Source organism: Amblyomma americanum, chromosome 7, assembly GCF_052857255.1.
Source record: "Amblyomma americanum isolate KBUSLIRL-KWMA chromosome 7, ASM5285725v1, whole genome shotgun sequence".
Classification (NCBI taxonomy): Eukaryota; Metazoa; Arthropoda; class Arachnida; order Ixodida; family Ixodidae; genus Amblyomma; species Amblyomma americanum.
Window position 1 is genome coordinate 53,099,241 of NC_135503.1, and position 72,089 is coordinate 53,171,329.

Below are 72,089 nucleotides of genomic sequence, written 5' to 3' on the forward strand. Positions count from 1 at the left end.
GATTGGTCTCTTTGTAGTTTATCTTATCATTGCTTCAAGCGCAAATAGATTAGGTGAACGAACAAATTAATGTTTTTCTCTCTCTTTCGAGCCTAGCGAGCGAACTTTTTAAACGGCACAAATCTTTCATGTGTGAAGATAGAGCGGAGGCTTCTTACTTTTTTTAGCCGGTCTTCAGAAATGACAGCAATTAGTTACAAATTTTTATCGCTATCTTAAGGCAGCGTCTCATCACGGTTATGAGCTTCTTTGTTGCTACATTACGTACACCGTTCTCACATATATTAGGACGCCGGTTATTACGTTCAGTCGATTCTTGAAATTTTTACTTTGGGCAAAACCTGACACTCGTGTTATCCGCAGAACAGTATTCACGTTGAGACTTGGACTCTAGAACAGCTAGTGCAGTTCCGTCTGCACAAACGCAAGTAGGCAATAAAAAATGAAATTTTAACAGAAACATGCAGTTCCAGTGGATAAACGCAGCCTCGTGTCGCTAGTTCTATTCTTCCATCCCTCGGTTTTCCTTTTTCCTTTTTTTTAGGCGCTACTGAGCCAAAGTTTCGGCCATTCTGGGAGAGAGATAGTCTGGCTTGGGTCTTATATCGATTGTATTTTTTTTTCTTCTTCACTTGGCGCTCTGCCAGCCCCTTGTGACATCTCGTAAATGATGCTCTACAAATTTGTTCCGGTTACAAGGTTCTGAGCGGCGCTAGAAAGAAGGAGCAATCTGAAGATTGGCTATGATAACGGAGTCTTCGCCGCATAGCTTTTAATGAGATTGCATGCATATAAGAAATGATAACTTCGGAACTGTTTCTTATGTGTATGTCAGCCTTTCAATGCGGAAAAAAGGCGTAATGAGAAGTAGAGGCACTCTATGTTCTGCCCTTGGGCCACATCTCTCTGATGAGAGCACCAGTGCCGCACACTGCGACTGAAGTTGGATCACCGAGTGCAGCTCCGATGGTTATCAAACGCGTTTCAAGCTCTATACAGGCATGTTGCAGCCAATAATGCCTGGCTCTTCCTGTAAGACCGAGCTTTTTTTCCTTAGCGTCTGCGTGCTTCTGAGCTGCGCTGCGTATTAAGAGCACGCTATTTTCAATTCGGCTCCGTATGGCGGGGATATGTGAAATATGCTAATGCCAAAGTAGAGTGCAAAATTTCATTTTTTGTTGTTCTGCTTTCCGTCTTTTAGACTGCACTGCGAGAAAAATTCCTGTTAGAACTTAGACCTAACTAGTTCTAACTTTAAAAAGTTAGAACTCTCGTTCTGAATAGAGGTTTTCTCTCAAGCATGCATTGCGTCGTTGCCGAAAACTAATGCGTTCAGCCGTCGGCTAATAAGAGCGCTATTTGGATGGTACTTTGATTGGGTTATATTATGGGCTTGGTTAGCTTGCGTGTGCGTCTGCGCATATGTTTTTCCTGGCAAATGCTCTTCTATCCGCAGACTTGCAAATGTGGTTAATCTCCGATTGCTAGCTTGTATTAGAAAGAAATTTTCACCCAGTTAGCACGCAAACAACTTAGATGGTTCACTTGCGCCTTGGAGCACAAATTATATTTCAAAAGTATTGTTAAATACAAGGCTGCGCTTTCCTTAGGCACGGTTTAAAAAACAAGACCATGATACAGGGTTTCAGGGAATGAATCAATTAAGAGATATTTTGCTTCAAACTATTGTAATTCCTTAACTGATCTTTTATTTGACAGTTTTGAAATTCCGCGCCATCCGAGTATCCACCCCAAATAAACTATATATTCTTATCAGTTTTGAAATATTCCTTCCGAAAGTGTTGCCATTAATTGGGTGTTGGTAAAGGCTTGTTCAAGCGAAAAATTAATATTCAGGAAAGCGTTACTGGAAATGATGTCGTCATGAAATAGCTCCCAGGCTTCAGGATTCTGGACTTCTTCCAAGGCTTTAGCTCGACAAATATGCAAGCATGACCAGGAATCTAAGCCATAGCGCTGTCATTTACCTGGCAGGCTGGTGAGCGAGACTTGGCGCCAAGGCCCGGTTATGAAACTCCAGATGTGATTTGACTTTTGACCTCATTAAAGCCACCCCGTAACTTCTCCCCCGTGTACTCCTCGCAATTGGTAATCGTTCGAGTTTTCTGTGGAGTATTATTTTTTCAGCTTTAAATTTAGCTTTCGCTGATTTTTGAGTTAAATCTTGCTTATGCGAAATGCGCTATTTTCTGAAATCAACTGCGTCTCTTCTAGGAACTTCCTTCAGTTGAGACAGCGTCTTCACAAGAAGACAAAAATTTGGGGGACGTTTAGCTCTGCCTTTATGGTTATGATGGAATAAGATGAATGGGGTCCGGCCAGCGGCTTCTCTTGCCTACGCAGACACGGGCACTGTTTTGGTTTTATGTGAAATACCACGCGACATACACATAAAGCCCGCTTTAATCAAGCCGTATGAACGTATATGTGTGGCTTATGGGCCACTTGTCTGACTCTTGAGCCAAGGGTCAGGGGTTCGATTGTAGACTAATTGCCCTAATTTTCTTTTCAGCGCATTTCAATACTTACATGTCCTAAAGATGTGTGAGTCATGTGGGGGTCTTTTAATCGCCTGTTTTCTAAAGTTCTAATCATTTTCAGTTTCACAGCTCAGCTTGTGATGTCGCAACCCTGTCAACCAATCCGGCTTTAACGCACACACCGGCGACGACGCTAACTATGCCGGGTTGTCAACTGAACAAGAGACGGCGAGAGGACGTCGTACCGTTTACGACATCGTCGAAAATTCCAGCGGGACATGATGCCTTGCAGTTGTTTTCAATATGAGCACCTGATTATACCCATGCGAAGAAGATTTCAAAAGAGCTTGGACGATGCATTCGGAGGCTACTCCTCACATAGTGGTGGAGTTAATTTAGAGCGAATGCTATGCCGAACTGTACTTTCCGTGTTTTGATTGAAAATTGAAGTAAAATTTGAAAAAAAATTTCGTGCTCTCATTACGAAAGTTTTTCGTGTTTTCTTCTATTTGATGTCCTCCAATAATGATCTCATTGGTTAAAGGGACCATGAAATAATTTCGATAGTCATATTCCAGTGCTAGAGATCTGTAGAGATCGTCTTCGTGGGCATTCGAGCCTAAGTTAAAAGCTATGCCTGTATCCTATAATGTACAAATACTTACAAAACATCGCTGCTCTTAGTAGCTCGCAACTCATTAGGGCGACATGTAACCACGCGTCCTTTACCCCGATGACGTCAGTAGGCTGTCTGGGCGAGCTCACTGACGTCATGGAGAGCGGGCGAGCGGGCGGGATTAGGCGAGGTGGGGTGCAATCCCGGACTGTTTCCTACATATTTTTTCTGACGCGTCGGTGTACATGAGTGGAGGGGAGCCGAGAAGGAGCATCAAAGTTTAATCGCCGATATCTTCGGTGTTAAAGAAGCAAGCTTAAAAATATCTCTGGGTTACGATGACGAGTGACGGAATACCGCACGCTCATGCGTTTAATCCTTACCTTAATATGTACGTACCATTTCATCGGCTCTATAAAGAACTTTTCGCGCATATCCTCACCTCTATTTATACATTTCTCTACTGTGAAATTGGAATGCCTACAGCTTTATGTCAGCATCAAGGAAATTAACGGTACCCGTCCGAGGCCAGGTTTATTCCCAAGCACGCTCAACATCCGTTAAAAGATTAATCAACTACAGCCCCGTATGCTGATGTTGGGCCAAAACTCAGAAGAATCTTCAACAGACGCCATACTTGCATGCGCCGCGTGTTTCATTCCTCACGTGAATGGTTTTCGGCAGTCAGAGGTGACTGACAATCTACTGAGCTTCTTAAACGAGGTTCCTAACAAGTTGCCCAATGGAAGCCTCACGGGTTCATCAGGCGTGACCCTTGATTTCGTTCCGTGCCTCGCCTCCGTTTCTAAGCTTCGTCCCACTGCATACAAGTGCATAGTGGGTTTTCAAATACCTGGGACGCAGTTATCATGCCAGCTAGTTATATAATGTGAAATGAGGTAGCGTATGAACGATCGCGTACAGTGGAACGGTTGCGCCGGTCGTAGCAGAATAGGGACTGAATTTGGGGGCAAAATGGTTATTGAGGCTCTCTTTTGATATTTGCCGGCAACGGAACCCAATTCCCACTGGTGACAAGGTTTAGATTTATGTGCGGAGTTGAGCCACTCTCGGTTCTACATGACGTCGAATCCCGCATCTACGGCAAGCCAATCCATTGCGCAGTCAGCCTTGAGAGAATGGCAGCTTGAGCTTACTCGCTGTGCATCTTACGGAGACCGTCGCATCTTCGTTTCATCCTCGCCTTAGTTATGAGCTGTTCACAACAAGCATCTTTGAAAGAGATCTATAGCTTAAGCTGAATAACTACGAAAAATCAGAATGTTGGATTAAGGACCACTAAAACGAGTTAGTCCTACGCGTCCCTCATCTTTATAATAGCGTACAGTGAGCTCGTTAAGCAGTGTTAGGTCTCACATTACACAGAAGAAACGATAGAAAGCCGGTGCTTTCTGCGCCACGAATAAAAATAAACTGCAACAGAGCAGTAAGTGCTATTTTCTCCACGCTATTCTTTAGATGCCATGGAGGACAGCAGCTCGTGACGGGTTTATAAAAGTAGTGCAGCAGAGCTAAAGTACAACTTTCCCAGCCAGAATGTGTCGAAAGAGGGTTCGCGGCACCTCCAGACATAGTCCAGTTAAGGTTTCAGGCTCTTATTTGGCCTGCCATTTCCAGACCTGACGCGTCCGCAAGTTTCAGGCTTATTTCGAGAAACGTTGGCTAGAGAACTTCAAGGAGAGCCCGGGTACCTTACTTGAGAGCTTTACGTTTGATACCTCCGCGCTCAGCTCCGCTTCTTTCCTTTGTTCGCTGTTAGTCACGCTATGGCTGTGTCTTTTACACACACAAAAAAAGAACACGGTTGCGCGGGCAGGTGTACTCAGTGCTATTTCTCTACCTGAGTCGGAGAAAATTCTTTCCTTCCACGGCGCCGCCGTAATTTCGCGGTTGGTGCTGTAGAGGCGCCCTTTCATATGGGCACTTTATTTCCAGTGCGTTAGCCGTGAATAATGGGTTGTAACGCGAGGATGAATGCGCTCATTAAGCGGACATATTTACCCACAGGGTGCTCTGGAACCTACCTTGCTCCACTTATTAGATTACGAACCACAGTTAGGAATCCAAGCACTGGGAGCCATTTTGTTGCACGGAGGTATGGGACGCAATAACGCCGAAGAAATCGCCAGAAGCATCTTTTGGGTGACGAGCACTACGTTGGAGACATACTGCTCAAGCAGAAGCTAGTCGTTGGTATCAGGCCTCACGGCGTACCGTTGCTTATGCAGTGATGTCTGTACGTAAAGGTTATTTTTGGCGGTTGAGAAACAGATTGTTGACCAAGCGCTCAAATTTCTATGCAAGGTACAAACAACTCCTATTTTTGGCTCTTTATTTAAGCGATACCGCATGCGTGATTTATTTCTTAACTACCCAGGTCAAAGCTAGCCATCCACCACATTATTTTGATCAGCCTCCGAGCTTTCCTTGTCACTGTCTTTTTGAAGCGTATGAACCTCGCGCCTTCGAGCGCAAGGTAAGACTCAGCCTATTATCTTTTCGCACTTCAATTTGAAATTAATTATTCGATGGACTTGAAGTGAGCACAACTTTACTTAACTGGCATTACAATTTGAAACTATGACGAACAAGACATCCTGAACCACTGATTTACCCAAGTGCTCTTTGAGCGCTGATTTCCGTCCCCTCATCATACCTTAATGAACCGTTTATATTTTTGTGACCCAGAATCTCCGAAACTAGAAGAAAATCATATGCATACATAAAATGTACGTGAAATAAACTTTGCAGGATGACACGAGTTTGAAGCTTCAGTCCATCGTGTGCATGCTGCTTTGAATGCGGCGGTGCTATGATTTACACCGTTTTAAAGCCGTACCATTTGCATGCCTCGCGGTCAGCATGCACTGCCCTAAAAATTGCTCACCAAGTGGGAGCAGATGCAGAAGTCAGGGTCAAACACGAGCGTTTGTAAAGCTTGGCAGCTGCAAGGCACAACGAAACAATCTGAATTACGAAAGCTACAGAAAAGTTAAAAGTGTGTAAAGTGATTAAATATTGCACTTCCTTACATCACGCTCTTTCCTGGCGAACGATGAGCAAGAAGCGGCGGCAAGCTCTTGTTAAGAGGTTATCATAAATTGTGTTGCCACCATGTGGCATCGCATTGAACGCCATTATTCTCACACAAATACGCCGGCGTCACACGGAGGGTTGTTTTTGTCGAATTTTCTTATCTCGTTCAGCTCGTATGCGCACACTGCAAGAACGACATATTGGCAAAATGGGCCCAAAATTTGCACTGCATATGTCCCAAAACATTACTACATCATCGTAATCTGAGTTTTATACCTTGCACGAAACTCACTAAATCGCGTGCGCTCAGTGGCAGTGTAAATAGGGCGTGAAATCGCGACAAGATATATGCGATTACCTGAGCAACGCAATCGTCTTTTGGAAGAGAAAAAAAATAGCGTTTTCGAAAATGATCTCAAGAGTTGCCACAATCTTTATTCCGCTGATATTTCTTTTTTGAGTGTTTTATTAATGGACGAGTAAGGCAGTGGAGTATTTTACGTGTTGAAAAAATTGCTAGTGTAATAATATTGGCAAGTAAGCGAATTCACCAACTTATGGAGAATTGACAAGTTTTTTTTTAACTAAACAATGTGCATGGGCACGGACGCGAACATGCTCGCACAGACGCACCAACAAAAACAATACACAAGCACAGGTGTGTAACCGCACAAGTTTCGACGTCACAGAATTTACGCACTTATGCACTGTACTGCGCGCATTTGCTGCGAGGAAAAATGTACAACGAGCGTGTGTTTGTCAACGCCAGGATGAGAGCTGCCCAGAGGGAAGAAAGACTGAAAAGCAATGGTGCCGGTTGACAGCCCCTAAGTATATTACTTGTAGCCTCCACTTCTGTCCTGCAGTTCATTTCTTCATCTAGTGCAAACACTCTTCCGAAACAGCGTCGGGAAGTAGCCACGCACTCTGCATTACGGGAACCCATGCGGCAAGGTGGAGATAACAGCACCAAAAGTGTCGGTGCAGAAAACGTCCTGGCTTTTGTGCAATTAATTTTTTTTCTGTCACCTAAAAAAGCGCTCAGAGTGCACAAAATAAGAGCAAGAATAAGTAGCACTGGCGCGTCTGTTCTTGAGGCCTGTTCACTTGCCACCTACCGCACAGTGGCTTCTTCAGGAATTCTGCTTTGAAGAACTTCTTAACGCCTGAATGAGTATACAGGAGATGGCGTGGAGAGAAGTGAATACGTGCTTGCTACGCTCAGGCTGTGTACTTGGCGACAGTTCGACGTGCAGGCACCCGAGACCGTGGGTTTTCGCTCGAGGGGAAAAATCTTCCGCCGGGAAAGTGCTTTAGAAGAACCGCCTTAAGGTACCACGCCTCGTAGAATACCAACCAGCGGCTTGCTTCCCGCATGAAAATGTGAAAAAGTTGAATGTCGCAGGTTCCTAAGAAACACTGAGGACAGCTCTATTCAATGTATGTTTTAAGTAAAAACGAATCGCTTGGCCTCTTGTGGCCTTGCTTATATTTGTTCCACAGGAAAAGATGGACTTATTTACAGAAAATTCTGTTCAATAATAGATCGCTTTTTTTTTTCTTTTTCTGCCACTATTACTGCGCCTTCAGCGATTGGGAGTAAATATCGGTGTCATTTAACTTCAGATATCACCGTTAGATTCACGCTACCACGTTTCTTTTTAGAAAGAACTGCGGAGGATACAGAGACCTTGATTAATGTAATAGTCTTACCATAGTTTTAAAACTTTGTTATCAGTGGGAAATGTCCTTTTTTTCCCTAGCAAGCGATAATCTATGAGAAACGGAAAACATACATTTCAGAAAATGTTGATATCTGGCGCTCCAGCGCGGTAACCGAAAAGTTCCCGTAACACACCGGAACTTCACACGCTAAATACAATTATGTTCTCAGCATACTGTGAAGGTGCTTGGCTCTTTTCCCCTTGCGCGGACAAATCGGGAGGGAGAAGGTATTTCGTAGAAGTGGCGGCAGGGAGGGGATGGTGTGTTGATTATCCCGGTTTGTTATACCAGCCCCATTTCTGTCGCTCACCTTTGGCGAAAGGCCACGCTTAGTTTTTTGAATTTGTTCGCTTTTCATTGTCCGTTAACCCACACCCTTATCTTCACTATGTCATTTCAGTTTCTATACATACTAGGAAAACTCGGCTGTCTTGCCTGTATTGCCTTTCACCAGCAGCTGCAGAGTCTTTCGCATGGTATAGACTACACTGCGTAATTAATATATGATATGTGATCAACGAAGCTCTTCCGTTCATAAGCCAAAGCTTAGATAATACAACGTTGTTTTAACGCTAGAGCGTTAGTGTCCCCCTGGTCTGAAAAACAAAATCACCAGCGCCGGCGTTGGCGACATCTGAGACACCCAACTGTCACCCAGATAGTTGAGCCACCCGGCCACCTGGTTTAGCTACCCAGGTCACGAAACCTTCTGGCGTAATCACAACCTGCCCATCGGATTGCGAGCAAACTTACTATCGTGGCAGGTGGCAGTTAAATTAACGATTGGTAGCGCGAGCTTGCTCGGAAAGAGCAACCTGAGTCTCACAAGACCAATTGTGGCAGCGCTTGCCAAGAACAGCAGTGGCGCATCGCTTAACCGCCTCACCACTGTGCCAGGAGTGGGATGAGAAATGCCAGGGATCTCGGAATCTAAACTTGAGAATTACCAATTCCGCATATATACGGGCATTAACCCATTAACGCTATCCCGTCATACCATTAAGGCGCAGATTAAGTGTCCCTTTCAGCATTAGTCTACCATTCCCCACGCCGTTCCAAACATCACCAGAGAAAGGCTGTTTCTTTCAGCAAAAGCACAAAGCCTATGAGTACAGGCTCACATTTTCTGCATAATGTTCACGAATGATCGGACGTCCTGAAAAAAGGACGATTTTTCATAAACAAAAAGAAACCTAGCTTTTTGCACGCGGTGAAGTTGCTGCAAAGCGCACTATAATAAAGGACGACAGAGGAACGGCAATCGATTGAAAACGGCACGGCATTTAATGAGGGAGGCTGCAATAAATGAATATATGTTTCGCAGCTGGAACCTCCTATTGAGTGTCAAAAGGTGACATGCCATTATTCTTCCATACAATTTGAAATTTTTCTAGTTAGTTTCTAATCCTGAATTTGCGAACGCATGTCCTGCATGAAAATGCATATTATCTGGCGAAGAACAAACTATATATAGGAAATACTGAAAAGTTTCCTGCCACCGCAGAGAACCTTCGCTAATCCAATAAGATGAGTTTCTCCAGGCTATATTTGATTCTCATATTTTGAGCGGTAAAGAAGATTAACTTTTTTATTCAGAATTTGTATGCACCGCCCCTGAAGTTCGCGGTGTGAACTAATCTCGAAACCTTAGGCGGCTGTTCGAGAAAATGCGTTTTTAAGCCCCGTGTAACGAAGTGGCTTGGAAGAAAAATACGGAGGCGAGCGAACCGAGAAAATGGGCGGGCAAAGAAAAGCTGCACATTAAGACGCTAATCAGGAAAGCTAGCTTCCACGCCGGAGCCTAGCCGAGAAGAAAGATAAGACGGAATAAGTGCTCGGTAATGCCGTAATAAATGCGTCTCCGTGAAGAATGCGCCTGCATCGTAAAGGTCACTGCTTATACTGAATCTATTTAAAGTCCTTCTTAAACATAATTAATGTCTTGATTCTTCACGAGCATCTTCTGTTTTTCTGGCCTTATCGGTACCGAACACCACAAGCCTGTGCGCATACATAGATTCATTTTGACGTGAACGAAATAATTTATATCAACTTATATCCGAGTCGAGTGAAGTAGCGAGCGAGAAGCTAGTCGCGTAAGCGAGATGAAGTGACACAGTCCCCTTGCAGGAGAGAGGTGTGGAGAGTTGACTAGAGTTAATGTAAACTGTTTCCCGAATGCCTAAATCAATAAAAAGCTGAATTCCCTCGCTGTATAAAAAAAGTGCATCTCGGGCATTGAATGGTGTGCTGTACAGGTCGCGCAAAAATGTGAAAAGCACACTTAGTTCGCGGCTGCATGCTTGGGCTGCCCAGCAGTTTAGCCTTGCAGTAGATATAATTTTCGTCTTTTGAAGAATGAGGTGGGCACCGCATTGACTGTGGGAGGCTGCAGCGCCGGCCGAACTCTCCTGCATACCCTCTCATGATTATTTCCAGCCAAGGTTTCATGCATAAAGTAACGATTTGTGATAGCAAGCACCTATTATGTTGGCCAAACACGTGGGGTATTAAATTGGCAATAACTGCATTATAATAAAAATGGTAATATTAATAACAATAATTGGTTTTTGGGAAAAGGAAATAGAGCAGTATCTGTCTCATATATCGTTGGACACCTGAACCGCACTGGAAGGGAAGGGATAAAGGAGGGAGTGAAAGAAGAAAGGGAAAAAGAGGTGCCGTAGTGGAGGGCTCCGGAATAATTTCGACCACCTGGGGATTTTTAACGTGCACTGACATCGCGCAGCACACGGGCGCCTTAGCGTTTTTCCTCCATAAAAACGAAGCCACCGTGGTCGGGTTCGAACCCGGGAACTCCGGATCAGTAGTCGAGTGTCCTAACCACTGAGCCACCGCTGCGGGTCATGACTGCCTTTTAAGATCAGAATTTCAGAATTTCTGCAATGGTTTTGAGATGATGCTATTAAGGAGCACAAAATGTTTTCTCTTCGAAGATATTTTAACTTGTGTTGAGTCAGTGAGCGCTGAATGCCGGGACTCACGGCGTAGAAGCATTTTTGCCAGTACGACGATGGCGCCGGAGAGGGGGTGATGGGACGATTGCCGGCCGTGACGGTGTGTCACTCATCCATCCGCGAAGGGTGAGCGTACGGTGTGACAGCTGCAGAGACAAGAAAGTGCGAGAGGAGAAAATGGGAGAGGAGGTCGAAGGGGCAGCGGACGATGACAATGTGTTAACGCCGAAAGTTGGCCATTATGTGCCTTTTTAAAACAAAGAAGAAACGAGAACCCGAGTTCTTATCTACAAGAATGCACTAGCGGCTGAGGTGCTGACATTGCTAGTATCACCCTGGCCACGATCATCATTATCACCGCCATCAGGCAAAGTACACTCGCGGCAGCTCATACTCCTCTCCAACTCCCCTCCGATTAACTCAGTCCTGTGCCAACAGCGGCCGCATTATCACCGCAAACTTCCAAATGTCACCCGCCGCCTGACCGTCTGCAAAGCCCTGCTACGCGTGCTTTCTCTTGAAATACACTCCGTTGCTCTTAACAAACAAAGGTTATCTTCGTTTCTCATTATCCGGCCTGTCCATGCCAAATTCATGATTTCGACTACGGCTACATTGAATGGCGCTTGTTCCCGACCAACTCTGCTCTCTTCTTTTATATTAGCATTACAGTTGTCCTTTTCATTTTATTTTTTCTTTTTAACCTCCACATTTCTAACCTATAGGTGAGTACCTGTAAGCTACTGTTCTCATATGTTTTCCTTTTGAGGGTGGCTGGTAAACTGTCTTTTATGATCTGAGAGTACCTCTAAATGCGCTCAACCCTATTCTTAGAGTGATTTCAGTCTCGTGTTTCGGAGTGGCGGTCATTATACCTGCCCTAAGTAGACGCATCCCCTTACCCCAAACAACTCTTCACTGCATTTCGCAAACTCTTGAATCCTTAGTAGACTATTGAACACTACTTTAGTTTTCGGCATACTAACTTTTGGACCCAGCAACCGGCATTGCCTTTCCAGGTTATCAGTCACGCTTTCCAAATCGTTCCCCAAGTCACTTACGAAGGCTGTGACTTTTGCGAGTGGCAGGTGGCTAAGGTATTATGCATAGAACTTTATCCAAAACTTTTTCGAATCCTCTCTGAATGAATCCTGTAGAAAAGCAACAAAAGGCAGTGAAAAGGTCGTCAATTGGGACAACATCGCTTTCTTTTTGGAGGACTATGGCAGCTGTGAAGCCGCTGTAGTTAATTTCCAATACTTTCGTAAAAGCCTTTTCTACGCATGGTTTCGTAATGACTAGATAACTGCAGAGACTTCGACTAAGTCAATGCTCTCTCATTTTTATGGAGTAAGAAAATTGGGGCTCGGCAATATTCTTCCCATTTCTCTATTACCTGACTGATGATGTGAATGTGGTTATAACAGAGTAGGTTTATGAAAACTAGCTTGTTCTTTTAGTTAATTGAATAAGAAAGTTGGTCAGATTCTATCAGCCATTACTTTAGTAGGCATCTTGTAGGCCACGGACATTAACCCGTATATGCCAAAAGTTTAGAAATTTGCAAAAATGAAGTATTATTTTGACTATAATGTTTGCTTCACTTAACAATTCAGACTCACTCTTCTATTGGCGGGAATATTTTTTCGACACCAACTTTTGAGTCATGCTACAAACTCGGATACCAGGCAAATTCGCTACCAGCTACGAGTGGTAAAGCTTCTAACATTTGACATCGACTTCAAACTCACATCTCTCATAACGGAGTGTGGTTTTCTTATGCGCGAAAATTACTTGTTTTCTGGCAGAATTACAATACAGTCAATGGGGTCGAATTTCAAAAATGGTGTCCAGAGATAACTGGCGGATCTTTCTAAATGCACTTAACGCGCAAAACTGAACGCTCACAATACAGTCCTCACGCAGGAAACATTTATATCCTCTTGAACCTACGCTAGGGGGTGCAAGCTTTTATACAATAAACTTCACGAGTTACTGCGCAAAAAACCAGTGTCCTATATGTAAGACGCTAGGTGTATATTCGTTAAGCTGAACGGTCCACAGTTTTTCCAGTTTTTCAAGTTCATGACGTCTCTTTTGGCCTGGGTTAAGATAACGTAAGCATTCATCCAAGCTTCTGGTATTCTAAGGCATTGCGTATACAAGGTGGCCAGGTGATCTGCCATTACCTCGTCGGGAGGAACTGCTTTCGGGAGGAGCTGACGACTCAGAGGATAACAGACTCAATTGCGAGGCTTTTCAGAATCTCTTCGGACTGTAATAGAAAAATCACTGGGTTTCCAAAAATCAATTTTTGGAAACGCGACGAAAAAAATTGGCTGCGGTTTAGCTCTGGTTATCCCTTATTGAATTAAAAATAATAATTGGCTTTTGGGGGAAAGGAAATGGCGCAGTATCTGTCTCATATATCGTTGGACACCTGAACCGCGCCGTAAGGGAAGGGATAAAGGAGGGAGTGAAAGAAGAGAGGAACAATGAGGTCCCGTAGTGGAGGGCTCCGGAATAATTTCGACCACCTGGAGATCTTTAACGTGCACTGACATCGCACAGCACACGGGCGCCTTAGCGTTTTTCCTCCATAAAAACGCAGCCGCCGCGGTCGGGTTCGAACCCGGGAACTCCGGATCAGTAGTCGAGCGCCCTAACCACTGAGCCACCGCGGCGGGTTTGTTGAATTGCGAAAGCTTCGTTTCCTCGGCACGTCGTCTACGCAGTGTCTCATTCCGACGCTCTCGAGAACTCAAACCGGTCTCTTCCGCAGTTGAGGAATCACTCCGGGACGTGGCACGACTTCTTCTAGCCGTGCGGCGCGCTCTTCTGGCGTCTCTTGAGCGCGTTGTCTCTTCCGCGCTTCGATCTGTCGTTGTTGCGTCTCTTTCGTGCTTTCCATAACGACTACAATACACTGAGGCGAAGAGCATATATATATATATATATATATATATATATATATATATATATATATATATATATATATTTTTGAAGGGAGCCAACAGTCACCGAAACCAAGGTGCATAGGGGAACGTTATTATTACTATTTTTTTTTATGTGTTATGCTTATCAGTAGGATAATAATTCTTAGAATAATAATTTGCTTAAAGAAAATTACTTATAAAGCAGCAGAAAAAACAACCATGCCGCCGGTGGGATCCGAACCCACGACCTCCGAATATCGCGTCCGGTGCTCTTACCAACTGAGCTACGGCGACGGCTGTCCAATCTGCTGCTCTCGTGGGTATTTATGTTTACTGGGTGTAAGTGAGCCTTGAGAGTGTTCACCAGCGCCACCCTCGACCATAGCGGCGGACGTAGCACGTCCTGTAAGACCGCGAGCGTGACGTAGAACGTCATCTAACGGCGAGGGCGGAAACTGTGCGAGAGCCCTCTTATGCTACCTTTGGCATTAAGACTGCCAGAACCGAGACCCTCGTTAAGCTATCAGCAGACAAGTTAAAGGAAATGAGGGGCCCGTTTGACAAATTTTTGAAGGGAGCCAACAGTCACCGAAACCAAGGTGCATAGGGGAACGTTATTATTACTATTTTTTTTTTAATGTGTTATGCTTATCAGTAGGATAATAATTCTTAGAATAATAATTTGCTTAAAGAAAATTACTTATAAAGCAGCAGAAAAAACAACCATGCCGCCGGTGGGATCCGAACCCACGACCTCCGAATATCGCGTCCGGTGCTCTTACCAACTGAGCTACGGCGACGGCTGTCCAATCTGCTGCTCTCGTGGGTATTTATGTTTACTGGGTGTAAGCGAGCCTTGAGAGTGTTCACCAGCGCCACCCTCGACCATAGCGGCGGACGTAGCACGTCCTGTAAGACCGCGAGCGTGACGTAGAACGTCATCTAACGGCGAGGGCGGAAACTGTGCGAGAGCCCTCTTATGCTACCTTTGGCATTAAGACTGCCAGAACCGAGACCCTCGTTAAGCTATCAGCAGACAAGTTAAAGGAAATGAGGGGCCCGTATGACAAATTTTTGAAGGGAGCCAACAGTCACCGAAACCAAGGTTTATAGGGGAACGTTATTATTACTATTTTTTTTTTAATGTGTTATGCTTATCAGTAGGATAATAATTCTTAGAATAATAATTTGCTTAAAGAAAATTACTTATAAAGCAGCAGAAAAAACAACCATGCCGCCGGTGGGATCCGAACCCACGACCTCCGAATATCGCGTCCGGTGCTCTTACCAACTGAGCTACGGCGACGGCTGTCCAATCTGCTGCTCTCGTGGGTATTTATGTTTACTGGGTGTAAGCGAGCCTTGAGAGTGTTCACCAGCGCCACCCTCGACCATAGCGGCGGACGTAGCACGTCCTGTAAGACCGCGAGCGTGACGTAGAACGTCATCTAACGGCGAGGGCGGAAACTGTGCGAGAGCCCTCTTATGCTACCTTTGGCATTAAGACTGCCAGAACCGAGACCCTCGTTAAGCTATCAGCAGACAAGTTAAAGGAAATGAGGGGCCCGTTTGACAAATTTTTGAAGGGAGCCAACAGTCACCGAAACCAAGGTGCATAGGGGAACGTTATTATTACTATTTTTTTTTAATGTGTTATGCTTATCAGTAGGATAATAATTCTTAGAATAATAATTTGCTTAAAGAAAATTACTTATAAAGCAGCAGAAAAAACAACCATGCCGCCGGTGGGATCCGAACCCACGACCTCCGAATATCGCGTCCGGTGCTCTTACCAACTGAGCTACGGCGACGGCTGTCCAATCTGCTGCTCTCGTGGGTATTTATGTTTACTGGGTGTAAGCGAGCCTTGAGAGTGTTCACCAGCGCCACCCTCGACCATAGCGGCGGACGTAGCACGTCCTGTAAGACCGCGAGCGTGACGTAGAACGTCATCTAACGGCGAGGGCGGAAACTGTGCGAGAGCCCTCTTATGCTACCTTTGGCATTAAGACTGCCAGAACCGAGACCCTCGTTAAGCTATCAGCAGACAAGTTAAAGGAAATGAGGGGCCCGTTTGACAAATTTTTGAAGGGAGCCAACAGTCACCGAAACCAAGGTGCATAGGGGAACGTTATTATTACTATTTTTTTTTAATGTGTTATGCTTATCAGTAGGATAATAATTCTTAGAATAATAATTTGCTTAAAGAAAATTACTTATAAAGCAGCAGAAAAAACAACCATGCCGCCGGTGGGATCCGAACCCACGACCTCCGAATATCGCGTCCGGTGCTCTTACCAACTGAGCTACGGCGACGGCTGTCCAATCTGCTCTCAAGGCTCGCTTACACCCAGTAAACATAAATACCCACGAGAGCAGCAGATTGGACAGCCGTCGCCGTAGCTCAGTTGGTAAGAGCACCGGACGCGATATTCGGAGGTCGTGGGTTCGGATCCCAACGGCGGCATGGTTGTTTTTTCTGCTGCTTTATAAGTAATTTTCTTTAAGCAAATTATTATTCTAAGAATTATTATCCTACTGATAAGCATAACACATTAAAAAAAAATAGTAATAATAACGTTCCCCTATGCACCTTGGTTTCGGTGACTGTTGGCTCCCTTCAAAAATTTGTCAAACGGGCCCCTCATTTCCTTTAACTTGTCTGCTGATAGCTTAACGAGGGTCTCGGTTCTGGCAGTCTTAATGCCAAAGGTAGCATAAGAGGGCTCTCGCACAGTTTCCGCCCTCGCCGTTAGATGACGTTCTACGTCACGCTCGCGGTCTTACAGGACGTGCTACGTCCGCCGCTATGGTCGAGGGTGGCGCTGGTGAACACTCTCAAGGCTCGCTTACACCCAGTAAACATAAATACCCACGAGAGCAGCAGATTGGACAGCCGTCGCCGTAGCTCAGTTGGTAAGAGCACCGGACGCGATATTCGGAGGTCGTGGGTTCGGATCCCACCGGCGGCATGGTTGTTTTTTCTGCTGCTTTATAAGTAATTTTCTTTAAGCAAATTATTATTCTAAGAATTATTATCCTACTGATAAGCATAACACATTAAAAAAAAATAGTAATAATAACGTTCCCCTATGCACCTTGGTTTCGGTGACTGTTGGCTCCCTTCAAAAATTTGTCAAACGGGCCCCTCATTTCCTTTAACTTGTCTGCTGATAGCTTAACGAGGGTCTCGGTTCTGGCAGTCTTAATGCCAAAGGTAGCATAAGAGGGCTCTCGCACAGTTTCCGCCCTCGCCGTTAGATGACGTTCTACGTCACGCTCGCGGTCTTACAGGACGTGCTACGTCCGCCGCTATGGTCGAGGGTGGCGCTGGTGAACACTCTCAAGGCTCGCTTACACCCAGTAAACATAAATACCCACGAGAGCAGCAGATTGGACAGCCGTCGCCGTAGCTCAGTTGGTAAGAGCACCGGACGCGATATTCGGAGGTCGTGGGTTCGGATCCCACCGGCGGCATGGTTGTTTTTTCTGCTGCTTTATAAGTAATTTTCTTTAAGCAAATTATTATTCTAAGAATTATTATCCTACTGATAAGCATAACACATTAAAAAAAAATAGTAATAATAACGTTCCCCTATGCACCTTGGTTTCGGTGACTGTTGGCTCCCTTCAAAAATTTGTCAAACGGGCCCCTCATTTCCTTTAACTTGTCTGCTGATAGCTTAACGAGGGTCTCGGTTCTGGCAGTCTTAATGCCAAAGGTAGCATAAGAGGGCTCTCGCACAGTTTCCGCCCTCGCCGTTAGATGACGTTCTACGTCACGCTCGCGGTCTTACAGGACGTGCTACGTCCGCCGCTATGGTCGAGGGTGGCGCTGGTGAACACTCTCAAGGCTCGCTTACACCCAGTAAACATAAATACCCACGAGAGCAGCAGATTGGACAGCCGTCGCCGTAGCTCAGTTGGTAAGAGCACCGGACGCGATATTCGGAGGTCGTGGGTTCGGATCCCACCGGCGGCATGGTTGTTTTTTCTGCTGCTTTATAAGTAATTTTCTTTAAGCAAATTATTATTCTAAGAATTATTATCCTACTGATAAGCATAACACATTAAAAAAAAATAGTAATAATAACGTTCCCCTATGCACCTTGGTTTCGGTGACTGTTGGCTCCCTTCAAAAATTTGTCAAACGGGCCCCTCATTTCCTTTAACTTGTCTGCTGATAGCTTAACGAGGGTCTCGGTTCTGGCAGTCTTAATGCCAAAGGTAGCATAAGAGGGCTCTCGCACAGTTTCCGCCCTCGCCGTTAGATGACGTTCTACGTCACGCTCGCGGTCTTACAGGACGTGCTACGTCCGCCGCTATGGTCGAGGGTGGCGCTGGTGAACACTCTCAAGGCTCGCTTACACCCAGTAAACATAAATACCCACGAGAGCAGCAGATTGGACAGCCGTCGCCGTAGCTCAGTTGGTAAGAGCACCGGACGCGATATTCGGAGGTCGTGGGTTCGGATCCCACCGGCGGCATGGTTGTTTTTTCTGCTGCTTTATAAGTAATTTTCTTTAAGCAAATTATTATTCTAAGAATTATTATCCTACTGATAAGCATAACACATTAAAAAAAAATAGTAATAATAACGTTCCCCTATGCACCTTGGTTTCGGTGACTGTTGGCTCCCTTCAAAAATTTGTCAAACGGGCCCCTTATTTCCTTTAACTTGTCTGCTGATAGCTTAACGAGGGTCTCGGTTCTGGCAGTCTTAATGCCAAAGGTAGCATAAGAGGGCTCTCGCACAGTTTCCGCCCTCGCCGTTAGATGACGTTCTACGTCACGCTCGCGGTCTTACAGGACGTGCTACGTCCGCCGCTATGGTCGAGGGTGGCGCTGGTGAACACTCTCAAGGCTCGCTTACACCCAGTAAACATAAATACCCACGAGAGCAGCAGATTGGACAGCCGTCGCCGTAGCTCAGTTGGTAAGAGCACCGGACGCGATATTCGGAGGTCGTGGGTTCGGATCCCACCGGCGGCATGGTTGTTTTTTCTGCTGCTTTATAAGTAATTTTCTTTAAGCAAATTATTATTCTAAGAATTATTATCCTACTGATAAGCATAACACATTAAAAAAAAATAGTAATAATAACGTTCCCCTATGCACCTTGGTTTCGGTGACTGTTGGCTCCCTTCAAAAATTTGTCAAACGGGCCCCTCATTTCCTTTAACTTGTCTGCTGATATATATATATATATATATATATATATATATATATATATATATATATATATATATATATATATATATATACCCCGCGAGGCGACACCTCCTCTTCCTCTACCCTAGCGGAGCATATCTGGTAGAGCGAGCGGCGACGGCAGCGCCATCTGTTGGAGCGCGGCTGCGGTGTTGCTAGGCAACGGTGGCTCAAGGTCGGCCACGGCATACAGCATACGACATACGGCATACGGCGCGGCAAGCCGAAATGGCTCGCCGGCTGGCGTAGTAAAGCATTCGCATTAAGAATTATTACGCACATGATCAATGCGTTTATACTGCAACATTTAGATCGTGGGCCAAAAATCCTTGAGGAAAAAACAAAACCTTAATTTTTAAATTCAGATTTAGCAAACGTCTGTTTTAATTATCTCCCTGAAACATGGTAGGTTTGTAGTGCACCTCTAGCCAACATATATGTAGTTAACAGTTTCTGAAAAGAATAGGCTGCACAGTTAATTTTACCGCCGTTTTTTTCGAACCAAACACAGCCGCCTAAACAGCCATGGAAGAGCCACATTATTTTTTATTGAAGCTGCAGTTATTATTCACCTACGAGAATGAATGGGATTAAACAAAGAATATTATCTCTTTAACAATGAAGAATGTTAAGACTGTCATTTAGTTTCACGAATTGGCTTTGAAGTGACTTCTTACGACGCTCATTCCGGGCTGGAAATGCATTCCAGATTCATCAATCACGTCTTACATTTGGTAGATCTCTTAGGGAAATCCTTCAAGGTGGAATTTGTGCGTAATAACAGAGTAATTACTCACTGGCATTCACCAAAGCGCAGCCATACGGCTACAAACGAAAGTTATTGAGCTTGCACACCAAACATTGCAACAATAAGGCTAAGATGGAGCCACAGTCCAGTTACCAAAATTTCAACAAGATGACGTGTCTTCGTAGAAATGCCGACAGGTTGGCTAGCGCATTTAGGACCCATCATGAAATTTGTTCACTTTGTGTCTTATTGTCAACAGCGCCATCTTCCCTCCCTGTAACTATCCCGTTTGACATTAGGGATAGGCAGCAATGCAAAAGTGCTTCGGAAGTAGGCAGATGTAGACGGTGAAAAATCTGGCCCTGACTGCGACACCCCAGACGTCGTAGTGACATCCCCATCTCATCATCATCATCATCAGCCTGACTATACCCACTGTAGGGCAAAGGTCTCTCCCATATCTCTTGAATTAACCCTGTCCTTTGCAATCTGCTCCCACTCTATGCCTGCAAACTTCCTAATCTTATCCGCCCACCTAACCTTCTGTCGCCCTCTGCTACGCTTGCTTTCTCTTGGAATCCACTCCGTTATCCTTAATGACCAGCGGTTATCTTGCCTTCGCATTACATGCCCTGCACAAGCCCATTTCTTTCTCTTGATTTCGACTAGGATGTCATTAACCCGTGTTTGTTCCCTCACCCACTCTGCCCGCTTCCGGTCTCTTAACGTTACACCTATCATTTTTCTTTCCATGGCTCGCTGCGTTGTCCTTAACTTAAGCTGAGCCGTTTTCGTTAGCCTCCCCGTTTCTGCCGCGTAAGTGAGTACCCCATCTTATGCCACATGGCAATTTCTCGCTTCCTGAACTTGTGCAAACATTCAGCCGGGGACGGATCATTTGTGCGGAAATTCTAGCATGGCTCCGTTCCGCACACACGCAACTTCATAACTCTGGGCTCAACTCCGCACAGACGTTGCCAGTTTCCCCACGGTGCCTGGCAACGCGCGTTTCAAACGCTTAACGAACCGCGACTTCCCTGACGTTGGAATTCGTGTGCCCACGCTTTCAATATCGCCCTCTCGCGCGATGCCTTCTGGCGCGGCAATCATTGTGTGAGATAAAGCGGCGGTGGCGTAGTGGTTCCAGAAATTCAATTACAGCTGTTATTTGTGGGGGCGGTGCCGATTTTTTGCACCGCTTGCTGTTACATCCCAAAGGTAGTTCGTTCACAGATCCGTAATTAACATCGATTCCTCAGCTATTGCTTCTATTTTCACTAAAAGCTATTGCTTCCGTGTCACACCTTGCGCCTATCTGCTATACAAAACATTATTCTAGTGAGCTACATGCCGAACATTGTTTTTACTGACTTTCGTCGCCTTCGTTGCAATGCGTCCGCCTATCTCTAGCTTCGTTTGGAAGCTTCGCGCTCTCGTGAAATAAGTGCAACTACGCAAATGTACGCGGCCAAAAGCAATTCTTTGAGCAAAGTGGGAACCGCTTAAAGAAGAAGAAGAAGGAAAAAGAGCCGCTTAATATAAAATCCGGCCTCCCTCGAGGCTACGCCTGCCGAGTTTAGCTGATTGGTGGCAGTGGCAATAACACAAACCGGAGCCGAGACAACGCGTATTGGATCCGTCTGAAGTTTGTGCGTTGTTCCCCGTAGCGTTGGCTTGCCCCGGCGAAGGCTTATACGCGCCGACCCTCCCGAGGGAAATCGTCCTTAAGCGCTGCCCCCTTTTTCGTATCCACTTTCTTGTCCCTTTCCTTCCTTTCTTTTCACGAGTTTATTAATGTGCAATGGCATCGCAGAGCACTCGGATGTTTTCAGGCTTCGCCTTCATTCAGATGCAGTGTTGTAGGCCATGACTTCGTCCTGTCGCCTTAGGCCCAATTACCGAACTCCAATACCCTTTAGGCCCCACGGCATGGTTCGATAAATGACGCGAGATAAAACATGTGTGTTTGGCAACGTATATAAGGTGATCCACCAAGGAGGAGTAGGATTCAATATAAGGAGTAAGCACTCCTTATTATCTTTCTGAATGCAGGCTACGGCTTGAAAGGAAAGCTCTACAGCTTTCTCAGAAACTTCGCAGTTGAAAGAGAATTCGTCCTTGTACCCACACACAGGCGAAGAAAAACGCAGAAGGGAGCGTGACATGACAACTGCGAATCATAGGCGCACAAAGAAAGTAAAAGCGAGAAAGTTTCCCTCACGTGAAAGTCTGTGGTCCCGTTCTATTGGCCGGGGTTGGGTTTGAACCCTCAAGGGAAGCAAACTTTGACACTCACGTTGAAAAAAAAAAGGGAATGAAACGGTTTCACGACGCCTTGGCCGGCGAATGCAGGCCTCATTACTTAACGATCCTTCCTCGGATTTCTTTTTTTTTATTCTACTATGGACTTGCAGGTTCGTCCCTCAGAGGTTTTGGTCATTTTGGCCTCGCCCGACCAAATGCAAGCCTTTCTGTTTAGCTTCGTTTGTAGCGCTACGGCCCTGTTCAGGCGGTGGTCCCAAGACCAGGACAAATTTTTCCTCATGCGAAAATTCAAGAAACCAGAGTAGCTTTACTTCGATGCTGTATATCTGCGCCGAGGTGCAAACGAATAATTACTTATAGTGAGTGAAAATTTCAATTCTGAGCACATGACTGGCCTGTATTACTGCCATGAATTTATTTTTACGTGATAGCGACAACTCGTTCGGTCCGAAAGCCGTTGCTGTGACCTAGGTTTGACAGGAAGGCCTCAGAAACTTGACGGAAATATTTCCAGAAATTTGAAATGGAAAAGCAATTCGTTGCCACTTGGGTTTGAACCGAGGCCATCTGCGTGCCAGGCGGGCAGTCAACGCGTATGCCACACACGGTGTTTGGTTCAAGCGTGTTAATGGGCACCAAGAGAACGCGTGGAGGTGTGTGTGTGACAGTAAACTGTGTTGGGAATGTGCACTGATGTTAGAGGAAATTAAAAAATAATAAAAAAAGAAAACGCACTATCGCGTCTGCTCTAAGGCGAAGCTTAAGCGTCCTCCTAATTTTCAGTTTGGTTTACGAAAGGCCATATGTGTCAACAAGCTATTTGACTTAGGTTTTAGCATGAGGTCCAGTAGGCACATGAGAGGATGTATCAGAATAATGTTTTTCATTGCATTACATTGCAATGACAGATACATGTGTGCCACTCGCATACCAAACTTAAAGCCCGTCCTTTCCTATATATCCGCAGCGGGTCGCCTCCTGGTATACCTGGGCCTGCCCCCGAAGCGGAAACAAGTGCAGCGCTCGGCGAAAGTAACTGCGCAGGCCCCCAAACGGTCAACGGTGGCGCCGTTCTACGGCGTCGTCATCGATTCGTTGAATGTGGACCCAGGTGGAGGGAACGGCTCACCACCGATTAGCCTTCTCCTACTAGGATAGGCGCCTGCATCTGCTCTTCTCTCCCAGGCACCCACAGCAAATACTCGAAATGCGCCATTTTTCTCGCCGCTTATAAGTTGTCGATCTCGTACGTGTTGCTTCCCGACTTACCGGGGTACGTTGTAGTTGTAGACTCACAAAAATATCCACAGTTCGTACATCGGGAGGCCTGTAAGTACACAGAGAACGTACAAATGTAGATACTGGTCACCAGCAACACGCCACAAATTGTCTTATGAAGCTCGAGCCCGTACACCTGATGTAGAGGTAGACCAAGGACACGGCATCTTCAGTTCACCGAGTATAAAACAATTTATTCGACTCATTCAATATTGGTGGTCAGGATGCCGTTTAAAATGGGTTCTAGTCTTAATTAAGTAACCTCTAAACGCACCCTACGTTGGCGATAGACCCTGTAGGCGCCCAGTTTAGACAAAAGATGAGAGTTAACTGAACGTAGCTTAATCATTGTTCTCAGCCCTTAGCTGTCAATAATCCAGCCGAGCGTCGCATTTAACCATAACTTAACGTGGCTTCTGGCGTTGAGGACTCAGGGTAGACTCCAAATTAGCTGGAGTTTTTTTGCACAACATGCGAGGAAGCGTTATCATGGTTTAATGATGGTCTGACCTTTGACAATGGAAAGTTCAGTCCAGTAATCTTTTCAGACTGGTCTGTGAATGGTCATGCGCCAAGCCGGTCTGTTAAATAAAGGAAGGCTATAACTGCAGTCTGGACGCGATGATAACTGCTACAAATGAAAAAAACTACAATGATGCAAAAGGCTCAGCATATACTGCAGAAATTCGGCGGAGTGGTTTATTGCAATGGGAAGATTGGCTTCGCACTGGCAATAAATGGTTTCTCGACGGAACGCAGGCCGCCAGTTATAAACTGAAAATGAGGGAAGCCACGTGGACAAAGAGGGCGGTTAAACTATGTGGTTGAAATGGCTGCGCGCAACCAAGAATAATAAAAAGAGGGGCACTTAGTTAAGGGGAACAGAAGTCGTTGCCGTAATTATTTCTGAAGCTCGCCGCCTCAGGCGTTATAAAGCTGCCTTTTTTTATATATACCGCTTTATTAGCGGAAAAGAGCTCAAAATGCCCGCATTTTTATGTGTGTATACCAAGTTGTTTGGGGGATCTGACATCAGAACTTCTGTAAAAGGTAGAAAAGGCTCCGCTGTAAAATGAGTGCCCAGTTTTTGTTTTTGAAGCTGGCTTTAGGCGAGAAGTGCAAACGGCTTCTTTCTTTTAATTAATAATAGGGATAACAAGGAAAAACTGGTTCAGGTAAAAGCAACCGCCTTGAACTATTCCCAATGATGGCTTGATTTGCGAGTGAATGCGTATTGCTTACCTTCATAGGCGCCCCAAAAGCAAGTTCAAAGATAAAAGGCGATTGCACAAGCTTAAACCTCCGGGTGCGGTGGCTGCAGCCGCTTCGAGCAATGCGCTATCGATTCTGAAACTCAACGAAATGAGGAGAAAAACTTCGGCGACTACTAAACTCGGCGACGCTTGTGCTCTCCTGCTTGAGCGCCGAAATATAGTGAATGCTTGGATAAAATAGATGCGCATATGAGCAGCGTTTTCAAACGTAATAATCATTTTATTCTTGAGAAACCGCTTTACTTATAGTTGCGCCCCTTAGAGAAGCTCATTGCTAAAGACAGTTGTCTTTGAATAGTTGGAAATCATTCTTCTGGCGCCCTGCGGCATTGAATTTTTTGTTGTATTCAGAGCAGAAAAAAAGAACAGAATGAAAGTTATTAATGCTACGACTACTACTTTGGAATTCAAGCCAGATGCAAACCTGCCGCTGTTATCGTACTTTTCAAACAGTACTGAAAGGCGGGGAGGTAAAGGTATGATCATAACTCTTTAGTGGTGGTTGGCCTCGGAAAACCTCGAATCATAAAAGTTGCCCAGTTACCCTCGCAGAACACAGTCGTTGTTGGTCTGGAAAGCTACGAATGCAGACTGGGAAGAGCGCAACGCCTTAAAAAATTGAATAATATTGGAGGTATACCTAATCTTCGCCGTTAGGGTATGACGCGATAGCGTTAATGGGTTGATGACAATATACGTTGAATTGGTCATGCTGCATTTAACATCACTAGATCCCTGGAAGTGATCGCGCTGCTCCTGGAGCAGTGGTGCAGCGGTGAAACGATGCGCCACTGAACTGCGATGGCAGGTGCTGCCACCTGTGAGGATTGTTGCGACTCGGGTAGCATGGCCGGACCACCGGAGATGGGGACGAGGTTTATCGGAGACGGGGTTGGGAGGATGGCAACGAAAATCTTTATACAGCTATTTACATTATATACACGTACAGCAACTGAGGGTGCTTCTCAGTGAAAGACTCTCTTTGTGAGGGAGCTCTCGATGAGATGTTGCCCTGTAGGATATGTATCTCTCGATGTGATGTGTGTTGCTCTGGCCGTAGTCTGCGCCGAGTTTTATAGTGTTTTTCATCCCTCAAATCTCTAAATGAAGACCGGGTCTGCTGAGGAAGGCATGTCCAAGTTCACTGTGGCAGATCACGCACTCTCTACAAAGAGAATTAACACGCTCCCGTCACGTGTTGAACTTGAGAGGAGGATGCCGTCTACATCGTGCAGACACCGGAATCTCCAGGAGTGACGACAACACGGTTTGCAGGTGGTCGCACGTGTTTCTCAAGAATGCACGAGCAGGATACGCGGAAGGCCACGCGGTGTCCAATTCTCCGATGTCAAAACATGATGACTTGACTCCGCTCACCCCTGTATCTTTTCAAGAAGGTCGATTACGCTGGCAGAGCTGCGCCGGCGCCTTTCAGGGAAGGACAACTGGCGCCGTTGTCGAGGAGAAGCCGAGCATTGACCCCGCGTCGCTTCCCGGTACTCAGTGGTAGCCCGTGGGAGAGTGCGCTGCAGTCGCGCAGGACTCAGTCTTCCAGCTACCCGTCGAAGTGGCCAGCAGGTGCGATGGAGTGCACTTTTTTTTTCAGACAAAGGGCACCCGGTATGCAGCCGTCGCGAGGTTGTCGACTTTGTTGACGGTTCTCGGATGTCGCTTGCTTCGGCCGCTCATGGCCTCAGTACGATCATAACAGGCTTGTGAGAGCCAGGTTGCTCTCATCGAGCAACCTCTCGAGAAAAATTATTCCTGCCGCCTGCCACGGGGGGCAGTTGCCTCAGAATCGGGTGAGCATGTTGTAATGCGGCCACAAGGTCACGTGACCTAGATGGCCCACTTGCAACTCAAGTTGCTTCTCTGGAGCTTTTTTGTGAATTTTTCGGTAACGGCTACGACGACGACGATGGTACAAGCTTTTCTGCGACACAGACTCCTTAATGACATCGCGGTTAACTGTATACTTTGGATCGCTTATGGAGGCGGAAAGGATGAAGATGTGAAGGATGCCTGATTTTGTTCACCTAGATTGAGCATAAACACCGATAAAACTGTCGGAATTCATAGTTTCATAGCAAAAGGTTCGAGAGGTGCTTGGCGGTGGCCAAGACATCACAACAACACGGGCACTATTTCATACAATACAAAAAGCTTACCTGCGGTAAATGGAAAACAACATTTCCACATTGACCCGCCGCGGTGGCTGAGTGGTTATTGCGCTCGGCTGCTGCATGGCCCGAAAGACGCGGGTTCGATCCAGGCCACGGCGGTCGAATTTACATGGAGGCGAAATTATAGGGGCCCGTGCACTGTGCGATGTCAGTGCACGCTAAAGAACCCCAGGTGGTCGAAATTCCTGGAGTACTTCACTACGGCGTCTCTCATAGCATGAGTCGCTTTGGGACGTTAAACCCTCATAAAACCAAAACCAAACATTGTAATTAGAACGCATGTACTATATTTACAAAGTTTTCAACCTTGAGAAACCAGATAAAAATCATTCGTAAAGGGGAATGCATTCATTAAAAAAAAACAGAACCAAACGGAAAGGCAGTACGCTAATAGCCTTGTTTTTTAAATTTGAAAAAAGTGTAACATTAAATAAATACAACCTCGTTTACACTATCCCTTCCCTGCCCCCCCCCCCCCCTCGCCTCCCCCTCTTTTATTTATTTTGCATCTCATGGTTCCTTTCGAGCACTGCCGACTGAATTTGCTGGTAAAGAACTCTCTTTCGGTGCTTGCTCTTCGTATCATGCTTGCCGACAGTAGACAAGAACTGAGTGGTGCTGAAACCGTCTGCTTCGTAGCTGATATATGAACGCCAAATAATGAATGAGTGTTCATTCTTGTTAAAATGTTTCATGCAGAAACACATTTGCAAGCTTTTAAATACTCTAAACATGCATATGTAAGCGACTCATGAAAGTTGGTTTCAGAGCCGCCATCAGTGACACCACTTGTTGTGACACTGAGTTCACACATGGCCATCGAACTCCGCCCCTTAAGAACTGCAAGATACCGCGCTTGCAAGCAAAGCAGCACTTTTCGTCGAGTATCAAAGGTATGTCACGCGGTTGTGTGCGGCACGTAAAACACTAAAACGAAATGCCAAGTACGCTCTTTTTCGCGTCTCTGAGCTCGGCCGACTTTGATATCTGGCGAAGCTTGCTTTGCGGGACTACGTATGAGGGGCAAAAAAGAGCTAATTTGAAGTTGACAAGACTACCACGGTGACAACTAGCGCAACACCTGAAAGGAAGAAGAACAAGAGGAAGAAAAGTGCGGCAAATCAAAATTACGGAAAGAAGATAGCGATTGATCTTTACTAACACTGCTTTCAGATATCTACAAAGCTGAGTACAAGATGTACTTTCGTAATAAAAGTATATCATTAAAAACCTGTGCAAAGAGCTTCAGTGAAGGGCTGACAGAAGGTGACAACACCAACGCCCGCAGTCGTGCGCTTATTACTGCGTGCGCTTGTCCCACTTCCTCTAATGTATGAAAGCCATTGGGGGCTGTACAAGGCGAAATTCATTATCAACTGTATACGAGCGACATTCGGGGACAAGAGCTGGGAGGGACCAGTAGAGGAAGCGTCGCCAATAGGCGGACAAATTTTGTCTGGAAATCATGCCTTCGACAATAACAGTAATAGTAGTAATACCGGCGAACTCTCCAATGCACTCTTCGGTCATTTTATCAGCCTGGCGAACACTCCACCAGGCATCGGTACGAGCATCTAATATGATCTGAGCAGTGTATTGGACCGAATATAACTGACTGCTAGCAAAGGAATAATAAAGACACCCACCATCACAGCATTACGTTCCTGTTTTTATTCGGTCTGATAAACAGAGTTGTGGAGATATTGCTTCCTTTTGTATGTGTTACCGCATGCCGTTGTCGCAGGCGTATGCTCCATAGGGTGGTGGGCGGAGTGCTGGCCATCAAGCGGGAGAGCTGTTTCTCGATGTGCACGGCTTCTCACCCTCCGCTGGGGCTTCAGACGAGAGGATGAGGACACGATCTACAGGCCAGCACCCATCAGTGCCAAACGCTGGCTAGCCTGTGCAGTCGTTCTAAATACAGTGGAGAGCATGCTTCAAAAGAAGAAGAAATAGAGGAACGTCCGGCTACCAAAAAAATTCCCAGACTATTAAAGCTATTTATGCGGCAGAGTTTGCCTTAGCATTAATGTTCCTTCTGAACAGGGCAGTCGCTGCCGCTGACGTGATCCGACCATGCGAGCGGGTGTCGCGATCCAGTTGATCAATCACAATGACACGCCGCGACCCCTCTAGACTCTGCCCATCCCTCGACTCTGATTGGCGACCGCGGCTTCCCTCTCGCCACCCGTCGCCTCTCATGCTTTCTCCTTCTCTCATCATCCTCTGCTCTCCAGAAAGTAGAGAGGGGGATTTATCTCTCACCATTTTTCCGTTTCTCTACCGTGGCTTCACATTTCAATGCCAACACTAAACACTTTTTTCGGTAAAGGGCGTTCTTATGTTAACTGGTTAAAAAATGCGTCGGAACAAACAATTCTTTAACGTAATAAATCTAATTTTTATTGGTGCAGCTCAAATGACACGGAGATGCGTAGGTGTTTTATTACAAGTTAAAACACCAAAAAACCCTGATTAATAGCACTTTCTCTTTCTCTTGCCGTGCACTGTTGTCATACATCGCCAAGTCCACCTAAAAAATTTAGTCGTACCTGTTCTACGCTTTTCACTGAAGTCGTTCCTGCAGATGTTCGGCAGATGTCTGCGGATGTGAGACAGAAGAAAGTGACATGTATAATAGGCCCTAAAACACCAGTTCTTCCCTACTGGTAGTTGTGTCAGTCGCTCTCCACATTTCATGAGTTCTACTGCATCTCAAGGATGATATGCTTCCAGCTCTCACTTTAATTTAAAGAGACAAATAAAGAGCACACTCGGGAATTCGAATTAGAAAAACGAAGCCCCCCCCCAAAAAAAAAATCCAAGTAAAAGTAATATATTGTCACGTAGTGGTGACGGCAGTCGAAGCAGCAATGAAGACGGACGAAAGGGTCTTCTAAAAGAACTGTTTATTGGGCTGACTTGCACCCAAAATGGACTGAATCACTCGAAGGCGGCGAAGCGACAAGCGTGCTCGGCGGTCGTCGAACAGAATGCCCGTTGCTGTCGGCCGTGCTCAATTTAAAGCTGATAGCGAACATTCGAGATAAAGGGCGCAAAGTTACTAGAACATTCCGGAACAACGTAGAATCAGCTTTGCCTGGCTGCGATCAATCGAGATAAATCGTCGCGTCTTGCGTCGCAAACAAAGCGATAAGGTGGTGTCGCGGCAGATTTGAAAAACGAACAAACACTGCAAATATTGGCGGCATTACTCCCCTCTCAAAGAAGCATCGACCCGATGCATTAAAACAAATAATGCGACTAGTAAGGGAAAAAAACAGATCTTGCGAAAATAGAGCATGGAAATGCAGCGGCCTTTAGCGCGCATAATACGGCTTCAGACGGACTACATGGACAACTTCTGGTCGTACGCGGCGTCGCTGGGATGCAGTCATTGCGTCAGGGATGACTTCATAATCCAGTTCACCCAGCCGACGAAGAACCTTGTACGGGCCGAAATAGCGGCGCAAAAGCTTTTCACTCAATCCACGGCGGCGAATGGGCGTCCACACCCAGACTTGGTCTCCTGGCTTGTATTCCGCGTTGCGTCTTCGTAGGTTGTAGCGTCTGGCGTCGGACCGCTGCTGATCTTTGATCCGTAATCGGGCAAGCCTTCGAGCTTCTTCTGCGCGTTGCAGGTAGACGGCAACGTCGACGTTCTCTTCTTCTGTAACGTTGGGCAGCATGGCGTCAAGCGTGGTCGTGGCCTCCCTGCCATGGACGAGCCTAAAAGGCGTCATCTGGGTGGTCTCCTGCACTGCGGTGTTGTAGACGAAGACGACGTAAGGCAGGATGACATCCCAGGTTTTATGTTCGGAATCGACATACATAGCGAGCATATCGGCGATGGTTTTGTTCAGGCGCTCGGTCAGTCCGTTGGTCTGCGGATGGTATGCAGTTGTCCTCCGGTGGCTGGTTTGGCTGTAGCGCAGGATGGCTTGCGTGAGTTCCGCCGTAAATGCTGTTCCTCTGTCCGTGATGAGCACATCGGGGGCGCCGTGTCGAAGAAGAATGCACTCCACGAAAAATTTGGCCACTTCTGCTGCTGTTCCGTTCGGTAGGGCTTTCGCCTCGGCGTAGCGGGTCAGGTAGTCGGTCGCTATGATGATCCAATTATTTCCAGATATTGACGTTGGAAAAGGGCCAAGCAAGTCCATGCCAATCTGCTGAAAGTGTCTTGAGGGAGGTTCAATGGGGTTCAGAAATCCTGCTGGTTGTGTGGGAGGAGTCTATCGTCGCTGACAATCTCGGCATGTTTTCACATAGTGTGCGACATCGGCAGACAGTCGGGGCCAGTAATACTTGTCTTGAATGCGGCGGAGGGTGCGAGTAAACCCGAGATGTCCAGCTGTCGGCTCGTCGTGTGAAGCCTGTAGAACTTCTTCGCGGAGACAAGTAGGTACAACAAGGAGGTAGGCTGTTTTGTTCGCTGTAAAGTTCTTCTTCACAAGGACCTCATTCTGCACACAGAAAGAAGACAGTCCTCGCTTGAATGAAGCGGGGGGTGAAGAAACCTTGCCTTCCAGGTACTCGATGAGGCCTTTTAGGTTGGGGTCCGAGCGTCGCTGTTGAGCAAAAGAGCTTGCGCTGATGGGTCCCAGGAAGGCGTCCTCATCGTCGTCCAGCGGCGGTGCATCTACAGGGGCTCGTGAGAGGCAATCGGCGTCAGTGTGCTTGCGTCCGGACTTGTAAACGACGGTGACGTCAAACTCCTGGAGACGCAGACTCCATCGAGCGAGTCGGCCAGAGGGATCCTTCAAATTGGCAAGCCAGCAGAGCGCGTGGTGGTCGCTGACCACCTTGAACGGCCGTCCGTAAAGGTAGGGGCGGAATTTCGACGTAGCCCAGATGATGGCAAGGCACTCCTTCTCAGTGGTCGAATAGTTAGCCTCGGCCTTGGAAAGGGAACGGCTAGCGTATGCGATGACCTTCTCCAGCCCGTCACTTTTTTGAACGAGAACGGCGCCTAGTCCCACACTGCTTGCGTCGGTATGAACTTCAGTATCGGCGTTTTCATCAAAATGCGCAAGGATCGGTGGGGACTGTAAACGACGCTGAAGTTCCTTGAAGGCTTCTGCTTGCGGCGCTTCCCATTTAAACGGCACGTCTGCCTTCGTCAGTTGGGTCAAGGGCTCGGCGATGCGCGAAAAGTTTTTCACAAATCGTCGGTAATATGCGCAGAGTCCGAGAAATCTGCGCACTGCTTTCTTATCGGCCGGCGGTTGAAACTGTTCAATAGCAGCTGTTTTCCGCGGGTCTGGGCGTACTCCTTCCTTGCTAACGATGTGGCCTAGAAACAGCAGCTCTTCGTAGGCAAAGTGGCATTTCTCTGCTTTCAAGGTTAGGCCAGACGACTTGATTGCGTCTAGTACTGTTCGAAGTCTTTTGAGGTGCTCTTCAAAGTTCGAGGCGAAGACAACGACGTCATCTAAATATACCAGACAAATCTGCCACTTCAGGCCTGCCAGCACTGTATCCATTACTCGCTGAAACGTCGCTGGTGCGGAACAGAGACCAAATGGCATCACCTTGAACTCAAACAGCCCATCCGGAGTTATGAATGCTGTCTTCTCGCGATCTCTTTCGTCGACCTCAATTTGCCAGTAGCCGCTCTTGAGGTCCATCGATGAGAAATATTTGGCGTTGCAGAGGCGGTCCAGTGTGTCGTCGATGCGGGGGAGGGGGTAGACGTCCTTCTTTGTTATGTTGTTCAAGCGGCGGTAATCCACGGAGAATCGAAGTGCGCCGTCTTTCTTTCTTACCAGAACAACCGGTGCCGCCCATGGGCTGTTTGAAGGCTGGATGACGTCGTCGCGAAGCATTTCTTCGACTTGGTCCCGGATGGCTTGTCGTTCTCGCGGAGACACACGGTAGGGGCTTTGACGGAGAGGTCGGACGTGTTGATCCGTTATAATGCGATGCTTGGCAATTGGCGTCTGTCGCACCTTCGGCGATGTCGAAAAGCACTCACTGTAGTTTTGAAGCAGATTGCGGATCTGGTCTTGTCTGCTCCGGTGCAGGGCTGGGTTGATGTCGAAAGTGGGCGAGTTCTCTTGGTAAGGCGGATCTTCTGCGGAGGGGTCGGAGAGGGCGAAGGAGTCTCGTACGTCAGATATTTCGTCGTAGAAAGCAATCGTCGTTCCTCTGTTAATATGCCGGTATTCTTCGCTGAAGTTAGTCAGCAGTACTTCGGCCTGGCCATTGCGGAAATGTGCGATGCCTCTTGCGATGCTGATTCCTCGGTCTAGTAGCAACTGCATATTCCCCTCGATGATGGGTTCAGTTTTTATGGCTTTCGTGGCGCCTACGGTCATGATAACGCTTGATCGGGGTGGGACGCTCACTTCTTCCTCCAGGACACTTAGGGCAACGTGATTTTCCCGAGTTTTCATCGAAGCGATGGCTTCGTCCGTCGAAAGCGTGATCAACTTGGATCGCAGGTCGATGATCGCCTGATGCTCATTAAGGAAATCCATACCCAAGATCACTTCGCGGGAGCATTGCGGTAGCACAACAAAGGTCGCAGGATAGGTATGTCCTTTTACAGCCACTCGCGCTGTGCATCGTCCTGATGGCGTAATGAGGTGGCCCCCAGCGGTGCGAATTTGTGGGCCGTCCCAAGCCGTTGTGACTTTTCTGAGCTGCGCAGCGAATGTTCCATTCATCACCGAGTAATCGGCTCCTGTGTCGACTAGAGCGGTGACTTTCCGGCCGTCGATAGTCACTTCTAGGTCGGAGGTCCTGGCTCTTGCATTGCATGTCGCTCTCGGCGTCGGGTCACGGCTTCGTCGCGTATGCGAGTCACGGGTTGGGCGTGTGGTCGAAGCTCCTCTGGGTGGCGGCGCTGATTTCAAGGTAGCTTGCGTCGTGGTCGAGGTTCTCATTGTGTGTGGCGTAGGTGCAGCGAGTGTCGGTTCTTCATGCGGCGTCGCGGGTGCATCGTCTTCATGGGACGTGGTCGGTGGAGGATCTTCGGCGTTTAGCTCGTGAGCAACCTCACCTCCAGAGGTTGCTGCCTTTAGTTTCCCCTACGGGGGCTGGGAGACCTTCCTCGTACCGCGGCTGCGTAGCTGCGGCGTGGCGACGCAAAGCGCGAGGTTGACGGCGATGGTGAGCGCGAAAAGCGGTTCGGCGTGTACTCTTCTCGACGCAGGTACTCGTCGATTTCGTGCGGACGTTGTCCGAAGCGTGGTCGTGGGGCGTTAACGGCAAATCCTCGAAGACCGATACGTCGGTACGGGCAGTGACGAAGAATATGGCCGGCATCACCGCAATGGAAGCACAACGGCCGGTTGTCGGAAGTCCTCCAGGCGTCGCATTTCCTGGGGCTTGAGCGTCGGTCATAGGCTGGGCGGGCGGGGGCTGGGAGGCGGCGTTGTGGAACGATTGGCTCATCTCGGGGAGGACGTGGGGGTTGTCGCTGGGGCTGAGCAGTACTTACTGCAGCGGCGTAGGTCATGGCCTGGGGTTCTGTGGCCGTCGGGGTGCCAAGTGCCTGTTGCACTTCTTCCCGTACCACATCCATCAGAGTCGCTTCTTGTGGCTGTGGTGAAGATGGCAGTAATCGGCGTAGCTCCTCTCGGACGATTTCGCGGATAAGTTCCCGCAAGCTGTCGCTGGTGGTGGCCGGCGTGTCCGAACGGATTGCACAGGCAGAGGAAGGGCGATTGTACTGCCGAGCTCGAACGTCGAGGGTCTTCTCAATCGTGCAGGCTTCTTGCATAAACTCCTCGACTGTTTTTGGCGGCTGGCGGATGAGGCTTGCAAAGAGTTGTTCTTTTACGCCGCGCATTAAAAACTGAACTTTCTTTTCCTCGGTCATCCCGGGATCGGCGCGGCGAAATAGGCGCTTCATCTCCTCGACGTAACTGCGGACGGGCTCATTCGGAAGCTGGATCCTGGACTCGAGGAGTCGTTCGGCTCTTTCTTTCCTCACGACACTGGTGAATACCTTCAATAGTTCTCTCTTGAATAGCTCCCATGTCGTAAGGGACGACTCGTAGTTTTCGTACCACGTGTGTGCGGAGCCATCCAATGAGAAAAAAACGTGTCCAATCTTTGCCGCATCATCCCACTTGTTGAATGACGCCACGCGCTCAAATTGGTCCAACCATTCTTCAGGGTCTTCGCCTAGGAATCCATTGAAAGTTGGCGGCACCCGCGGCTGCTGCAGTATGATCGGTGTCGACATCTTTGGCGAGGTTACAGTGCTGGTAGCAGCGTCTTTTCGCTGTCTGGTGCGGTCCGGCAGTTTCCCGAACTCAGGCTCCTCTCCCTGGAGACGTCGGCTGGCTCGCTGAGCTGCTTGTTCGTCCTTGGGTGTGAAGCGCTTAGGGCTGGGTTCACGACTTGAAGGGGGCGTCCGGAACATGGAAGTTACCCCGCACCTCCACCAGATGTCACGTAGTGGTGACGGCAGTCGAAGCAGCGATGAAGACGGACGTAAGGGTCTTCTAAAAGAACTGTTTATTGGGCTGACTTGCACCCAAAATGGACTGAATCACTCGGCGGCGGCGAAGCGACAAGCGTGCTCGGCGGTCGTCGAACAGAATGCCCGTTGCTGTCGGCCGTGCTCAATTTAAAGCTGATAGCGAACATTCGAGATAAAGGGCGCAAAGTTACTAGAACATTCCGGAACAACGTAGAATCAGCTTTGCCTGGCTGCGATCAATCGAGATAAATCGTCGCGTCTTGCGTCGCAAACAAAGCGATAAGGTGGTGTCGCGGCAGATTTGAAAAACGAACAAACACTGCAAATATTGGCGGTAATATTTGCCCGACAGCTCAGTTAATTTGTCATACTTTGCTATAAGTGTGGCGTTTTAACATCTAACAGTCTAGAGGTAAGTGCCAAGAACCAATGTCTCAAACACAAAAAAGCTTTTTAATCAGCAAAATATATTTAAAGGCTGCTTTATTATTAGCTATCCACGTTTTTTTTCTCGGTAGGATAACTTGCAATAGCCACAAAAAACCTAGCTCAAGAAATAATTTCTGTCCTCTTTGGCGGCGTTCACTTTGGTGGCTGGAGAGCAGCTTGCCATTTCTTGGACGAATGCCTCTTGAACAGGGAGTTATATGTCCAAGTCAAATCAATTGGCCAGTATATCCTGGTAACATTATAATCTGGTTTTCATCCTATGGGTAAATGACTCTTTGTACTTCAGTGTATTAGTACGTAAGCACTAATACCCTGAAGTACAAAGAGCAATTTATCAGTAGCATAAAAACAAGACACTAATCCGATAGGCACCAACCTCGTGTAAAATCGTCCAGTGTCTGTTCCCGTGTAGTTGGCCTCAGGCGGAGTGGCACAATCCCACAGTGGGAGATTGTCCAGGGTGCATTGCACATTCAAACAGTAGCGACTTACTGGCTCAAATAAGGTTCGCGAGGGTGCTGCTGCGGGCTGGTTGGTGTAACATTACTAAAAAAGGGAACAGCGCAAACACAGGATGAGGTGGAGATGAACGACACAGGCGCTGACTAACAACTGAACTTTATTCAAAGATGTGCACACCATAAATCTTGAGTAGAGTTACCAGCTGATCAGTTAACGTCAGCGGCAGTGTGAATGGCCGAACAAAAGCCATACAATTATAAAATTCATAAAAACAATAAAATTTCAACACTGGACGATGGTATGAGACTGTGTGCAGAACGGCAATGAAAATTGTAAACAAGATATGTTGAGAAAAATGAACCGTGAATATTGGTGTTCGGTTCTCTACCTCGTCCTGCGTTTGCGCTTTTCCCCTTTTTAGCAAATAAGGTGTTTCGCAGCTGGCCCAGCGCGTGCGCTGCGTCCCGCGGCCCTGACTGCTCATCGTCGTCTCTTACGAAGCACAATTCCGTGCTTTCGCACTGATTCGAAGGTAGTAAGCATTCTCTGTAGTTTTCTCCTTTTTGGCTCAATAAAAAATGTGTATCTTTTTCATTACCAGAACCAAGCACACAGTCCCGAGATGCATTCGGCCATCTGCCTTCGTAGACTTATGCACGAAGATCTGACACCACCAGCGTCCGGAATAGCTGAACGACACAAGGCAGGTGCACCTAGCTTTCGTGCCGACAGGAAAGACCGGTGAGGCTGACAAAATTTAGGTTGTCACTGCAATCTCACAGCCAAATACTGCAGTCCCACCATTACAAAACGAAAGCGAAACGAAAGGGGAGAACTTTGCATTGAGAACGGTATAACAATCCTGTGTGATGACAGGCCCGTTCACAATACGCTAGTCTTCTTTTTTCTTTTTCTTGTCGTAGAGCAGAAAGCGCCGCAGCGCGAAGAGCACCGGCGCAGACATTTCCTCCGTAAAGCGTTAAAGATTTCCTCCGGTTCCCCTCAAACATCGACTCCGCACTACAGAGTGCGCAGAAGGAAAAGCATTCTCGATTTTGAAAGCAAAAAAATAACTACATAAGCTAACAAGACACCGTGCGAAGGAGCGGCAGCGTGTCACCCCATCAATGTCTGGCGAAGTAGTCCAGAAGACGAAACCCACTGAGGAAACCGCGGAGCGGATCTTCGGCGACTCTCATCGACCAGAGGCACGAAAACTGGCGAAACTCGGCACTGTCAGTGACAGCAGGAGCGAGACGAGGCACGAGGAAGCCGCTTTCCAAACCCATCTTACTCGAGCTTAGTTTTTAAAGAAACATTTTTTTTCTTTTATGACTGGCTTTTGTTGCTTAGCTTACATTTCGATACATTCACCCCCAGACGCCTGTAGAATGAATTGAAGGATGCAAATCCACATCTTAGTCTGTCACCGGGAACCTCAAGTGCCGCGGGGCGTTCTTGATATATCACGAACCGAACGAAGACTTCTTCTATTTCATTCGTTGTGTTGCTTTCTGAGAAGAGGCCGCTGTCCTTTTTACCTCATAACTATACGGCCTATCGTCTGTCAGCTGTCATAAAACGTTTCAGTCTTTCTCGCACCATGGTTGCTAGAACCATGCATCCCTGCATCGGCAGGGATATAAAATTAGTATATTCATTCATTCTGTCAGTTGAGATGTCCTCCAAGCACGGACATGGTGCTGCCGAGATACTCGCATGTGATATAAGAGCACAACCATGGCGTAAATTTTTAGAGCTTGCTTCATTGTTTAGGCAGCCCCAGATTCTAAGATGTTTGCCTCTTTTCGTAAAACGGTAGAAGAGCCATCAAGTTGAAGTGGAAGAATAGGTAAGTACGATAAATAAAAGCAACAACATACGTACTGACCGCCTTATTCGTAGCATGTTGTCCTTCTGGATAACAAAGGCTCACCACGAGAACCAGTCTGTCTTCGTTTTCTAAACGAGGGACATTCTGAGCACTTAATATGCGTTAAGAACACAGAGAACAACACTAAAAGCGCCGCTTAAGAGTTCATTATTTGTGAAAAAATGGCTTGCTCATGTCGGCTTATAAATACCCCATCGATCACCGTTCACACATCTTGCTCTGTGCTGACAACTAGATAAAACGCAGAACTTTTCATTGTGCTTGTCTTCCCTCGGAAAAAAAAAAGAAGGGTCGAGATAGCTTGCGCTAGCGCAAGTTTTCCATAAGTGAAGCATCACTTGTACGCTGACGGTATTGAAACTTAATGTTTTCATGTAGCGGTGTCGTTTTCTCGTGGTAGATGGAGTCTGCAGTTCCTGACATATGGGACATGATACAGAGTTGGTATAGTAAATATAGACAGCTCTATTGACACGACGACTTGCGCACCCCCCACGCCACGGAGAGTGGCCAAAAATCTTAGAGGACACCTAGTTGACACAGTCGCCACGCGACAGCATAAGAATCTCGCTGTTAGCTGCCATGCACCGGTCCATGTGAATCCATGTTCATGTTCATGTGAGTGGTCCATGGACCACTCACACTAAACTCTCCCCTATAAGGGGAGAGGAGGAGGATTCCCGCTCTGCACTTTGCCGCGTGTGAAGCGTGGCTGGTTGCAGCTTGCCCTTGCAGGTGGCTTTTGCTGCATGCCACAGTGCCACACTGCATGTGGCAAAATATTGCAACGGCGGCGGATGCGGAGACTGCGGCTCTTCTGCTATCGCATAATAATGAGTATGACATTAACCGAAATGCGTAGACTTTGTTAAATCTCCACTTGAGAGGAGAAACGGTTTAAAAATACTGTGAGTAAAATAAAAATTGTGATATCTGTCGCAGATACCAGGAACAGCTCTTGCCGACAGCAGAGTTGCCGATGGCAGCGCCAGGGGCTGCATTGCGGCTGGCCGCCTTCATTAAACATTTATTTGAATAGCATGGTTAAACGTACAAGAATGGTGAGATGTTTTAAGACAAAAAAGTCAAGGCGTTTGAAGTTGTTGCATCAAAAATAATAAGAATAGCACTGTGTATTGCCCTCAGTCCTAACCATAAAGTGCAGAAAGTCAACTCCAGATGACGAAGCCGCATTACTTGGAAACCCTCAAGGTTTTAAGACAGAAAGCTGTAACAGCCGTCTCGGTCCTGACTCTTTTCAATTTTAAATAGAAATACCTGCCAAAACCTAGATTTATGCCCTCAGTATTGTAATCGAAAGGAAAAATCTGAAAACATATGCCAATATTTAAATGCTGGTCTCCGGGAGTACACTTCCATTTAAGCGTTGTATGTTGACCAAGCATGGTAGATTAAAAGCACATTTTAGGGGGGAATAGACACCCGGTTTTAAGCAGTCTCTTTGGGCTAGAAAATTCGGTGAGATCATGTTTTTGCAAAAAACAAAGATCCCTTCATACATTTTTGCCTGTGTCGAAAATATCTCATGGCAATTACAGCCGGGGTAATGCCGATGACCATTGGGCGCTAGCCTGTAGAACTGGTACTTTAAAAGTTTTTGCATTTCTTTTTAATGCTGCTGCAACTCATGATAGCGTGGAGACTGTTTGTGTGCTGGCAGGGGTACGATGAGTGCTTTATGATGCGCGAAATGAGTTGACGTAGACATGAGCTTGTTGTCATGCTGCATTATCGGTAGCAGCTTTCCGAGAACGTTTATCCCTGCTTTATCATGACTGGTGTGGATGCTACAGCACATGAGAGCTGATGCTGCGTCATGCAGTCCTTTCAGCATTCTTTCTTCATATTGCTGTCAAGGCGCCTGGCGCCATCTTGTTGCAGCCGTGCGCCCCACCGCATAACGACAAAGTTAGCGCGAGGCATAAGTGATCCGGAAGGAGTGGTCACGTGATGCTTTTCGTCTAAAACGACGATGACTACGAGTTCCAAGGAAGCTTTCACAATAATAGCTTAGCGCTGAAAAAACGCTGCAAAAATTCCGATTTGTGAGTCAAGTTTTGCCCCTTGTCTTCTCTCATCTGATCTGCAGTCAGTTATAACGAATAAATAGTAGCTTTCTCTTCGGATATAGCGCGTTGCTGCGCTGAGAGCTGCAGTGATATCCAATTATTTACGTGTATAAGTTGTTACACTTTCTTTTCCCGATTACCTATCGCTCTGATAAAAAAGTTTTAATGCACTTCCCACACAAACAAGAAATAGTGCGAGAGCTTCGGCGTGGAATATGGTGGGAACCGCAAGCAACTAATATCTAGTTACCAAGGGACTAGAATCTGAAGTGCTGTAGAAATTAGGTTTGTGTTGTGTATTACCCAGCTGAATGGAAAAGCAACTCCACAGACACTCGATTGCAAATCACAAAACTCACCTTGTTGTTACGAACAGTGCGTGTTTCCACTCTTTTAGTAGTTGATGCTTTAAGCACCCTGGCTTAGAAGGCATTGTCGGCTGTCTTAATTTTCTGGTGCACTTTCTAACAAAAGGGCCACAACGTCAAAGACATTGTTTTGTCATCGCCAACTTGACAAAAAGTTTGGTCACCCACTTTGGCAGAGGCCTAAGAGAGCACGTTTCGCACACTAATTTGCATTTTCTTCAAGTTGCATAAGGAGTCATTTAGATTTACGAGATAATGAGCGATGTATGTTTGTCAGGTCTGTTAACGAGGCGAACGGAATAAAGTGCTCAGCGTACTGGGCGTGTAATCAACTGATTTTATTTATATGCAGGTCACCGTCAGGCTTGTTGGCTGACTGGAGTCGGAATGCTTACGATCGCATATTTGCGCCATTAAAGGCGTAACAAATTTCTTAACCATGCCCGTGTTTAACGCGGTGCGTTAGCAATTTGCACAGATAAGCAAAAGCGGATCTAAACTCCGCACAAGCGTTAAAGGAAACGTTCGCGGAACGCCGGGTTTCAATAACGCGCGCTCCCACCCGTGTCATATTGGATGTTGCCACGATGAGCGCAGCCAAGCGTGGAGGCAGAGGGAACATTGGAACTACCCGTGCGGAAGTAAAGGAGCTTTGTGCGGTTTTCATTGTATTTGCTTGCAAACATTATACAGAAGAGGTGCGTTCATTAGAAGGCCCTTTGTTCTCGAAAATGATGGCAACAAGCTACTTTTAAGAATGTACAATATATTCGCTGCGTTATTTAATGAAGCTCCAGTCATGAATGCTAAAGAATGGAAGACATTCGAGTTAGGCAACCCTGCTGAGTTATGAGGGGGCTGGACTGAGAAACAAGGTTATAATTAACGATATTCTTGCAGAATATTGCATCCATCTTTTTATCTTGTGCTTCAGCTTATTTTCACGTCAGTCCAGCATCCTTTTTACATTCCTAAAATGCATGTGGGGCGGTAACTACCAAAGTTATGCAGACAATTTTGTTGTTTAAAAATTCTTTTTCCACTCGCTATGTGAAAGTAATCAGCAAATTCAGAGAGATAACGGCGAACAACTCTTCTCCGCTTTCGTGAAACTCGGCTTTTGACGTTGGGCAAATCACAAAGCACTCGGATACACTACGACGAGCTGAAATTAGTGAAGTACCTGCCAAGGAACACTCTTGCGGAATTTCTTTCTCTTAGTACAGCCACCTTGGACATTATTCGCTAGACTCTGTTTTGCTCTGTTTTTTTCCTTTCTCGAGCACTTTTGCTTTGTATACGAGATGAAACTCTTGGGCTGCGTTTCTAAAGGATAGGATCCAACACCAGAAAGGAGCGAAAAAAAGCAAAGTGAATGCCGCCAGCTGTTGCACCTTGCTAATGTTGGGTTATTTATGGCGATACATACTTAAATTCACAGCTTAATTAGTTAGAAATCAAGCAAGCTGGTTTTCTGATAGTGAATGTGAACTCCATTCACTCAATAGCATACCCTTAAGCACAAGTTATGCCGAGGAATACCTCGCACACACATACGTGTCTTACAATCAATATTACAACTTTTTTAACGAAACGAGCAAAGAAGTGTTCACTGCTAGAAGGTGTCCTGTAAAATTCGCAAGCCAGGCTTGACTCAAGCCAGTGATGAGGGTCTCATTTTCATTGGTGTGTATATACGCTTTGAAAAGGTGACTAAACTTTTATTCGACAGAGAAAATTAGGGATCAAAAATTGTAATTTATTACTGAGGCACAATCATGTTCCCTATGTGGAAACAGCAACCCTATACATAGCCTAGCTACACATCACAAAGTAATTTCTACATTCGTATCTGGCATTCTTCAACTCGAGCACTTTATTTTGAAAAGCGACAAAACGTATGCAGTCGACGAGTAAGGAAAGATAGAATCCTAGATATTTGCATTTTGATCGGTTTACAAAAATATCTCCCTGCCGTATCTACAGTTATGCTTCATTCCGCATGGAAAAGATAGCGTTTGATGTTCCACCATACTGGAACACCATGAACTGGAACAACAGGAGCAAGACAGTAATAGTGCGGTAACAATTATGGTAGCAGTCCGCACCGACTAAGTAATCAAATCGATGCTGCAGTGGTTGCGACCTGAACAACAATTTAACTAGCACGTTTTCGCCACGTCACCGCTGCATTTTGATCTTTTCATTTGCGTTCACAGGTCCTGGTAACAAAATGACGTATAAAAACCTAGGGTTCATTGGCGACGAGGCTCCACGTTCGCTGCTGGTGAGTTGTGGGAAAAAATTATAACGCACTTGCGCCGCCTATTGACTTAATATTGTGTGACTCCTTTAGTTGGTATTCTTGTATCGGGTGCCTGTAAATAATCGCAATTGAAGATTTCGCCGAAGAGGCAGCGTAAACTATATGCCTTTTTAACGTAACGCAGTTCGTCAACATACGCTACATCGGGTCGATAGTCTATAGTAATCGTGCGACCAGCACCATGAGGAGAAATAAAATTGACCCTAAATTTGTACAGCTGAGTGTGGATAATTCAAATTTGCAGAAGACTTCACCACATTCGAAATTACATCCGCCACATACGCAGAACCAACGCAGCCCAGTCGGGCTGTAACTTAACTTAGCGCACGTGGCGCTGATATTATCAAATCCTCCGTCCGAATAAATCGAAAAGTCGAATGAAGGTAGTTCGAATAATGACGTTTTATTCAATAATGACATTATTTGTTATGCTTTATTCGTTCTATATTGTTTCTTTATTGTGTGCGACTGGTTTGACTGCTATAGTAAGGTGGGATTTTTCTACTATTTTTAAAGCGGTTCTGCACACCTTGCTACCATCGCAGTTGTTAAAAATCCAGTTGTCACATGTGTTAGCGGCACTGAGAGGCCTCCTAAAAATCTGTGGCATACCCGCTGTATACGTGACCACAATTGACCGTATTCGGTAAAAGCGCAAAGGGAGAGGCTGAATTTACCGCGGATGCCACGGAATTAATCATCCAAGAGCTTTTACTTTAAACTATCACATGCCAGCAGCGTGCATTTGACGCGTCCATTATTTATAGCAGTATTTCCTTACGCCTGAAGCTGCACGAACTCAACTCTTCTGTAGACGCTACCATTAACGCATTACTTAAAGGGTTTTATCACCAGTTTTAGTGTTTTAGCAGCGATAGCTGCATTACGGTAGCATTTCGAGCCTTCAGCGTGTCGGCGCCGTGGCGGTGGTGCCGCTGCCACCCTGTGGCTGCGCCGGCGCCGGCGGCCACGTGGTTCCATAGTGGTTCCACGTGGTTCCGTAGCTGATCACGTGGTTCGTCTCATGGTTGGTCACGTGATCAAGTTCTACTCGGCCAGCTGTAGCTATCACTTCACTCCAGGTTTAACCAGAGGTAAACCACCGCCATTTTTTTTTGCTTCTGAAATGCGAAAAGAAAAGGTGTACACTGAATGGAAATGTAGTTGCGGCTATAAAAAGAAAGGAATTATATGTGCGAGAAACTATGTTTTCTTTCTCGTGACAATGACGCGGCAGTTGAGCCCTTTGAGAAAGTTCTTCTCTTCACAGGCATCAACTAGCCTCGAGTTTTCTGCGTCCATCGCTCTCTGAAACGCTGTCAGTTCTTGAAATTGAATAGGAGACCAGAGGAAACTAAACATAATGGAGTCACTAACCCTACACTTTGGAAGAAAGCAGGCCCAAACGTCGAACGGCGGCATTATTTTTCGGACAAAGCGATATGCCGAGAGTTTGGACAATGCGGGATGCCTGCGTCCGCAGTCGCCCACGAATCGCTCACGCGGCGGCTGGCATGCCTTGCCAGTGTAATTTTCGACTGCCTGGATAGCGGCCATTCCTAATTAATACTCCCCAGAAACTCCTTCAGTCGGTTCACGACCGGCGACAGTTGTTCCGGTTCGTGAATTCCGATCCACTGAGGTAACCTATAACAGTTTATTTTAAACCTATAGCCGGTGTCTGTCATTCAGATGTACTCGTACACAAATATAGCATCACCATCACAGCGCTTTCTTCTAAAGGGCTGAGGGAAACTAGCAGTTTTTAAAGTTGTTTAATAATACTTGTTGGAAAATATAAATATAGCTCATTTACGCTCCTAACAGAGAGTTATAGGGCCGAATGAGTGTTAACGTATACCGTACAAGCCGGGTATCGTTAGTTGTACTCACAAGTTCAAATCATTTGGGATACAATTTCGATTGCTCAATATAGTTTTGTATGTGGCCTGATGGTCCCCTTCACAGTTACTTTTTCCAAGCTTTCGCAAGCATTAGAATCACAATGCGAAAGAACCAGTTACTCCGATGAATGCATTTGTAGCCTCTCAAGCCAGTGCATGTGACCTGAGGGATCATTTTTAGGCGCGTTTGTGGAATAGAATTTCACCCTTGAAATTGCTGTGGTGGCCCTGGTCTAGGCTTTCCGCCAGGACAAAAAAAAAACAACTTTCCGTCAATAGTCATCGCCAGAGTGAAGATCTGCAACTTTGTGAATAAGTACTGGACTAACTGACGCTGGACAATCAGAAAGATGTGCAAACTGGAGGCACAGTGACTCACGAGTTAATTTTAATATAAAGGAACTCGAGAAACGTAAATATTCAAGCTGCGATGTTTTCGCCGGCGGCGCGACCCTTCGCAGGTACATACCTCTTAATCAACCCCTCGTAAGTAGTCTTATGCGCTCATTCTGCTAATCTTTCAAAAAGCCAACTCCCTCTTGTGGACCAAAAACAGATTTACTAGGATTCATTCAAGCCGATTTGGTTGTGCTTTTGCAGGAGCTCAACAGAGAATGAGGGAGTAGTTATGAAGCCAATGTGTAAGAAACAGCAGTGTCGCTTTGGTTCTTGCATCTGCTCTTTTTAGGGGCGAAACGCTAAGGCGCTTCAGTCCTGTGCGGTGTCAGTGCACGCTAAGGATCCCCAGGTGGTCGAAATTTTGCCGGAGCCCTCCACTACGGCACCTCATCCTTTCTTCTTTCACTCCCTCCTTTATCCCTTTCCTTACGGCGCGGTTTTGATCCGGAGTTCCCGGGTTCGAACCCGACCGTGGCGGCTGCGTTTTTATGGAGGAAGAACGCTAAGGCGCCCGTGTGCTGTGCGATTTCAGTGCACGTTAAAGATCCCCAGGTGGTCGAAATTATTCCGGAGCCCTCCACTACGGCACCTCCTTCTTCCTTTCTTCTTTCACTCCCTCCCTTATTCCTTCTATAATGTTACGCCTGTGATTTTTCTTTCCATAGCTCGCTGCGTTGTCCTTAAGTTGAGCCCTTTTCGTTAGCCTGCATGTATCTTCCGCATATCTGAGTACCGGTAATATACAGCTGTTGTATACTTTTCTCTTGAGGCATATTGGTAAACTGCCATTCATGATCCTTGAGAACCTGCCAAATGCGTTCCATCCCATTCTCTTTTCTCCAGTTATTTCCCTCTTACGTTCCGGGTCAGCGGCCGCTACCTGCCCTAAGTAGACGTATTCCCTTACCACTTCCAACGCCTCGCTGCCAATTGTGAACTGCGGTTTTCTTGCGAAACTCTTGAACATTACTTTAGTACCGTTCTTCTCGGCCTAACTCATTTGTCATGTTTTCTAGCTCATCTCCTGAGTGACTTAGCTAGGTAATGTTATCAGCGAATCGCCAGTTACATAGGCATTCTTCATTAACTCTTATCTCTAACTGTTCCCAATCCAGATCTCGGAATACCTCCTATCGAGATCGTATCTCCCTGCCTGGTACCATTCCATATTGGAATTTGGACTATGTTAGCTGTGGAGTCATTATAGATATCTTCCAGTATGTTCGCAGAGGACACTTCGGCGCTCTGATTCTGAAAAATACCTGCATGACGTCTGAGGTTTCCACTGAGTCAAATGCTTTTTCGTGATGAATGAACGCTATAAAAAGGATTTGGTTATATTTTAAGCATTTCTCTATCACCTGATTGATAGTGTGAATGTGGTCAATTGTCTAGTATCCTTTACGATAGCCTGCCTGATCATTTGGCTCATTTATGCAGCGCAGTCTCATAAACTTCTGATTTACTTGTTATAATTTATATACTGCATCCCAGACCACTGCTAATCTGCTTTTCCTAAGGTGCAACAAATCCGGATCTCCCCTTCTGGAGAGCCCCTTTTCTATCTTATTACTATTACGATTGCTGAACTACTGCTACAGCTGCACCATAGTGCTTGACAATTTGTCCAGTGTATTTAAGTATCGAATTATTCAATAGCCAACGCTCCTGTGGCCTTGTGCTGTGTCCTGTATAGATAACTTCATACAGATATTATTCTGTCAATAGGCGATCCGGAGAGTTTTCAGTTGCGACACATTACGTCGCCCTTACGAAAGTTCTTTATGTACCTATTACTGTAAATATAATCACAAAACAGACAGAGAATTCAGCTGCTCACTCTGAGCAGTACGCTCCAATTCTCCATCTTCTTGAGTTGCGCATTCTGTCCACGCCACCTACCGAGGAAGAGAGCAAGCCAGCCACGGTTTACAGTCTTCTCGTGGCAGTATTGTGACTTCAAAGCCGCTGCGCGCTGAAAGAGGTTGAGGACAAATAAAGGTTGAATGTAGAAAGACGTGAAAGAAGAAAGGCATAACCCCACCGCAAATTTCCAACGAGGCAGAGGGCACAAGAGAAGCGAGCGGCTGCTCCCATTTTTAGCGAGGCGGGAGCGTGAAATTGAATCTCAGCAGATGCCGTCTTGGGCGTGCACAAACCGCAAACGCTGACTATAGGGGTGCGTGCTAGATTTATGAATTTCGTGACGTTTGTTTTTTTTTAGTTTCTCTCGGCTGCTTCAAAAAAGCGGATAGATTGAATTTGAACCTTGACTTTTTCAGCCAAGCTGAAAGCTGGGACACACTTGATCTACGAGTGCCATCACGTCTATGTAAAGATTTATGCGCTCCCTCTCTTGGTTTAGTTTGTTTCGCAGACCCGTCTGCATTCACAGACCCGTCTGCTCACTTGCGGAATTCTCCACAAAGTAGTAGGTCACGATCAAAGGGCTAAAATAACGCATGAAAATTTTACGTACTGCTTAGGGTAGGCGCTTTATATATATTACGGGAAAGTATTTTATTGAGTCGAAATCTCGGCGTTCATCCTGGCATTGTGCAACTAGTGAGTAAAATAGACATACATAAAGGGACTGAGAAATGCCTCTAGCGGCTGCACAGCGGCTATAGTTCCTCACAAGGAATGTAAACAAAATTTCAGGACAGGAGTAATAGAGATATTGTACTGCAGTTTACACAGTTAGGCTGATGACGATGATGAAGATACTGATTACGAACCACACGTCATGCTGCTCCAGAGGAGGAGACATTTAAGATAGAACTTCGAAATAGCAGCTCGCTTTAGAATCAATGCTGGGAGAATGCAATCATTCTGTAATTTTATTTTTACCTTTATTCTTACTTATGTTTCTACGAAGAAATTAATCAAGATTCGTTCTTCCCCTCAATGCAACACGTACTTGTATTGAAAACAGAGGGAGGAGAATAAAAAAAATTTTCGAGGTCAACTTCTTTTACGAAGACTAGGCTGCTACGACAGGTCGCAGCTATGGTAGTGTGAACGGCTTTGTCATTATTGCATGTAGAAAGAGCGCTACCTGAAACTAGCACCGAATATGCAAAGTCTGCAAACAATGTCCTTGCTCATTTTTCTGTGCGTGTTAAACGCTTAGCAAACTGATTTTTTGTGAAGCTCCAGAGTAACCTTGAAATTGCTGCCGTTCATCATCATCATCATCAGCCTGACTACACCCACTGCAGGGCAAAGGCCTCTCCCATGTCTCTCCAATTAACCCTATCCTTTGCCAGCTGCATCCACCCTTTGCCTGCAAACTTCTTAATCTCATCCGCCCGCCTAACCTTCTGCCGCCCCCTGCTACGCTTACTTTCTCTTGGAACCCACACCGTTACCCTTAAGGACCAGCGGTTATCTTGCCTTTGCATTACATGCCCTGCCCAAGCCCATTTCTTTCTCTTGATTTCGACAAGGATGTCATTAACCCGCGTTTGTTCCCTCACCCACTCTGCCTGCTTCCGGTCTCTTAACGTTACACCTATCATTTTTCTTTCCATAGCTCGCTGCGTTGTCCTTAACTTAAGCTGAACTCTTTTCGTTAGCCTCCACGTTTCTGCTCCGTAGGTGAGTACCGGTAAGATAAAGCTGTTGTACACTTTCCTCTTGAGGGAAATTGGTAAACTGCCACTCATGATCTGCGAGAATTTGCCATATGCACTCCACCCCATTCTTATCTTTCTAGTTATCTCCCTCTCATGATCCGGCTCAGCTGTCACTATCTGCCCTAAGTAGACGTATTCCGTCACAACTTCTAGGCTCTCGCTGCCAATTGCGAACTGTTGCTCCCTTGCTAGGCTGTTGAACATTACCTTGGGTTTCTGCATGTTAATTTTTAGACCCATCGATCTGCTCTGCCTGTCTAACTCATTAATAATGATTTGCAGTTCACCTCCTGAGTGACTCAGCAAGGCAATGTCATCAGCGAATCGCAGATTTTTTAGGTATTCTCCATTTATTCTTATTCCCAACTGTTCCCAACTCTGGCCACGAAATACCTCCTGTAAACATGCGATGAACAGCATTGGCTAGATCGTGTCTCCTTGCCTGACGCCCTTCATTATTGGAATTTTATTGCTGACTTTATGGGGGACTATAGTGGCTGTGCAGTTGCTATATATATATATATATTCCAGTATTTTGACATAAGGTACTTCTATCCCCTGATTACGCAATGCCTGCATGACTGCTGAGGTTTCCACTGAGTCGAATGCTTTCTCGTAATCAATGAAAGCTATATAGAGAGGTTGGTTATATTCTGCGCATTTCTCTATCACCTGATTGATAGTGTGAATATGATCTATTGTGGAATATCCTTTACGAAAGCCTGCCTGATCATTTGGTTGACTAAAGTCTAACGTTGCCCTGACTCTATTAGCGATTACCTTAGTAAATACTTGTAGGCAACGGATAGTAAGCTGATCGGCCTGTAATTTTTCAAGTCCTTGGCGTCTCCCTTCTTATGAATTAAGATAATGTTTGCATTATTCCAAGCTCCTGGTACAGTCGAGGTGATAAAGCATTGCGTATACAGGTTGGCTAGTTTTTCTAGCCCGATGTCCCCTCCATCCTTCAACAGATCTGCTGTTACCAGGTCCTACCCAGCTGCTTTTCCCCTTTTCATTGCTTCTAAGGCTTTCTTTACCTCATCTTTCGTTACTGGCGGGATGACGCATTGCTCTGCACTGCTGTCTTCCGTTATTTACCTATTAATAGGTCGTTGCTTATTATTAGGTAATAAAGCTAGAAAAACCACGCACAAATGAATCGCGCAGAAAACCTCATCGGCGTAACAACTCTATAATGCGATGTGCCATATAGTTTTTAAGAGGGCGCAATACTTCGGAGGAGCTGAATAAGGTTGCAGCCGTTGAGCTGACAGAAAACATTACACAGTAAAACATTAAAATACGCAATCGTCCCGAGTATCACCTTGAGCAAAATATATTTACAAAAGCCATCGATACATAACAGGAAGACAAGTGTTTATAGATTGGTGTGATTATGTTCGTGAAGTTTACAGAGGCTTTCCTGGCGGGCTTTGCTTCAGACGCCCGGAGCTGGGGTTGTTTAGCGATGAAAGCTTTCTGTTTTCTTGAGTGTTCGAATGGTCATATTCCTCCAGTTATTTTTACTCTCTGTTCTTTATATGAAGTGACCCAAACTTGTGCCTGGTTTTCGGGTTTCGTGATTAGAAACTTCAGGACAGTGGTTACCATTACGTCTTTGTTGAGGAGTGAATCAAAGAGTGACTTGTTGCAGGCGAAGTGGACATCTGGAAATTTTACATGAAGACCACAATGTTCGGTCACAATTCACTTTCCTTAGGTGAAATTATTACAGAAATTAGAGGAAGAAATTAATAAACAACATTCATAAACGGTAAAGGAAGTTGCAGTTGCCGTTAAAATATTTGTAAATTTAACATATGTCGTATCAGCTGTAATTTTATGCTCAGAAGGTTCGCCCCTTAATTCTCCGTCACTTCCACAAAGCTCAGAAATACCGTCGCCCTTTTCCCGCCAACCTCCAGTGGTATAACCATCAACCAGCCGCAAGAAAATGATCACGAGACATTCAAGAGAGACAAGTTAATAACGAAAGCGGGGCACGTTCGGCCACTCATCTGGCAGTGCTGAACTGTCAGCAAGCAAATAGAAAGCAATGAACCTCGGGAGATTTTATGAGTGGACGAAAAACATGTGTGCATTAAGGCGCACGAAACTGCCCCAGTGTCGGCGTTCGAAACAAGAAGTCCTCCTTTTTATGTCATTTCGCACGTTTATTACTGCGCGCCTGAAAAGAAAAACTGCTAAAAATTTATAGCTGACACTTTCCTGTTAGTCTGGAGGCCTCCGCGAAGCGGTCCTACTCAGTAGGATCTCTTACGCTTTTCCACGTCCTCAATTGTTGCACAACAGAGCATTCATTCCATTAGTTACTGCAGCACTTGATTACGGAGCTTATAGCACAGCTTAAAGTTTTTTCCGCGTTCAAGTTCATAAACTACAAATATTTTTAACAAGATGAGCTCCTTAAAAGATATGCGGCACGGGCATTTGACTTTAATATTTAGCTTTCTTTTTGCACAGGCAGTAATTTGGCGCATAAAGCAGCCTCCCGGAAAACAATATGCCAAAAAATCATGAAAAAAAATGTTTGCAGTTAAGGACGCCAAAATAAGCACAGCCAACCCTCGCACGTTGCTCGACAATGTGACTTCGATATCAAGAAGACAGAAGGATAAGAGTTCTAGAAATGCTAGCAGCAATTTATACTGAAGCTCGGCATGAAAGCATAGGACTTTCATGTTTTATGTTCGTTGCCCAAGGGCATATGAGGGCGCTCAAGGCCGTAGCAACTAGTGCGCGTGGTCCTATTGGTATGACGCTCCTTCACATGGGCAGTTTTTCTTGTGGCACTGCAGGGAATTTAGCGAAAACGGCATCGATAATATTGTGTGACACTTGATAACATTGTTTGTGTGCAGCAACACACACTAAAAGTTGAAATGTCTGCTATTCATTAAGCATCTCGGTCAAGGAGAGAGATTTCCTTTCGAAACGTTATCTAGCCTTGTGGATTTGTCTCTGCTGTATGCGGGCTCAACAGTTGAGCTCCGAGTGTTTTACGCTTGCTCTAGAAATCTGTAAATATCACGCGCAGAAGCTCAATTCTAGAATGCGGCACCCTTTATTCACCTTGCGCCCGCACTCATGAAATAGTGACACAGCTCACGGAATGCCTCCTACCACCAGCATAACATTCTTCGGTAAACTTTAGCGTAACGTCAAGCATTCAGGTGAAAGAAGACGGAATTTCGTGAATGTTTTATGTTGCGCTAACATTTACAGAACAATATGCACCAACTGGCCCAGCAGCAAGTTTTACTTGAGTACCAACGTAACAGATCGATTTGCCCGAAATCTTCGTCGATTCAACAGGGATTGAAATGCGCTTCCTCCACAGCTCACAAGCAGGAAGCAACAAGGAAAGCCGTTTCGCACGCGTGTGAAGTTCGTACGACGGGAGAGACAGCGATCCTGGGACAAGACGCTTAAATCCCGGTGATTTCACGTTTTCCACTTTCTCTCTTGAGAAAAATTTCTACACCATTCTCGCTTCCTTCATATATCAGTTCGGAACCGGTGTACTCATAATAACTTAGCGTTTCGAAGCATAGGAATAAACTTCGTCGTCTCACAGCTTCCAGGCTTTGCATTAAAATAAAAAGGTCGGTTCAACCTGTCGCTAACAACAGGTGCGCGAGTCAGGTACAGGTACATTTAATTAAGCAAAGTCTGGTATCCATCTACTGGAGCGAGAAGGAATTAAGCCGTGTTATATCCTTTTCCAAAAAAGACGCACCTGCGCATTTTTGCGCCTCGGCACTTTAGCCACTCGATTGCGCGCTTCTCAAGCCTCTCGTTCAAGTTTTGACTCAGAGTCTCTTTAAGTGCGAACTTAACAGCGCAGAGAAGATAAATATTCTTAGTTTCGCGGAGTTGTTAACTTCTGTGCCAAGGGTTTTTTTTTTGGCAGACAAAAATGCCTACTACGGAAATTTGTGTCAGAGAGTTTAGCTGGCGCACGTTGTTGAAGCCACCTCACTTTTGGCATGGCAGCCATCATATCATCATCATCATAATAATCATAAGCCCAGCGGCGTCTACGGCAGGACAAATGCGTCTGCCACTGACCTCTACCCAACTATTCACTCCGCGAACTGCGGCCGTCTGGTTATCGCAGACTTTCTATCTTACCCGCCGACCTTGCTGTCTGACGCCGCCTGCTACGCTTGGCTTCTCTCTCGGAATCGCATCCGTTACCCTAACAGAACATTGGTTGTCTGCTCTCAGCATTTCAGGCATTATCCATGTCCATTTCATCTTGTTAACTTCAGCTAGAACGCAATGGTGGTATGGGGGGGGGGGGGGGGGGGGGGGGGGCGTGATTTGTCGTCATTAATTCAGAATTTACAGTTACCGCCCGCGCTATGATTGAGTATTTTGTCAAGTAACCATAGCTCTGATTAAGGTGGTAGAATCTTTCTTTATTAAAGTGTCCTGTTTTATTCTTCTACACAGCGTATTGTGGGGACTAAAAGATAAGGAGATGATTTGATTTCGTTCATGGGTTTTAACGTCCCAAAGCGACTAAGTCTATGAGAGACGCCGCAGTGGAGAGCTCCGGATAATTTTGACCACCTGGGGCTCTTTAATCGTGCACTGACATCGCACAATACACGGGCCTGTAGAATAGAAATTCGAAATTCTCTATCGAAATTCGGCCGCCGCGGCCGGGATCGAACCCGAGCACCGTAACCACTGAGCCACCGCGGCGCCAAGATGAGGAGATGAAGATATATAAATAACCAATAAGTATTCTGCTTGCGATTATTTACAAGTGTAGATTATTTACAAAGCACAAACTGGGTACTGAAGCCGACGAACCCCTGGTGGCCTTTGTCTGGTTCACCGCGTGAACTTCATCGCTATAGCTCGCTGCGTGATGATTCGGCTGAAGGAAGTGGGAACTGTATTTCATTGGTTTTTTCAGCCATTTTTTTAGAAAGCACAGTGGCAGCGGCTCCTTAAAAATTATGCTAAATTATCTCTTGATTTGCCTCTTTTAGCAGACCAAGCCTAATGAGATTGGCATTGCATTTCATCGCTTTCTAGAGCCAGTTTTTAAACAAAGCACCAACATAAGGGCTGGTTAAAAGTTTTTAACAGGTTATTTTGTTTCGTGCATTTTAGCAATTTTCGTTATATTTTTTATTCAACCTGGTTTCTTCCAGGATAACAAACCCGATGCAGTCTTGCTTGCTCATACAATTGCTCAAAGTTAGTCGGATCAGAAAGAAAACCGCTTGTTCTGTTGATTTCAAACAAAAAGGTTAATTTTTCGTTACTGCTATAGGAAATGTGGGCACCGACAAGTATTAGTCGATGAGCATGCTCGTCCAATGATACCGATTAGCCCGATGAGCATGCATATAGCCCGATGAGCATGCTCGTCCACTGGGGAGCCTGGAACGTTTGAAATTAAGCTTAGCGCTATATTCTTTGTTAGAATGGCTTAAATAAAGAAGCTAAGTCAGCTTGAAGATCTATTTCGCTTTTTCTGTAGAAATCAACAACAATCTTTTTTTTGGTAACCTTGTGCCTTATGTTATGTTTTAGCAGTCATAATTGGAAAAATCAGACTGTTGTAAACATTTCAGCTCAAGAGAGCACTATGTTTAATTTACTTCTTAAATTTCCCTTATTGCTGCCATGCCTTAAATACAGATTCATCTGCCTAATTGGTTTTTCCGAAAGCCAAGATAATTTCTTGAGCGAAACATTCTCTTTTCTATATTTGATCTGTAGAATATAAATCGGAACAAAGCTTAATCGTAGCGTCTGAAAACACAATGGTGGCGTGTCGGCAATCTGTGCAGGCCGTAATCAAGCTGAAAATAAAACTACTCGCACTTCATTAAGACCTGTTTAGAATAGCCTATTTCGGTGAGCGCATCTGTGAAACCTCGATGATTACATGTCAGCTTCGGTCCGGATGTTAATTTTATCAACGTCAGCACGAAGAATGATTCGCATTGGTAATAAAAGGAAATATTGCGAGTGAGTGAATAGAAAAATGGGAGATGCGCGTCTTTATTTGAGTGTCCTTGAGATTTCTTCTGAACTTCGAAAATACAGCAGTTCATTGCATCATGAAAATTTGGATCCAGTTAAAATTCTGGTGAAAATCTTTACAGCCGTAAATTAATCTCTATGGAAAGTAAAAAAAAAAAGTAAAGAAAAGTTAAGCGAAGAAAGAGGTGCCATAGTGGAGGGCTCCGAAATAATTTCCCCAGGTGGTCGAAATTATTCTGGAGCCCTCCATTACAGCACTTCTTTCTTCCTTTCATCTCTTAGCCTCTACTTTATCCCTTCCCTTACGGCCCGGTTCAGGTATCCAACGATATGTGAGATAGATACTGCGCCATTCACTTTCGCCAAAAACCAATTTTCATGGAACGTAACTCTTTCCCTCGTATGTCTGCCGCTTAGCTAAGACAATCACTATTTTCTGGCCGCTGAATTTCTCATGCAGCACTGTTTTGGTGCTGAAACCTTCTAGAAACTCTCACGGCCAGCTTTCAACTCGAACAACAGTACTGTTTTATGAACTACCCTCCTGGCTTACACCACTTGTATCTAAAAATGTTGCTGTTAACAACGCATAGAGATGAAGCGGAAATTATTTTATCTTTTTAATGAGGGAAAATTTGTTTCCGTGTCAAAAACAAGAAAACAGTTGCGGTCATGCAAACGCTGTGACAAATGGGCAGTTGCGCGCCAGCGTGATATATTAGTGCTGCACTTTGAAAGTTAAAATGTTAAACAGACGGAAAGCCCGGATTTGTTTTTTTTTCAAGACGTGTCAGAAACGTATATTTATATATCCTATTAGAAGCATCAGGGTTGAAACTGTAAGTTGTGCGAAATGGCCAACTTACATATTATTACCGCGAGTTTCATCATTCTAACACTATTGCAGTTCATGTGAGCAGCAGTTTAATTCTTAGGGCATTTGCTTAAAAAACAGCAGGGAATAGAGATTCCCTGTGAACCTTGCAGGCTGAAAATTCGCCGTGTTCGTTTAGCACCGAACAAAAAATGCCACAGCCGCTGTTTTGAGAATGATTGTGGATTTAACGTTTTCTTTTTCTTTTGCGGATATATGTGCGATCGTCTCCTTGCGCGTTGCCTAATCATCGCTATCTTAATGCGATTACTGTGCCGCACAATCTGAGAAGGGGCGCATGCAGTGTGGCGCCAGCATTACTTGGTTTTATGCGGCCCATTTATGAGGTTTCGTGGTGTTTATTCATCAACCACTTTTTGTTTGCTCCACAAACCTGGGTCGTCTACGGCTCTGTGAGGACTTCTTCAAAAGCTCACGAGGCCATTCAGCTACTATTCCACAGGCTGGTCATGTGCTGATCATGACATTCGCAGGTGTCTCTTTTTATTTCGCAACTCCTGGTTACCATGCTTTGCTGAGCCAAGCGTTGTGCAAAAGAATATCATCGTTCTTAGGAATAAAAAGAATGGAAAGAAACATATATCTATCCTTAGCATATAAAAAAAGAAGCATAAGCACAATTTTGAAAGATAAGGAACAGACTACTGCTTTCATAAATAGTGGCGCTCTCAGTAAAAGTGAACCTGTTTCCTCCTCGAGGGTACATAAGTGCCGCGAGTGATTAAAATGCTCAGGTCGAGAATCTTGTAGCCTTGAGAGAAATATTAATTTTTTTATTTGGCAAAAAGAACGAAAGTAGTGAAAACTGTCTTGTTTTCTTTTGTGTTCATATACTGTGTTGTACCTCGAAACTTCGCAGAAGAGGTTTACGATTCCAGAAAAACCGACACTGTGGGTTTCATGTACATTTTCACACGAAAGCGACCCTTCATTCACAGAAAGCGCCATGGCCTCCTTCGAAGATCGTGACGAAAACAAGCCGGACAGGCAGGAAGCTACAGTGTGGCCAAAGAGGGATGGTTAGCCCGAGAGGCGGGAATTCCTCGGGCATCCGCAGGAGGATGCCAGGAAGGCGGTTTCCTGTAAACGAATTCCAACCGGCCTCTTTGACTGCAGCCAGCCCCGGTCTCATCCTTCACGGACACAATGTCTGGATGCCATTCCCTGGCTGAAAAAACGTGCCATTGCGTCTACAAAAAAATGTCGCTCGGGCTTGACGTCTGGCAACTTTCATTAGCGAGCACCCTTAGGTCTCCAGTTTGGAGCTAGAAAACTTGTGTTTTGCACCGAAGAACTTCCGGAATGCGTCGCTATGCGGAAGGAACAGCACCGCGCAAGTAAATAGGATGAAGTCATGGCTGCGCAGTACGGATACGAGCCAGTGTTAAGGCGCTCACTGCTAACAGGAATAGTGATGATATCCCAACATGAATAATTTTTATCCTTCTCTCGAAATAAAGGTGACGTCTACTACAGCACTAAAAGATGGCATGTATAATGCTGTTTGGCGAAACTGCCTACGACGATCTACTAGAATATTTTGGATGCAGCTCAAAGACGCCCGTCACTACATTTCACGTCGTCTTATTCCCCGGAAACGAGGTTGCAGGCGCTGCAGGTTGCCAAATTAGAAGAGCGAAATTCCGCCTGGCGGCTGGCTGCCACGGGAACGTCCTGGAAGGTGGCTGGCAGCGTAAAAAGCCATCCGCCCGCCATCTTGGGTTACCAGCTATTCTATCCATCTATTAATTGTTTGCTTGTTCTGAACTTTTACCGTGATTCCGGATGATAACGAATGATGTTTTTTATTAGGAACAAGAAACCAAAGCAAGTAAGAGAGGAAACGAAGGAAGCCAAAAGACATTGGATGTTTTTTTGAGAAGGCCTCTTCTAATAAAACGGCTTAAAAGAAATGGAGAAATTCTTGGCATCGATAAAACTGACGTATTCATATTCTAAGAATATAATTTTTTAGTAGCCTTTCACGATTGGGCGCATTTTTTCCCGAATTTAATGCGGGCGATGAAAGTGTAGTCGAGCCCGCCGGGGTGGCTGAGTGGTTATGGCGCTCGGCTGCTGGCCCGAAAGACGCGGGTTCGATCCCGGTCGCGGCGGTCGAATTTCGATGGAGGCGAAATTCTAGAGGCCCGTGTATTGTGCGATGTCAGTCTCCCATGTCTCTCTAGGCTTGCCTTCTCATGTAATCCACTCCTCCACTCCGTTACCCTTAAAGACCAGCGGTTATCTTGCTTTCGCATTACATGCCCTGGCCAAGCCCATTTCCTTCTTGATTTCGACTAGAATGCCATTCACACGCGTTTTTGGGATTGGATCCCATATGGCGCATGCGCACAGCTGTGGCAGCTCGATTTCGAAGGCGCGCCGCGCCGCTGGCAACAGCAGCTGCTCCTCACCACGTGGCTGGTCACGTGACCAACCAGGTAACGAACCACGTGATCAGCCGCGGCGCCGCACCGCCGGCAGCTACACCGCACCACCTGACAAACCACGTGACAGCGGGGCGGCGCCGCCACTACCACGGCGTCGCCACGCTGAAGGCTCGAAATGCTACCGTTATATAGCTATAGCAACAAAACAAAGATGGCTTTAAAGGAACGGATTTCGTGCTTTCCACGAGGCTGCAGCTGCCGCGAAAACGGTTTTACCGCTTTACCAGAGACCCGCCGCGGTGGCTCAGTGGTTAGGGCGCTCGACTACTGATCCGGAGTTCCCGGGTTCGAACCCGACCGCGGCGGCTGCGTTTTTATGGAGGAAAAACGCTAAGGCGCCCGTGTGCTGTGCGATGTCAGTGCACGTTAAAGATCCCCAGGTGGTCGAAATTATTCCGGAGCCCTCCACTAGGGTCACCTCTTTCTTCCTTTGTTCTTTCACTCCCTCCTTTATCCCTTCCCTTACGGCGCGGTTCAGGCATCCAACGATATATGAGACAGAAACTGTGCCATTTCCTTTCCCTAAAAAACAATTATTATTTACCAGGGTGCCACCAGGCTACACCAGTACGCATAACGATTTTATAGCTAATGATCCACCCAGTGCTAGCGCTCGAAAAGGAAAGGGTATATCCCTCTCTGCGCATTTGTCCCCCTAACTAGTCGCCTGTCATCCTGTCTTCGTCTCCCATCTCACACTTGCATTTCTCTCTTCTCTGAAAAAAGAGAAAGCTCATCTCTCCACTTTGCCACCTGCAATCCGTTGCAGGTGGAAATTGGCAGGTAAAGAATTCACGAAGACACACAACGGCTTTTTCGCTAGTAGCCTCACTAGTTCTGCGCAACACATCTGCCGACCGGGGCACGTGACACCTGGCAACTCGCGGTTCAACCGCAAACAAGATGGCTTTTTTGCTCGCAAGGCATCCAATTTTAGCCCACTAAATGAGAAGAGGTTTAACCTTTACTCTTTGATCGCAATAACTGTATTCACGGTTGCAAGCAGAAAAAGTATCTGTGTTGTCCACACATACACCGTGTACAAAAAAGTATCAATACCCTTTTTGGTTTCAGCAGGGATTGTGCCACATGAAGCAAAAAAAAAAAAAAATCTCAGACATTTCCTTTCACACAATCGAAAGCCAATGCAGGACGTACTATCGTCCAAAGAACCGGATATATTCCAGAAGTTGTCTTGCTAGAAGGCGTGTACAACCTCGAGTTCCTATTAGTACGCGCGCTTTAGTGCTGCTAAACTGAAGGTGTTTTGAAGAAACGAGAAAAGCTTTAAGAAACTATAGACTCGAGCGAAGTTAAACCTAAGCGTATGATCATGCTGTTGGCATCCTTATTATTGCAAAAAACATGATAAATAGAAGGTGATAAAGTATCTCCTTCTGCTCGGATACAGTGCGTCTGCTACCAGAGGTGCTTAGATCAACAGTGACTGCTTCTGGTGCAGGTAGCTTCGTAGTTTATGTCACTTGCTGTTTTATCCTAACTCTACGTGGGACAAACTAGTGTCATAGCAATCTTCAAAATCCTGGGGACGAATTTTCACCGCAGATCGTATGAGCATCCCATCTACAGCTAAGAATAACTTGCATACCTCCCTCTGTTCTGGAATTATCATGTGTCATAGCAATCTTCAAAAGCCTGGGGACGAATTTTCACCGCAGATCGTATGAGCATCCCATCCACAGCTAAGAATAACTAGCATACCTCCCTCTGTTCTGGAATTATCATGCCCACTGAACCTTTAATACCAGATTGGGAGCAACAAAACGTAGGTTTCTGCAACGCATTGTGCATGGCGCAGTGAAGTCGATGAACGTGGCTCCTGAAACCAAAGGACGCATGCCCAATCTCCGACTTAGAATGAAAGAATAAATTTATTTCGGAAGGAGGACCCGAAGCCCAGGCAAGTTTAGATTATGAAATCTTATTGGGCCCAAACGCCTTAGGCACAAAATATATAGAAACGTTTGAAGGCGGGCCACGAGCCTGTGCGGGGACTCGTTTGAAGCGTCTTCTATACCCTCTGGCAAATTTAATCAGCCTGCCGGCATATCGAAGTCGCTATGTCGACATTGCCGCCCGTCATACAAATTTCGTGTTCATGCTTAATTCGTGTGTGGAATACGGCCACTAAGAGTAGGAGATAGGCGGCCGACTGTTTGCCAGCGGCTGCGCGGTCACTGCACTTCCGGGGCACAAGTTTAACAATGGCTGCGTCTGGGGAAAGGAGCGCAAGAATTTCTGAGGAGTTCACGGGCGATGCTGCACGGTTTGAGCGTTGGGGATACAGACGTTATGCATACTAAACATGGCTGCCTGCAGAGACTGCCCACGTTTTGCCATGCTGACGCAATTCTGTTGCCTTGGTAATTCTGCAATGGCTCAATTATGAAGGAATGAAAGCAAAAATTATGTACCTCTAGACTATGCTACCTAATGTGTTCGCATTATAAGTCAATATCAAATCTGTGTTTGCGCGGCTAAATGTTATAATTCAGCATGTCGCAGATAAGCAAAAATTTCTATTTAGTAGACTTTGAGTGGGCGGCTGGATCCTGGCATATACGGGCGTAGTCAAAAAGTGTGTTTCAATCCCACCTCAACTGCAGTGACCAATTTTTCTTAGGGCAGAGCCTGCGAGATACTTAGACCAAAGGTGGACTGCGCCTCTAACAAAAAGCGTTTTTTGGACCCGTATTCGAATTAACACTCACTTAAGCAGACTTAAGACGCAACATGTACAAATAGAGAGTTATGTTCATTCTCAGAAGGAAACAGCAGTTAGAAATTGGTAACGAGGTGCTGAGAATGGCAAGGGAATACGTCTACTTAGGGCAGGCAGTGACCGCCGATCCGGATCACAAGAGTGAGGTAAATAAAAGAGTAAGAGTGGGGTGGAGCGCGTGTAGCAGGTTCTGTCAGATCATGAATGATAGTTAAACAATACTCCTCAAGAGAAAGGTATACATCAGCTGTATCTTACCGGTACTTACCTACGGGGCAGAAACGTGGAGGTTAGCAAAAGGGGTTCAACTGAAGGACTGCGTAGCGAGCTACGGAAATAAAAATGATCGGTGTAACGCTAAGAGACAGAAAGAGGGGAGAGTAGGTGAGGGAACAAACGCGTGTTAATGGTATACTAGGCGAAATCAAAGAATAATGGCTCGGGCATGGCATGTTGTGAGAAGGCAAGATAACCGATGGTCCTTATAGGTAACGGATTGAATGGCAAGATAAGTCAGGCGTAGCAGAAGGCAGCAGTAAGTTAGGTGAGCGGATGATATTAATCAGCTTGCGGAGATAAGGTGGCACGGTCTGCCACAAGACAAGGTTAATTGGAGAGATATGGGAGAGGCTTTTGTCCTGCAGTGGGCGTAGCCCGCTGATAAAGATAATGATGACAATATTTATGAATTTAACGGCTGTTTACAATAGGGAATGAAGTTACACTTGTGACTGATAAGTCGACGATTTCTATTGGAGGAACAAAACGATTCTGTCAGGTTTCTTACTTCATAGGGTCATGGTTTCCGCCAAAGAAACTAATTTTGTGGCCTTGGATATTGCAGTTACTAAGCGTCCTGAAGGCGTTTTCTGCCATTCAACAGTCCAACAGAAGATTCCACGTTTTATAATTTATTTGCATAAACTTTTAATACCGGCAATCAATATTATCTGTTTTTGTCCAAATACCGGTACTATTTTTCTTAACTTAAATATTTAATAATAACACCCTGATCCTCCCATGTGCTCAGTGGTGTAATATATTATCACACGTTTCATCGAACGAATCACGGCGCATAGTTAAATCGGAGAATACTATGCAGTTACCGGGTTTCTAAAAATTCCGCCGTGACAACGCACATCAACAAAACGCATACGCGAACAAACAGCTTATATGCGAAATTTACCTGGCAGGTTTTTGTGGTCCACATTGGTCTAACGAAGTACGGGTTGGCTCATAAAGATCAATGTTTGATTTTAAATACAATAACTTCTTCTCTTAGGACAAGTGATGATTCATGCATACTTACCAATACAGATATCAAAAGCCACTTTTTTTTTTCACTTTGTTCTTGTCGTCACCTTCACAACTTTTTGCATTTATTCGTTCTTCTTTCGGTTGTCAGTTTTGTACTCATCGAGAAAGTTATGTGGCTTTATCAGAAGCGCACTGAGAATGAGCTCAGAATCGCATACCAAAACACGTCGAGCGAGTCATGGTTCAGCACTGAAAGAGCGCTGCATGTCGGCGCAACTATACTTCCTGGTATCCTGTCAAGAAATCACCATGGCATTCACTTCCCGCCCGCGAGAGGGATGAATGCCTTATCGTTCGCTTGCAGCCGCGAAAAGGACCAACTCGTCTCTTTGGTGTTGGTGACGCATAGAAATCTGAGCGGAAAAGCTGTTCTGTGCCTTTGGTGTTGGTAACGCATAGGCTTTTGAGCGGTAAAGTTGTTTTGCCTGAGGGGACGTCAAAAATTTTTTTTTACTCACACTGCTGACTCAAAGCTACGACGCTCCCCCTTTCTTCTACTGCGATCGCATAAACATTCCTATTGTCACAAAAAAAAACTTCACGTATTTGAGTTAAACAGTGTCTTTATAGCCCTCAACACGTCGCTCGTCCTTAAGGCGCTCGCTGTAACACGGATTAAGTGTGGATGGCGCTGTCAGCCGGGGGAGCACCAGTGTATAACACTCTACAAAGTATTCAGACGCTCTCAAAACAGTCGCTTTGAGGAGGATGGGGAGGAGGGCGATGGTTTATCGTACATAAATACCGGCTTTTAGAAGTCGTTGGGTTGGTACTCCGCATGGCTGCCAGCCACAGTGATGTGCTCAGTGGTTCCCAACGTTAGCACGCAAGAAAATATCCAGGTCACGAATCATTCTGCATGCGCTGTTTCTATCCTTATGTGGTTCTCAGCCTTTGGCTTGAATCCCTGTGTTGTGGACTCCAGCTATGCCACTCTCGATTATGCTCGACGATATCAGGCCGTAATAACCGCTTGTGTCTTTCGAAAAACGAGCACTTAAGTCCGGAGGTGTCGGAAAATAATAGTCCTCTATCGCTTGAATACTGTGGCTTTCGTCGTGAGGAAACTAATGCTTTCAATAAATTTCAAAAATAAACCGGAGTGCACACGACATTAAAGAATAATAGAGGTCTGAGACAAGACTGTGGCTCCGCTTAGTGGAAATAGGGCACTCGGACTCAGACTTCGCCGTTTTCCGTCACCTTGCTTCGCGTTTTTTTTTTTTTACATACGAGGTGATCTGCCTCGTTTGTACCGGAGAATTCGGCCGTAAAGAGATGAGAGACGGTAATGTTTCACGAAGCGGGTTGACAACTGACTCCCCGTTTTCGATGCTACGGCAGTCTCTGCAAATGACTTTGCATCGGCCGTGCAGATTTGTGCTCGTGCGTACCTCATAGTAGAGAGTTCTAGTTTCACGTACGTAGAGGCTTCACGTACCTAGAGCTCTTACAGGTGACCGGTGTGCATGCGCAGAACGCAAAGGGTCTGCGTGAGATTTACGGACGTACGTGAGATTCGGTTTCTTACGTTACGGTCTTTGTGTTGCTTGCGTACGTAGCGTTGACAAACATGGCAGCGCCCTGCCCACCCGTTTCACCGCGATAACAGCTTCGTCGCTAATCCCTCGACGCGATATTGTGTTCTAAACTGCTGCATTCGCCATCGATTTGCCCATCCTTACCCTCGCATAATGTTTCAAGCGACAAATAGATTTTGTTTTTCAGATATAGGGGTGATTTCCGAGCTATTAAGCCTGACGAAGCAGCGCTCCGACGCAGTTCGACTGGCTTGGCTTTGACTAGTCTTGTCTTAGAGTGGCTACAGCAGTGTCTTCATCTGTCAGTAGAAGAACGCGCGGCGTCTGTCGCGTACGTGCAACTAAAAGGGTTTGGAACTACATGCGCGTATGCTACGTAGACTTCTCACGTTTGCGTACGTGACATCTGTACGTACGTGAAACTAAAACTCTCTAATGTGTCACGCGGCTTGACGGTCATGCTCTTTGGAAAACCTGTTCTGGTGAAGGCTGAAGCGTGGCGCGAGTTACGAACACGTGTTCCCGGTGTATGACGCGAATGGCGCATCGTCCGCTCCAAGCTTGAGTGATCCTGTCAACAGGCAGGTTTGTCATGTCAAAACACTAGGCGCGTGAAACTAACAGGCTCTTTAGGACAGTACATACAAAAGGTACAAGAATGCGCTGACACAAACTGGCGAGGTTGGCGGCTGAGGAAATTTATTCGAATCAAGTATCAGGTAGCGAAAACGTAAAAAAAGAAGAAAAGCACAAAACCTTGAAACCCATAGCAGAGGGCAGCATTTTACGTCTCACCTTTTCCTCCACCTTGGCCTGAACAGTTACCTGTGCAAAGAGAAACGCAATATCGTTTTCTTCAAAGTAGAAAGCATAATAACGAGTGCTGGCAACCAATCTAGAATTGTAATCGAATGCTTCTTGACAACCATAGTTCATAGATGAGCTCATGAATGTTATCGTAGTTTAATAAAGATATAAAGCCTCTTAACTAGCAGCTGGCACACGCTGAAGTATAAGCCTCCATTTAGGCGTCTGTTTATTGACGCGATATTTTTGTACCCTGCTCTATCAAAGCAATGCCGCAAAACTTAGGCTATGAGGGTAAACTGTGCATGGTACATTCTCTGCGGCGGTTATCTATATTTACCTGCGCCCAAACTATTTCCTCAGGAGCTGTTGCTCGACTGTGCAGTAAAGGAAGCCGCAGTGCCCAGTCCGAACAGAAAAAATAAATTCAGAGACATGATCAGTCCCTAACGCTCAGAGCAGTCTTCAGGGCAGCCAAATTACAGTCTGTAATTTGGTGACTTGGAGAAACTGTGCTGTCTGTATTCAAACGCTTCTCACTTTCGGCAGTTAGACAGCATACGATGCTTAAGCACTGTAGGAGCAGTTGTGTTTTCGCATAGAAGTTTCGGAGCACGTGGGAAATTTGGAATGCTTGGTGTCACAACGCTTCATTAATTATGCTGAAACAATGCGAGTGCCAGGGCTAAACGAACGCCATAATGCGATGAAGGGAACGAAAAGCCCAGTATTAGGCAACAACGCTTAGGAAAAAGGAACACCAATCAAGAAATGCTTGGAAGCAACGAACAATGCTATGTGGGTAGTTGTGGGCAACGTCATGGAGGTAATTTTCCCTTGGGAAATAAGTTCATGCGTTTTGCGTGTTATTGTACCTCGATAGCAGATTTAAGTGAGCTTTTGATTTCATTAGCCTGTTTTTCCGGCTTCGCAAAGCAGTCAATCGCCAGATTAATTTCTTGTCTCTGTTTTAGGAATCTTATCTACCATGCTGAAAATAGGGTTAATACTTGGCATCACTGAGAGAAAAAAATAAGCCTTCATTGAGAATATTGGGTCTGAATCAAGGTAAGTCTGCAGTTGGCTGCAGAGAAATGAAATCGGAGAACCCCTATGAAACATAGATTATCTGTAGGCGGAAAGTACCTAACATTTCGCGCTTTGCTTAAATTTCTGTCCGCGACTATACCAGTAGTGCGTTTCAGGACTGTGATTCATAGCACGAAAGCCTTTGTGAAGGCTACGCTCTGCAGCCTTTCATTATTTAATAAACTGCGAAAGATCCCAATGCACAGATTGCAAAAAATTATGATCATGCTGATGGAACTTAGTAAAAGTCAAACACGATATATGGAAGGTATACGCGTTAGAATCAAACTATCTTTAGAACATTATTGGCGCAAAAAAAATTTACGACAAATCACTCACACAGGCAATGCCAGAATCTTCCTGAGTAAACTGCGGCAAATACTTTCAGCAAGTGCACTTATGGCGCGAAATAGAGCAGGCGTAGCATTCTTAATAATAATAATAATAATTGGTTTTTGTGGAAAGGAAATGGCGAAGTATTTGTCTCATATATTGGCGGACACCTAAACCGCGCCGAAAGAGAACGAATAAAGGAGAGATTGAAAGAAGAAAGGAAGAAATAGGTGCCGTCGTGGAGGGCTCCGGAATAATTTAGACCACCAGGGGATCTTTAACGTGCACTGACATTGCACAGCACACGGGCGCCTTAGCATTTTTCCTCTATAAAAACGCAGCCGCCGCGGTCGGGTTCGAACCCGGGTATTCCGGATCAGTAGTAGAGCGCCCTAACCACTGAGCCACCGCGGCAAGTGCGTATGATTCTTCGATGTTAAAAATTTCATCTTTGTAAATTCTATTTGAGCCATTACGGCTGCTACCATAGCTGCTGTGAGCAGACTTTTTTTACTTGAAAACATTAGTAATTAATTTAAAGTGCGGCTGACTGAAGCCCTAAAATTAGTGTTCTTGCTAGAAACGCTACCCGCCACGGTGGCTCAGTGGTTAATGCGCTCAACTACTGATCCGAAGTACCCGGGTTCGATCCCGACCGCGGCGGCTGCGTTTTTATGGAGGCAAAACGCTAAGGCGCCCGTGTGCTGTGCAATGTCAGTGCACGTTAAAGATCCCCATGTGGTCGAAATTATTCCGGAGCCCTCCACTACGGCACCTCTTTCTTCTTTCACTCCCTCCTTTATGCCTTCCCTTACGGTGCGGTTCAGGTGTCCAACGATATATGAGACAGATACTGCGCCATTTCCTTCCCCCAAAACCAATTATTAATATTATTATTAGGAACGCTAGTTTCGAAAGATTATGAAATAATGCATGTATTGCAGAGATAAACAGCTTTTTTCTCGGCGGAAGTACTGGAAGGACGACCAGTCATCCTCGTTGCATAGCCTCGAGTGGGTTTTTTTAGAAGTTAGGTCCATGCATTCGAAGTGAATTGATGACTGAAGGTTTTTTCACGATCTCATATAAAGTGGACCACGCGGTTATCGATCCCATACTCAATCTTGTGCGGTTCCCTTTGAATTCAAGGAAGCACTCAGAAGCGCATTGAAGCAAAAAAAAAAACAGATAAAATGAGGGGGCGAAAGACAAGAAAACAACAAACTCAGAGATTGCAAAAAGGATTTCGTGATGCGACTCTCTACTACAACTTTTTGCGGCAAAACTTACAGGCATCAAACACAGCACACTGCTGATCGCTAGAGAGGAATGTCAGGCTTCTGAGTTATTGAATTCAAAAAGAAAGTAAAAATAAGTAACCAAAAACATCTAGGAGATGAAAGCCTGCACCCACAGTCGCGACCACCGATCTTCCTCTACATTGGTACACAGGCGGGACGAAAACTTTGCTCTCTGGCACTTCCCAAGAAAGGTCAGACGCGAATCGAAACGGACAAGGGCTCGTGCGAAGGAAGACTTCGGCGACGCAAGGCAGGCGGCGGCCAAGTTCTGGAGAGAATAGGATGAAAGGGAAGAGTGCCGGGAAGACTGCCAAAAAGTAAACACGACACTAGCGCTGGAGATGGTGGAACAGGCGCAGACGCCCACATATACATATGCGCATCCCTAATACATACCTCTGAGAGAGCAAGCCGCACAACGCCAAGCTGCGACGGGGGGTAGAGCAAGAAAATATCTGAATCTCCGAGACAGCAGCACCACGCGTCTTAGATGAAGGAACGTCTGGGGCCCGCATAAATCTCATGCCGAACTTTACTCCTGGAATGAGGAGATTTTCATGCAGGAAGGCATGTCTGAGTTCGCGTTTTATTCGATTTTCATTCTGTCTCGACGTTTATTTTACGACGCTTGTTTAAATTTTGCGGCTCATTGGAAAGGTGAACCGAAATCTAAATCGAGAACACTGCAAATACTTTTTTTTCATCTTCATTCCTGGGCTAAATTCAATAAGAAGACGTCTTTGATAAAACGCACAACTATAAACTAAAAATACATCGCCATATACTTTGAGCAAGATATACAAGCACAATCCCTTATGCCGGGAAAACAGAAAAGACTGGATGTGAGTTGTGGTCTTACATGGTGGCGTTTCATTCGCGAAGAGCGGCAGAAGAATGGTGAATACATGGCTCCTGGGTCTAACTCGTTTTCGTCTCTTTTATAGAACAACGAGGCAATACAGTCGAACCTCGCAATAAGGAAACGGCCTACAATGAAATAATGGATATAACGAAGTAATGACGATTCCCTTCGGAAGCTCGGTCAGCACGGGCTATATCGCAGCTACGCCTCTAACGAAGGGATCACCGGACCCATTCAAATCCGTTATAAGAAGCTTCAACTGTACTATACGCCACAAAAGCAAAATCTCCAAAAAAGAGAAAAATGTCAAGTACTGGTATAATCGATAACGGCGGTAGGCAACAAAATCTCTGACACTGAGTGAAATACCTTTCGGTTATGTAACCCAAAACACTGTGTGCAGTATTGGAAGAAACTAAAGTACTTTCTGAGATGGGTGCAGTGACAAAAAGAGTTATGAAAGATAGGCATAGACAACACTACCACCACACAGCTAAACGCATCTTCATAAGGAGCACTTCATGCATAAAAATTGAGCTCCAAATGCGGAAGATTCGAACACGAACAAAAAAAAAACGAATTGAAAGGAAAATAAACTACGCAGTGCAAGCTGACCCCGAGAGAAATGGAGAGCTTTTAGCCCACTCTCAAGTAAGTTATTGCTCGAAATTGATATCGGCACTGCAGAGAAATATTACGCCTGCCTGAAGACTTCACAATATAGAAAATCTTCATTCTTTCGTGCTATAGTGTATTGTGGTATTCGTACAGCATAAGGGCTGGATCTCATAAAGGTTGACGGTGACGTGCTCTGCAGTGGGCCCAAACGTGGCAGCAGATATCTGAGTGTGAAATGTTCGTTTGGTGTCTCCAGCAAACAACCAGGCAGCGTTCTGTGAGGCCAACCATATAACTTATGGCTCTTCAATTGCTTTTACTCTTCCGCTGTTCTTCTTTTGTGACGCTGCTTTGCCTACTTAATTCAAACCCTATCGGCTCGTTTCTGTAAAACAATCTGTGCACCATGATTTTTCAGAACCTCTTTCTAGAATGGGAGGAATCTTTTGTGGAGCAGGCACAGTGCCTTTCCCCACGCTGAAGGTTTAGAAAGGCTTTGGTCCGCGCCTAGCAGAAATCACTGCCATACCACCAACTTTATGACGTAGTATGTTTCTAAACGTGTCCTACAAGGCGATGCGCGGTCGCTCCCGTAGTTCTTCGATCACTACGGATGCTGTCACAGAGCGCCAGGTGTATTCGAAATCAACACAGGTTAGCACACACATCTTCTCATTGCCAACCGCCCGCCAATGTATAACGACCTGGCGTTTCCTACCACACGAGAGAGCATGGCTGTCGCACGTCTCCTAATGAAGCACGCTTACTTGATTTTGGAAGGCCCAAGCAATGCGATTTATTAGGGTCGAAGGCAGCCAAATCAGCATCTGCCTAAGCCGCAGTCGTGAAGTTGCACAAATGCCCGAGCTTATGCCACAAGCCAAATGCCGCTGATAGGCTTACAATGAATAAACTTTTTTATTCAGTTCGATTACAACTGGCGAAACGATTTGTCTTGAAATAATATACAGTCTATAAAGAGTCCTACTTGTTGCTGTAAGCTTCAGGTGGAAATCAAACCACCGTTTACAACGCCTGTATAATGATCCAGTGAGAAACTTCAAGAGTGGTGTGTTGTGTTGGGTTTTATGGCACATAGAGTAAGGACATTATGCGCCAACATCATTATCGAGAATCTAGGATAGTCTTACTGTAAATGCGACTAAATGAGCGCAGCAACGGGAGCCACGGCCGTTACCCTATTGGCCTCATTAGCCGCACAGCTCACCTGGCTCTTTCTATTTGCGGTGCTAAGTGCACCGTCCACTCTGACAATGTGTTAAATCCCCTATGCCAGAAGAGCGAACAGCTAAAGTACTAGGTCAAGCTACTGCCAGCACAGGCCGCTACAAATACGTAGAGAGGCAAGTGGGGCCACACTCCTCTGCTCCTCGTTTCCCCTTCGTGCTATGCTAAGCACGCCGCAAAACCCGGAAAAGCGCCCTGAAAACCACGTTGCTCTAGAGCCGACCGGAGGAAGCCCTTGAAATGAGTTGTCCAGCTAGAAGCGCAATATTTGATGAATTTTTCTTTCTTTCATTGGCTTGACCGACAAATTAAATGTTTGTCGTTTATCAAAGCGAAAGCTTTACTGGTCTATGTCGGCAGTTTTGCGTCTTTAAAACGTGTCCGCAGCCAATGTGGGTAACTAGAAAGAGAGATCGCCTAAAACGTGAATATAATCGAAGGAGAATGATGTGAGGATGCGGCGCAAAAAATTGGGTGACAATCGGATGAATAATTATTAATTAGACCCAAAAATGTGCAAAACATCGCCGTGGCCAGGGCAAAAGTGGCGCCAAGTTTGTTACACCGGAAGTGTAGTACCACACGACTGGAAGTGTGGGTAGAGCCAACGCGCGACGACAAATTTGAAAGTTTGGAATGAAGCGTGGCGGGAATTAGACGGATTGCACAAATTCTCAGACAAACAGGGGCAATAGAGACAAAGAGGAGCAAATAGAGGGGACAAGTGCCGAGGAGGCGTCAATGCTTTCGCATTACTGCAATGCAGGCTACCGCAGTGGTCTCGAATTTTTTTTTTAGTTTAACGTCTCAAAGCGACTCAGGCTATGAAAGACGCTGAAGTGGAGGGCTCCGGATACTTTCGACCACTTGGGGCTCTTTAACGGTCACTGACATCGCATGGTACACGGGTCTCTAGCATTTCGCCTCCATCGAAATGCGACCGCCGCACCGGGTATGGAATGAGAGGCTAGGCTTTGAACGATTGAGTAAGGGGGCTTTTTTAAGGCGTGTCTATTTGTTGGCGATAGTTTCCATTAAGTAACTCCATTCAAATGCATACAATGGAAAAATATATTTTTTCAGACCCTCTACCAGATGGGTCTCAGTACTACGCAAACCAAAACGAGCGGAGCAAAAGTGTCGAATTTTCTGCTGCAGCCTTTCGAGGCAAAACGGCTCGTTTCTGGAAGCAACCAGAAGCAGACTGCTATCACCAGAATCCAGACAACAATAAATGCAGCACTCAGAGAAGCATGGGCCAGCTACTTAAAGCTGGGCGATTCTTCTACTTTCCGGATGGGAAATGTGTGCGGGTCGCATAATCTGCCCTGATGCCATTTCCTTAATCACGCCCATATAGACGGCGCTTAGAAGGCTTCTTTCCGCTCAATCTGATTAAGGTAAAAGCCAAGCGCTCTGCCTCTACCAGCTTTCATGGTTGCAGCCCGGCTTGCACCTTAGATTAATCAGCCAAAAAAGATTAAACTCGCAAAAGCTGCAGTTCGCGCCACGAATTGTAGGCTAGAGGCTCTGCCTGGCATGACACGAGGGAACGCGCCCTAATGGTCTGGCATTCATTCTCTAAGTCTATTAAGGTCTGACGTGCCACGCACCTTAAAAGGTAACATTCTTACATGTGAGTGCGCTCGAGCTGTCGGCTGAGACTTTGGCGGAAATGAAGGAAAGAAATCCAACGGGCGCTCCACTGCATCAACGACGAAGGAAACCTTCACATGGATCAATCAGACACTCGTTGTCCGCAGAGCGAGCCCGCGTCAAGTATGCAAATTTGGTCCATGTTTTATGGGCGTTTAACGTCCCAAGGCGACTGAGGCTATGAGGGACGCCGTAGTGAAGGGCTCCGGAAATTTCGACCACCTTGGGTTCTTTAACGTACCCTGAAATAGCACAGTACACGCACCTCTAGCATTTCCCCTCCACCGACATGCGGCCGCCGCGGCCGGTATCGAATTTTCTTTGCAATAACCTCCTCCTCATATATTTTGAGGAATTTCCCCTCATCAATAAATAGAATCCGTATATTAATCGAGAGAAAATATCTCTCTGCCTTCGTACCTGTGTGGCTGACTTTTGGGAGAATTTTCGCAGATA